We start from the raw sequence: 72,061 nt of genomic DNA on the forward strand, positions 1-72,061 counted from the left end.
TTTCGGGGAAATTACGCGTAGTTTGCTTTCACATTACCAAAATACCTGGTATTTTCTGATCGGGGTAAATTTCCCGATCAGAGAATACCTGGAACTGACGAACTTCGAGGCGGTCTGAAACCACCTACTGAGTGTTCAGGGTATGAGCCATGAGGTATAGGAGAACTTAAAAGTTAGCTTCTCATAAGTGTGACTTAGACACATCTCAGTGTCACAAAATAAATTTGTGAAATGTTTTGAATAGACGTTAATGTCATGAAAACATCACTTGTAGATTTTAAATCATGTGATTAAATTTGTTAGATTATTTAAGAATGTGTATCTCAGACTTCTCAGTCTGATATTTAGTGCTTTCGTTGTACAGTCGTCACTTTTTTTGTTAAATATGTTGTATGTATACATTTTATATTTAGATAGGTGTCAGGGGCTTTGTGAAAATTTGTTTTGTTGACCCCCCCCCCCCCCCATACGGTGAATGTCATGGGCCCTATGAGTTGGTATATATTTCATCAATTAATTTTTGAGAACACTGAAAAGATGACTGCCATAAAGATCAGTTTATTGATCTTGTTCATTTTTATTAGTTTTAACAGATTTCTGCGCAATTATTTTATGATTGCTTGCGTTGAAGTGGAGCATGTTGGTCTAGTGGTTAGAATCCCAGGCATGGCTGAATTTCCTTCAGCAAGAAATGGACCCACTTTTAGCTGCACTCAACCCAAGTTAGGTGAATGGGTTCCCGACAGGATTTACATGTATTCCTTGAAAGCACCAAGCCCTTGCGAGCGAAAGCTGAGGTAATATTATATTGCATCGTTGAATAGTTGATTAGATAATTGGCGCCTTACAAATGCTTTTATATATTATTATTTCTTTATGTTCTTATATTTAAATATCTGCTTTCACTTTTACACATCTCGCAGTTTTGTTACTTTTGATCTGAATATTCTTTCAACACATCGAATTAGCAGTGATGACTACTACACCCATTTTCGTTTTTATATTCACTCTTTGAGGTTATATGCAATGCATGGAAAGTTATGCCAGAGTCAAATGTCAACTTTGTTGATCGTTTAGGAGCAAGGGTGGAAGTTTCATTTTAAGTTTCTTCAAAGCCTTCTATTTTTGAACTGAAAAAGTTATGAAATTTAAGAATTAAGTATCACTACCTTTCTATAATGCTCAAATATATCAGAACTTAGGGGATCATTGAATTATGCAACTATCTGTTCCCTTTTTTTTATAGCTTAGACAGGTAAATGTCTTATAAAGTCACGTATGTTATTGTTAAGATGTGCCTTAATGTACCTCTGATATATTAAGGATGATCAGAATTTCCAAAATAAACAAGCACAAATTTAACTTTTTTTGTTGAAAAAAATGAACTTACATGTACTTATGCAATGTATGTTGCACAAACATATTGAATATATTATATGTTTTTATGAAATTAATAACTTCTAGCAAGTATATCAGAACCATAGAGAAACTTCTGGAACCATTGTGTACCACAGACCATAACAGTAATGCAATAATGAATGGCAGTGTTTTACAGTCGGTGGCCCTTATGTTGCGCCTTTCGGCAGTTTAGATTTGTGTAACAGCACACAAGTTTCTTGGAGCTAGTGGAACAGAGTGAATATCTATGGCCATCAGAACTTGTACATACATGTACGATATGCCCTTTTAGATATATACTTAAATCTTCCATACAACGAAAAAGTATTACTTCCCGTTGGTGTTGTCTGTCATTTCAAATCATGATAAGAGGCATTATGAAGTTTTTGAAAATCAGGTTTTTTTTTCATTGATTTCTCATTTCTATTTTTTCATCATATCAAAAATTTATATATTGTGATAATGAAAACAAATCTGAAATAAATCATATTTTATCCTTATTCTTAATTTTTCCCTTTCATTTGAGAAGATATTTGAGTAATATATGTAAGCTCATATTACTACTTTGTAATGAAAAGTTGCATGAAGTGTACGATTGGGATTTACAATTTATCAAATTATTATCATTGTTTTGATTGATGTCTTTTTTTTTAGTGAATCAACCACTTTGGTCATCATTATTGATACATCAATCTTCCTTCAATTAATGTATGATGAGAAACGGGCTCTTCCAACATTTGAACCCAATTTCATATAAATGCACTTTTAATGCAGGTTCTCAGTTGTTATGGAACTGAACATGTTAATAATGATTAGTAGAAATTGAAGGATGTCATTTAACTTTCTTTATAAGGGAGAATATTTCTTTATTCAATTATGATCCTGTGCCTATACCATATTGGCATCAAGATTAGGTAATATGGCCTGTAAATAATAAATTGACAATGAGAAAAACATTAATTTTGGTCTAGTGCATAAAACAAAGCAACTTTGTGTATAAAGAGAGAAGATTTAGAGCTGTAGCTAAAATGTTTGTATTGAGCTTTATAGAAAATAAATCATAATTTAGATTATGGAATGAATTGATGATTAATTTAATGACACAGGGTAATTATATGTATATTTTGTGATTGTTAGTATAAAAAAAAAATAATAGAAAGTAAACATAATATGAAGATCATATATATATTGTAAACTCTGAGAAAGATTATATACTTGGATCTTTATCAGAGATGATATGAAGTGGCTTGATAAAAAACTTTAAAAAGTTTATTGTACCATTCTGAGAACTGCTAAATGGCCATTGGCCAGTGGTGTTCAATGAAGGAGGCGATGAGTTTTTATCCAAGATAATTATGGAATGTTTGATGTTTATCCATTAACATGCATGCAAATTATAGTAAATGATACAGGAGAGTCACAATTTATGTATTCCTTTTTCTTCTAGTTCAAAATAAAATTTATATTGAATTTTAGTGTCAAATTGACATCACACGCTTTGTGTAGTTTTGTTGTTGTCAAATGAGTGATAATAATTTCCCTTTTTTAACTATCTTAGTTTTCAGGTTTTTTTTTCCTTAATGCACTCTTGTAACATGCTTCTTCATTGTCATGTTTAATCCAATTGGATTTCATTTGATCTCAACATGATATGGTATAAGTTTAAGATATTTACATTAGCACCAACACCACCAACCATTCCCACCACCATCATTGCCATCATCATCAATCATCATCATCACTATCATCATCATCATTAACACTATGTTCATCATCACCACTACCATCATCATTATCATCACCACCATTATTATCACCATCATCACCACTACCATCACCATAATCATCATCACCACCACTATTATCACCATCATCGCAACCACCATCATTGTCACCACCATCGTCATCACCACCACCATCATCATCAATCATCATCACCATCAACACCATCATCACCATGATCATCACTATCATCATCACCGCCATCACCATCATCATCATCATCATCACCATCATCATCACCATCATCATCATTACCATCATCATCACCGCCATCACCATCACTATCATCACCATCACTATTATCACCACCATCATCATCACCATCATCATCACCATCATCATCACTATCATCATCACCGCCATCATCATCATCATCACCATCATCACCACCATCATCATCACCGCCATCATCATTACCATCATCATCACCGCCATCACCATCATCATCACCATCACTATCATCACCATCATCATCATCACCATCATCATCACCATCATCATCACCATCATCATTACCATCATCACCACCACTATCATCATCATCACCACCACTATCATCACCATTACCATCACCACCACCACTATCATCATCATCATCATCATGTTTATCTAGTGGAGTAAAATCATCATCAAAATTATCATCTCCCACCCACCTTTGAAGTAAACATTTTCATACTCGATATTTACATCACCCCTTCTTTACCATCTCCCACGACATCTTTTATCTTTTTCTTTTTAAATCTATCAGATCGTTTACTCTTCTCCAATCAAAACAAAACCAAGCATAATAATTATTGCTCACAAATTCCATTTCCACACCAGTTTGTGCAGTAACAACAGTTAGACCATGGACAACATTTCTGCATTTTAATTCACATTTATTTCAATATTCTCATCATATACCTATCATATTATTTGAATAACATATACCTCTACGAACCCAGTCAGCCTCCAATTAATCTCTACACTCATCCTGAGTTGTGTGTTTCTCTTCATAATCTTCCATTATTACATTCTTATTGGGTTGCATTCAAACAAGCATTTTTCACCTCACAATCACGTTTTTCAAAAACGTTTTTGTCCAGAACATGGTTGCGTTTACAGGGTTCCCACAGAAATTTGAAAACAGAATTCCATGACTAAATTGCTGCTTTCCACGACTTCCTATGACGTCCCGTCAGCTATGTAGAATTAGGGATGTCACAAAATTGGGAAAAAATGGAAATCATGAACACCAATTATAATAGAGTATGAGAGTTACGAGAGACAAAAAAATGGAAAGCTGCCATAGCCAAGAGGTAAATGCAATGCCTTGACTTTTCCATGACTTTTCGCAAATTTTTCAAATTCCCCGACTTTCCATGACCACAAATTTTTCCAGGATTTTCCATGACTGTGGGAACCCTGCGTTTACGTGATATGTTGACAGTTACATCTGCCATCTTTTAGACTTCAAAATAAGAAACATTGAAAAAGGTTTCTTTGGTACTGTAAAGTGTATAAACATGAAACTGCAGCATGGTTGCCTCAAAAATTACTTAAGCACGTTCATGGTTCGGACCTTGTGATCTTGTTGCCAGTTTTCCATTCAGACCCGCACTGCATACACTACCAATTGACATACATATAGTGTAGAAGAAGTACTTCTTGGGTCAAACACCACAATATGGCTTGCAGTGCCATGTCTTTCAATGAGGAAGAATCGGCATTGCTGTAAAACCGTTTGAACACTGCCGGTATTGTGCAGCGATCACGTTTTAGCGATTTTAATTCGTACATGAGCTCCCAGTTGACCTACGTGTACATGTACATGTACAATTATTCTTCCTACACATGTAGGTCAAACTTCACAGTATCGTACATGCATGCAGTACTATATCTAACGAGGAAGAGACAGCATTGCCGTAAAACTGCTTGAATGCTCTCTTGCAGTAATCATGTTCTGATTTGCGATTCTGGATTAAGAAACTTGCTTGAACGAACCTTAGAGAGAGGAAAGCAATAATGGACAAGCCATCGAAATTACCGATACAATACGTCTTCCCGTAGACATGATAAATAGATAAGGGGCTTGTTGGAGAAAACTTGACATTAACGCTTACTCTGTTGTAGGAATCGCTACCTGTCATTTCAGGTCACCTCAGGCAAGCTTTCACGTCAAGTGCAGATTTCGTCGAAACAAATAAAAGTGAATACATGAATGTTGCATAAAGTCTGATCATGTTTGCACTTAACAATAGGAAGCCCAAACTGCGATGCTTGTCACATTTCAAATAAAACATACCAAGCTCATATATTCATGTCATAACTCCTCCCCTTTCTCCGTGCAATAAATCTTACCTACCAATAATATTCACTAAACTGTAAAAGAGAACTCTGCATAAAACTTTGCACTTTGGGCATAGAATCAAATGTCAACCCTCATATTTAGCTTTGATCTTGTGATATTCAAATCCCCTTTTACAATTGAAAATCCAATTTCAGCTTTCATCACTTCAAACCATCACTTATTAAAGTTTTTAATTCAAGTCATACTTTAAATTCTTCAAATTATCATTGATACATTACTTTTCTAAATTCAACCAACTTATCAACTTTTTTGGAATGAAAGCAGATGATCAAATAGAATGAATAATGAACATTTATTATGAAGCACCCCTCAGACCTGAAGAAATTTCCAAGCATATTTATTTTCATGGCATCTCTTCATTTCCCTTGCAATTTCCTCGGCGTCACATGATTTAAAAAAACCCGCTTGCATGGGCTCAATTTATTTTTGTCTTCATAATGATGTGATAATAATATCTCTTTATGAAATATACAAAAACATGGCATAAACAGTTTTACCACAATTCATTCATAGTATAGCCTATCAAAACATGAATAAGATGTAATCACAAATCATTCATTATACGACCTATTAAAACATCCATGAACATTTTCAGGGATGAATATCCAGGCAAGTACATAATCATCACATCAATAGTTACTCATAGAATATGAACATCTACCGACAAACATTGACAGTAATTATTCGGAAGAGCTACAATTCGTGAAAGTTGCCATCGCTATGAATAGTACAGTACACTGTACGTGGAAGGGAATGGGTCCGGTAGTTTGTTATCAATGACACCTGCTAGAATGCTACCACAAATACGCCCTGAGCCAATCAACAGTTCCCATTTCAGTAGCTTGTAACAGTGTTTGTAACTTGCTGTTGATTCAAATTTTCTGTGAAACAGGGTTCTAAGGGCCTATTCATATCCCTTGCAGAAATATTAGCCCAGTTCCATGCACACTCAATCAACGGCAAGATACAAGCTGCAACGGTACATGAGATGTAAGCTACTGAAATGGAGTGATTTGATTGGTCGAGAGCAATTTTGTCACAGAATCCTTGCATTTGTGATTGCGATAGCGGAAATTAGAGCACTATTTTAACCCTAGAATCACACTGATCGATGAATCAACGATTCATGTATCGGGTTATTGTAAATGGACATTCCCCTGGCCTCCATAAAACCACTTGTATTTAAAATGTACGCCACTTCCCCCTACATGTATTTCTTCAAATAAGTCTAAATTACCATAATTTTATTAGCGCACATGATTTTATAAATCTTGGTTTCATTGGCATCATTACAATAATACATTCACCCGCGTCCCGTAACACAAAGATTAGCGATTGATCGTACGCATAATTTTTACGATTGATTGTACATTGTAGTCTATGGAATCAATCGTAGAAAAATGTTCTACGATCATTGCTAAGTTTTGTGTTACGGGCCCCAGGAGCGTAAAGTGTTCTGTCAATTTCATTTCACTTGTACAATGCACTGAAAATGCTAGCATTAATAACGTTGACAATGTTTACTGGAAATCTAAGTATGATATTTAATCAGACTTCAATCTTTGTGAAACACCACCATAAAAATTGGCTCAGTTCATTCCATGGACAGCAATCTTTTGTATTAAATGGACCTTTACACCTTGAACATAAGTCGTGGAAACGATCTCAAAATGAATTCGAACAGAATCCAATACAATGACCAACCAAGTGTTTGTACATGTATGTATAAATAAAAAATATGTGCCAAGGGATTCTGGGGAAAAAAATGTGTTATTGCTGAGAAATGAGCATAATTAGCATGGTATTCAAGTCAGATGGCGAGTCTTTTTATTTCGATAAGCAAATATGGGACAGCATATTTTTGTCTTATCTGTGTTACTATTAGCGATTGTCGGTGTGATTGTTCTTCAGCTTAGATTTCATGATTTCACCGAATTCCGTTAGGTATATAAACCTGGGTCCCGTAACACAAAGTTAAGCGATTAATCGCTAAATGAAATGGCCTATCAGGATCGCCGTTGCATGCGCAATTTGATCAGTAGACTGACTAGGAACCAATCAGAATCCGTCTTTCAAATCAGCGAATAATCGCTAAACTTTGTGTTACGGAGCCCAGATCTGGATCTACCATGGCAACAATTGACCTTGACTGTACAGTTCAGTCTTTCCCATGAACTCTGTGTTTACTGTGACTAAATTCCTTTACGGTTTACCATGAATACTCTTCCTAAATAACAAGAAAAGAATTTGAAAACTAACAATAACTGTTTCTTTACCTTCCCCACAATCCCTTTAATGTCCAAATCTAAAAGATCACATTCTCTTACAATTGCACAAAGAATATGTTCACTTGTTTGAAGGCTGATGACGATGTTTAAAAGACTGATTACCTATTCAGCACAAATAAAATGTGAGTACAACATAAAGATGTTACACGAGTGAATAAATCTCTGATTTATCTTTACATAATTTGAAGTATGATGTGAGTAAAAATGATATACAGACTGAAAAATATAAAGAAGAGCTAATAATAATATATTCAGTACAAATAAACGGTTTTGCAGTGAACCTGGGTGGCGTTTCGTGAAGCTGTTCACTAGTTACTCACAACTTTACACACCAACGCAATGCTCTTGGTGCCAAATCAGAAACACCTCATGCAATGACATCATAAGCAGCTGAGAAACCTATCACGATGCCATGTAAGGGGACAAATGATGACCCTGCCAAGGTACCCTTTATGTGTGATCGCTCAAGTTTGAACTTGATTGAGTAAGACATGATAGTGTGTGAGTGGGTATCCTCTAGCAACCTTGTTTGTCCTCTGAGTGAGGGCGTGCTTCGGTCTCTAAGGCCATGTGATGTCACATGTGTACAGTCTATTCTCAATCAATATGATTCCTATAAAATTATGTTGAAATCAAAATCTTAGTAGATTAATTTTTTGGGGGAGTATATGAGTATCAGAATACAATGTTTTTTATTTGTCAAAAAATTAGGTATACGTGTAATTCACTCCACTGCTTTTAAACAGGCAAAAGTTGAAACATTTGATTTAGCACAAAAACAGGTTATCAGTCATGCGTAACTTGTAAACAGCTGTGCGAATATATCAACAGGCAGGCCAGTTTCATGGAAAACCTATGACGGTTCAATGACAACCCATAGAAACATATGCTATAGAATTAATATAATTCTAAAAAATGTAAGCAAACTTTACACGAAAACAGTCTCACAAAACAAGCTGCAAAAGATAATACTTCTAACAAAAAAGGATTTCAAGTTCCAGAATATTTCGGGCCATTCCATCAAATAATCCAACCTTTTTTCATTACGTCTGACCCCTATTTTTCTCCATGCTCCCTTGTCTTCATGAACTGCCCAAGCCTTGATAATTTGAGACTCAAGAGCATTATCTTTCATGTGAGCTGGAAAATAGAGGTCGGAAATGCAGATACAATGGTTGGATGAACATACATATACCTAGAGGCCTCCACGTACGTTTCAACTGGTCCACAATTCGATTTGGAACAAATCGCATTTTACTTAGTTTCTGAAAATGTGAATGAAAATTGTTTGTATTTGAGGTCCAAATCAACTGTAAGAACACTAATATAATGATTTTGGATGATTGAGAGCCTTTATTTTAGAGTAAAGGTGATATTGGTTTCAATTGCTATAATGTCATTATGACTAGATATTCAGTTCGCTCCTATTCTAATTTTGATGGTAGTATAGTCACAGATTTGAATATAAGTGCCCATACAATGATTTTGAACTTTATACAGTAAGATGGGCCATATTTCAATATTCACATGAAATTTTACGTTTTATTCTAAATTCGGGTCACGACCAATAGTAAGGTTTGCGTTGGCCTTAACCCTAAAATGGCCGGGGGGGGTTGAATCAACCCCCCCCCTCAACATTTTTTGGGATCATTCCGCCGCGCGAAATTTTTTAACCGCGCCACTCGCAGAGTTTATACCTTTAAGTCTCGCGCATCTTTTGAGACCAAATTTACAACGCCCGGGTACGCGGTTCCGAAATTACGCAACATTTTGTAAGTGCATGTCAGACCAAAAATTGTTCCAAAACGTGATTTTGTGTACAAAGTCAATGCAAATTAAGTTTTCTCATCTTATTCATAAAGATAAGATTATTTTTACTTTAAACAGCTGAAAGCAATTGATTTTAGTATAATAATGCTTCAAAAAGGTTGTGCAATAAATCTGGTGAAAAAAACAAAGAAAAACAAAAGGTTGAAAAACAAAGAAATACATAAGAAATTCATAAAACAATAAAATACATAAGAACTTGATTTCCGAACCGAAGTTTTTTTCAATTGCCATTGTTAAAAATGCTACAAAGAATATTTTTACCAAAAATTAGCATTCTAGGAGCTTTATTTAGTGAATTAGAGCAAAAAGTATGATTTATGCATAAATTAGCATAATTAATTAATATTAAATAAAATCTCGTTATTTTGGAAATTTTTACCATACAGCCTTGTAGATTACATCGCACACTAACAGCATGCAAATTTTTGCGGCGCTCGTGCGATCGGCGGCCGAGATCTCAGGGGGGGGTTGAATCAACCCCCCCCCCCGGCCACAGAACAGCCAAAAAAGCCCGGCCTAGTTAGGGTTAAAGGAACTATCATATGAAAATTTGATTGATATATATATATATAAATATTCTTTCTCTGTACATGTTTACAATAAAATCTTTCCATTCAACTCCTGTTATACATCAACTGACAACTGAAATTCAATTGGCCAAATAAACATATACAACTTATAAAACTTAGCTTGACTGCTTTCAAACGGAATGCATTGATACTTACTGTGACACGTCAGAAAATACTTGCAACAAAAAGAATGATCTTGTGAAACAGTGAAATAAATGAATCAGAATGTTGAAAGTGATCACAATAAGATATAATCATAATCAAATAATATAGAACTGAAACAAACAAGGACAAATATGCATCAGATACCAGCTTATCGAACGTTTTGACCTATCAAGATTCCAAAGGAAATGTGGGTTTAAATAAGGGTACATAATCACGAGGCTCGTCAATATATACCTTGGGTATTGTCAAACATGTACAACCGTAATATCACTTTAACCGTGATATCATCAAGTAATAACTATTGCATACATCACAACCATGACTGTTCCATTATCTTTAGAGGGGTGACTTACCTGTGTATTACAAAAAGAATCCAGCCATCACTGCTCTGGGACACCCCTCTTCAAATGGTACAGTCTCAGAATCCCTCTCAAATCAGAGGTACAAGTACAAATTACAACATACATGTAGGTACATAAATAAATGCTATCAAGCAATATTTAGCCAGCTCCCACAATAACTATTTCATTTCAAGAGTTCATTTGACCTTTGACACAATGTCAAAGGTCATGTAACAATCCATTTTCAGATCAGAGGATTTTGGCATAGATACATGTACCATCCATGCATATTCCATCCACTCAGACCCCCCTTTGCTTCAAATGGAACGGACCACAATTACGAGTGGGATGCTTGACGCGGATCATTCCATTCTCCTGACAAGGGGTTAGCTGTCATTCTCTGAGGGAGGTTTACGAGTTTTAATCCCATGCCTAATATTAGAAACACTCAATCAGACTCTCATTGTAGTAAATCTTGGAGTTCCTGAGAGGGTGATAGTTGAGGGCTGGAAGCAGAGGCTGGGACCCGGGAGGGGGCTAGGGAGGGGTAAGACCGACTGGGTGATGCAGCATCGATACCGTTCTGATGGTTGCCCAGCTTGCCCTTGGGGGTCGGGGTGTGCTGGGGGGACGGGGTGGCGTTCTTCACACTCCTGGCTTTCTGAGTTTGGGTTCTCTTGAGGAGAGGATTGTCATAGATCCAACATTCACCGTCTTCGTGGAATAACTACAGATTGGAAGAAAGGTGGAAAAGAAGGCAAGTGTTAAAAAGGAAAACTGCATGAATGTTTTCAAAACTGTTTATTTCCAGATAGATTACATACATAGGAGAAAAAAAAAACAAGCTTAAAAGTTCTGTTATTCCTTTTTCATAACTTTAATGGCTTAATGCAAATATACTACAAGGGGAAGATCGGACAGTACATAAAGCACGCAATGAAACGCTTGGGAAGAGCTCCCAACAGCGTTGAGTAACCACCTTTTTTTACCTTTGCGTTGTCGATCTTCTTCCTGTAGTGTCTTTGGTTAATAGGACACACACACATATCAAATTGGTGGTATCATTAGCTATTAGTAATAGCTATCAATGCAGTTAAGAAAAGAATCTTTGGGGGAGAAGTGCAGACATTCAAAAACACTTTAGCTGTCACAAGTAACCCAGTCCTTGGCATTCCTCCCCTAAATTGTGCTAGAGTCTGTCACTTGCAGATCTGGGGCCCATTTCATAAAGGATTTGCAACTGTTGTAACTTTGCCATTATGGCAACTACCATGGTAACCTTGATTTTGATTGGCTGCTGAGCCCTGTTGCCATGGTAGTTGCCATAATGGCAAAGTTACAACAGTTGCAAGTCCTTTATGAAACGGGCCCCTGATCATCTTATATTGTGTCATAAATAATAAACAAAATTCCCATCAATCCTCTGAAGCCGAGAATTCAGCCAACATTCAATATTTGATTGCTGTTTACCATTGATTTTTCCTTCAAAACTATGCCTTTGTAGCTAAACATAATATATTTTCTGTTTGTTTAGAATAGGGGGAAACATTTTAATCAGAACCTTTGAAGCTTTAGACTTTCAAACATGAGATGAATGCTCTACCAACCACTGAGCCGGCATGACCAACTAAAACAGAACAAACATAGTTCCCAGAAACAAAACAAAACAAAACAAATAACATCATTTATCCTCTCACTAGAGCCGTACAAACCTTCGTTTCCCATTTTGTTCCTTCTGCTAATCTCTCCTTGGCCTCTCTTCTTTGTCTTTCTTCCAGGAAATGTTTGGCGTCGGTGGCTGCTTCGATTTCTTGTGTCTTGAGATTTACCGTAACATCCTTCCACAACCTTAAAAAAGAATAAGAAAAAATAAATTAGACTATCCGGGATGGCCTGTGTCTACAAATGAAATTATATGGATGAAGGAGCACAACAAGGAAGAGCAAAGTGTTATATTTATATAAGTAGAATTGTAAGAGCAATGACATTAATGTATTAGTTATTTCCTCTTTAAGGATATTCATAGCATAGGATGATTAAGAATATTCCAGAATGTCTCTGTTGAGCTTTATTAGGCACTATATTTAATGCGATTGAGTAATTTTTGTTATTTCTGGAATGTTCAAAGATACACAATAGAGATTGCTACACAATAGACTCCTAGTGGCAGTGAAAAGGACAATAGGATTAGCTATGTTGTTTACATTGTTAATTTCACTGAGGTCATTCAAGGGTCTTCTAGAACTGAACGGATCTAGAAAGAAGGAGAATGTTCTTTTTAAAGACAATACTAGAAGCTTTCAGAATAGTGGAAATTTATCTATATATAAGCTGGCAGTTTCTTCATCATGTCAGATCATAACTAAGAGTTTCACACCAGACTTTATGTCAGAGCATAATTTATTTCCAACTGGAATACAACATTTATCTTCTGTGGAATTATTTGCACGCCATCAACGAACTGTTTGCAGTTACTTTGAGAGAGGAATTCTCAGTTCTCATCGAGATTATCAACCTGTTCTAATGAACGTTTTCAACCCATGGATTGCTGAAATTGACTGTTAATCATCATCACCATCGTCTTCACGGACATTTCAACTCGTTACAGTGACTCTTGTTATTCATCGTGCTTCAACATCTGTTTCATCATCGCCATCATTGTGAACTTTAATTTAAGGAATCTTCGCCACCCAACTTGGATTTTATCTGGATCTAATACAGGACCATCATAACTTTGGATTGCACATGTAACTCTCCAAGACATGCATGTAAGATGTTTGGTTTTATTTTGTTTAGTGTATGATTGATCTATCCCTGTAATAAAAAGAAAAGGAAATCAAATTTAAAACTAATTTTTTGTTGTTATTTGTTGCAGTATCGTAACAAATGATAGAATGAGATGTTGTTTGAAGGTTTGCTGAAGACGGACAGTCAACCTGCCCGAAACGTCGAGTCTCTCTACTACTCATCATCTCTACTCGCCGACTCAAGCCAGCATCTCCTCACTAGCTCTACTACTCAAGCTGTTCTCAACTCATCAATCTTTCCTGGTTTACAGTCCTTTTCAGGACTACTTTCAAGAAAGAAAACTCTACTCTCAAATCTCCACTTTCTCGCCTATCCATTTCTTCTCTTCTCCTATCCACTGTTTCTACAACACTTCACATGGTGTACCGTAAACCACATCAGCAAATGATAGAATGTATAGAAAAGAAAGACATGTCTTACTTTCTTGATTCATACGGGTCTTGATCATCCACTGGTCGTACTCTCTTCCTATTCACCTTCATTTCTTTCGTATCAACAAACACAATAGGTTCCTGAAATGATAATTATAAAACATATGTTCCAGAATGGTAGAAATGATCACAAAACAAATTCTAGCAGACTCCAAAATGATCATCAAGCATTTGCTTGTATGAATAAAACATATTACATATCTCAAAATTCTGGAGGGAAATAATCAATCACTCACTTATTACATGTAGCTTCAAAAAAATAAATCTGTATTTATTAGATGGGTATTTTTTGTCAAGGTATATTTCACATTTTACTTAATTAAACTATGTATAAATATTTATGGCTATCTTCATCAATAGATCTTGAAAAAGATGCCTGAAAATATATCAATTTCATTGGTGGAAGTAATATTTGAGATTTGTATGCATAGTGCATAAAGCAGTCTTTATTTTTATCATTATCATCATCAACATCATCATCGTCATCATCATCATTATCATCCTCATCTCCATCATCATCACCATCACCATCATCATCATCACCATCATCATCACCATCACCATCGTCATCACCATCATCATCACCATCACCGTCATCATCATCATCATCATCATCATCATCATCATCATCATCATCATCATCATCATCATCAAGATTTCCATGTATTTACCCCTGATGGTCCTTTGGTAGTCATGACACCATTCCACTCCCCTTCTACTGTGACAAAAGGCTTGTAATCTGATACATGTCTGTAGAATGGAAAAGAACACAAAATGGTACCAATCTTACAATCCAGCTACAGACTGACTAAATACAGGAAATTATATATATTGAATAACTCCAATGAACAAGATAATATCATAATCAGCAATCTAGTCTTTTATACATGTCAAAATATTGTACATCGAGGAATGCAATTGTTGGACTAAAAACAACATTACTTCTTCCATCAGGAAAACTGGGAAGTTCACCCTGAAAAAAAGTTTAATGTAACAATTACAGAAAAAATAATCAAAAATATTGGTGAAGGTTTGAGGAAAATCCATTAAAAATTTAGAAAGTTATTAGAATTTTAAGTTTTGGATTTGTGATGTCGTAAACGAACAGCTGCCCCATATGTTATGTAATATAAAGTTCATATATTTCAATTTTTTAATAGTTCATGAATATTGTGGTTTTCTTTTTTGGAACCAGTGTGAAATGATTTGTCTATTGATATACTGAAGGTACAGTAAAAACATTTTCAATTTTCTGCAAAAATGGCATTTCACTGAGTTTTTTTACAATACGATGTGCAGAAAAGCTGCTCGCTTATGACGTCACAAATCAAATAATTAAAATTCTAATACATGTAACTTTTTTATGCTTTGATGGATTTTTCTAAAACCGTTGGCAATATTTTTCTGCTATTTTTACAATAAACTTTTTGTCAGGGTGAATTTCCCCTTTAAAAGGAGAACGGATAAAAAAGTATTGATGAAGTCATCTGACTCTAGACATGCTTCAAATTTACTATCATGACTTATTTCTATTCTTTTGGTCCACAAAAACACAGAACCTTATCAACTACGCCAATGGATTTCTATTCCTTTAAAACACCATTTTCAAGTGGACTTACTTTATTTCTGCAACAACCCGGTGCTTCTTGCCACCGTAGAAGGGCTTGGTCTGGAACGAGACCAGTGCTGAGTAGCCAGTCTTGGCACAGTTGATGGTACACTTGCCCCCGAGCTCAAACCATGGTATCGTAAGGATAGATCGACCGTAGCCATTAGGGAACGTCATGATGTATTCCTCTTCGTGCTTCAGGTCGGAGCAACACGCTGAAAATTGAAAATATTAACATATATTTAATTCCATGAAAACCAATGTTATGATGTATTCCTCCTCGTGCTTCAAGTTGGAGCAACACGCTGAAAATATGAACACATATTTAATTCCATGAAAGCCAATGTTATCTTTGTGTAAATTGCCATAGTCCTTGATAAATCTTTTTTTTTTCACTACTCCTACATTTGCTAGTTGTGGTTATAGTATTCTTCTTAAACATACTTTTCATATTGATTTTTTTCTCTTCAGAATGTGCAGTTATTGGATTTATTCTGTATGTATTTATTGTATAATTTCAGTATAATTGTATAATTTTCATGCTACATTTGTAGAAATACATGAATTGAAATTGAAAGTGAAATGTACATTCAAAAGATGCATACCTTGACCGACCATCTCCACTCCTATGGACAGACCAAGAAACTTGGACTTGGTCCATATATGACCGTTGATGGACATCTGTTTATCTGGACACTCGGCATAGAAGGCAGAAACTAGGTGAAAAATACAGAAATGAGTGACCAAGTTAATATTTTAGTAAACTAATTATTTCTTTATACACAGTTTGTCTCATACTCGATTGGCATCCCACATGACCCAATCACGTTTCATCTCAGGCCATTTCGTCCATTGATGGACGTCTGTTTATCTGGTCACTCAGCATAGGAAGAAGATATGAGGTGAAAAATAGAGAAATGAGTCTTGACCACGTTAACATGGTAGTGAATCCCTTATTTCATTATATCCTAACTTTGTCTCATACGCGATTGCCATCCCACATGACCCAATCACGTTTCATCTCAGACCATTTGTGACTCGTCATACCGAAATGAGAGACAACTCGGAATTTTTCAAATCCAAGTTTTGTAGTGATTATTGTTCTCCGTTTCTTTACCTTTAATTTGATATATCACTCGACCCTTAAGAGTAAATAATAGTGGAGATATTAGCCTTAGAATGCAAGAAGAATTGGGCTTTTGAAAATAAATATCAAGAGAAAAACGCCTTCGAAGTTTGACTTCCGTTTTGAATCCGCTCCATGAAAAAAATCTATTTTGCCACCGCCGAGCTAACCGAAATGTCCTAGCAACCGCTTGCCAAAGAAGGCGAAACGATTGACCAATGAGGAGGCTGCATTTGGAACAATAGTGAACTTGCAGGTCACGCGCGACTGCAAGACGAAACAAAGTTAATGTTCTGGTTCGATATGTCAATCCACTGATCTTCTATACAGATCAGTGTAATAGCTCCATAGTTATACTGGGGTTTTATAATTATATTCGTGAAAGAAATAATTGTCATGATCTCCCTTTTTAATGAAATAAAAGGCAGGGAGAAAAGGTCGGACCTAAAACCAGTGAGGAGGGAGTATACCAATGATTTTCATTGTATCATCGTCTTGTTTATTAAATAATAATAACAATTTCATATACCGCAAATTGCCTCTATGCGGTTGTTTGAATGTCGATCGCGTTTACTCTCACATGTAATCTATCAAGCGAGTCATCATGACCTAAACTTTAACCGCATGTTCTAATAAAAAGAACTATCCGTTGTAAAATGGTAAGATAAGCCTTCAAAATATTTCAATTTGAACCTTATCTTTATACGAAAGGCTTGTGTGATCATGTTTTATGAATGCTTATGTTATATTGAGGCAGTGAGAACAAAAAACGTGAATAATTTGCTCAATATCGTCTATTATCGATCTTTTTTTTTGGGGGGGGGGGGTATAATTATTTACAGCATTGAAATGATTCAAAATTAGTATGAAAAAAAAGCAAAGATATATTAATGAAAAAAAAGTTATAGTGATTCTAAAACTGATTCCGGAAAAAAAAAACCTGGCATAAACGTCTTAACTCTACAACAAAAAGAGCGAGGAGGCTATACATAAAAAGTCTGGGGTTCGATCCCCGGCCGCGGCACCTATGCCTGTGAGCAAGGCATTTAATGTGCAATGCTATTTTATCCTGCTTTCAAATAAATGGAAATTCTATAGGCATTATTGGTAGCTTGGTGTGCACTTGTTTAAAAAATATATATATATTCTAACGCAGTAATACAGATAAAGAATCAGAAGATTGTTGCAAATGCCTTGTGCAACAATGATGTCTTTGTAAGATTGAATGATTAAAGAAAGAACAATAAAAGCTGTTCGATATTTTTTCGCATGTGTTCACTCTCAAACATATAAAGAGGATTTAAAGAAATAAGACGAAGAATGGAGGAAAAATACGGTGGGCGTGGGCAGGAAAGAGAAAGAAGAAAGAACGGCTGTGAAAAAAAATAGAAGATCGAATGGGGAGAAGAACGAATAATACAGAACAACAAAAGAAGTAAGAGGAAAAAGGATGAGGAATAAGACGGTGGGGTGAGCAAGAGAGGGGAATAAGAAGGAAAAAAGGGGGAAGAAATGAGGTTAAAAAATATTGAGAGCAGATCGACGGGGGAGAAGAAAAAGAAATGGAGGGGGGAGAGGAATAAGATGGTGGGAATGGGCAGGGGAGAGGAAGAAGGAAAACATAATTATATAAAGAGGAACGAAAGAAAAAAAGAGGAATAAGGCGGTGGGTGAGGGAGGGAGAAAACAAAGAAGGAAAAAAGAAAGAAAACCGGCAAAAAGAGAGAAGATCGAAGGGTGAGAAGAACGAAAAACAGAATTATGTAAATAGAAACGAAAACATGAAGAAAAGGGGAAAAATTGAAAACAAAAAGTGGAGGGTGAAAAAAAAGGCAAGAGAGAAGAAGGAAAGGAGGGGGAAGAATCGGCAGAGAAAAAAAAAAGATCGAAAGGGAAGAAAGAAAAACAGATTAAGAGGGACGAAAGAATTAAAGAAGAGAAAGGGGATGAGATAGAATAGGGGAGGGGGTTAGAGAGAGGAGACCGAATGACCTGAATAAGAAGAGCGAACGAAAAGGGGCCGAGAGGAAGAAAGGAAGAAATAAAACACAAGAAAGACGAAAGAAGTAGGTAAGAGAATAAGAGAGAGGGAAAGAGAGAATAGATCTGGACACAGTCGAATGGAACAACATGACAATGACTTTTATGAAATGTTTATTTCAATATGTGTATTTTAAATGACTGATATTTTCAATCAATGTCTTTATCCAAAAAAATGCACTAAACCTTCTCCATGGTCGTTTCGGCCATTTTTCATTGGTCGACGTTAGCTGTCTCAGACTTTCTGTTTGTACAGTTATTTCTTTCGCTTTCTCTATCGTTCATTCAAACATGATAAAAATTGAGGGCAACAATGTCTTGATTATAAATAATTGGAAATAATGAAGCCCACCAAGCTTTCTACATAAATTTTGTTTCTTTTGTTAAAGATACTGCAGATCAATTAACTCACATTCACGAACAAACAATATTTTTAAGGATTGTAAACCCTTTCTTTTGAAAATGTTCTCTCTTGAAAACATCCCGATCACTTGCAAATGATGGAGATAATCTTCAACATGTCCATGTTATGTTTAATGAAATTAATCCTCGCAAACAAACCGTGTTCTGAATACTTTGCGTCTCTGCATGACTTTTATTTCGCGATTATAGCCAGGTTAATACTCTAAATCCGGTATCAATCTATCGCTAATACCCCCGCCTGGTACTATTATCACCAAAAAATAACCCTTTAGAAGTTGTATCCCGTTTGTTAACTATTGTCAAGAAGCCCCCCTTTTGAATTTCAGAATACGTATTGAAATCGATGCTTTTGATCTTTCTTTTGAAGCTGAATCATTGAACCGATCGATCGATCGAGCGAGCGGCCGCCGCCAGCTGTACACGACTTTAAATGAATAGCCAATCAACAATGGCATACGTTGCTAGGGGCGGAGCTTAGTATGAAGCGAAATTCGATCAAGTCGAACGTGCCAAGTATCAGAAATTTTCGAATTGACCAAAAAAACACTCGCAGAAAAACTGCTTTTTTATCATATTCCCATCATCAATTTCACTCATCTTTTTCACAGAGTAATTATGAAACATGGAAGAATCAAAAAATCAAAAAATAAAAAATCTTCACAATTTTGACTTTTTTATTTGTGTGTCGAATTCCAAGGAATTTTGATTTGCGACTTGTCTCTCATTTCGGTATGATCGATCACATTTCGTCCATTGATGGACGTCTGTTTATCTGGTCACTCAGCATAGGAAGAAGATATGAGGTGAAAAATAGAGAAATGAGTCTTGACCACGTTAACATGGTAGTGAATCCCTTATTTCATTATATCCTAACTTTGTCTCATACGCGATTGGCATCCCACATGACCCAATCACGTTTCATCTCAGTCGATATCATCCATTGATGGACGTCTGTTTATCTGGACACTCAGCATAGAAAGAAGATATGAGGTGAGAAATACAGAAATGCGTGACCATGTTAGTGAATCCCTTATTTCATTATATCCAAACTTGGTCTCATACTCGATTGGTATCCTATATGACCCAAACACATTTCATCTCAGACCACATCGTCCATTGATGGACATCTGTTTATCTGGACACTCGGCATAGAAGGAAGATACAAGTTGAAAGAACAGAAGAGGGGCCAAGTCAACATTGTCGTGTTACAATTTCTCAATGGTTCTCTGTGATGGCTCACAAGTAGACACAGAGGTAATGAAAAGAGAGGAATGGGTCATACATGTATATTACTCAGATCTGCCAACCTCTGGGAATGAAAAATTGTATTCTGTGATACAAAAAAAGTATTTTTCCCCAAAAAACTGTATTTCATAATAAAAATGCGTGGCACGTGCGTTCATCGCAGCGCTCAAGCTGCATGCAAGCTAAAATGCGCACTGCTCTTGCAGATGAAAAAAAACAACATTGAAACATGTGTATATCTCACCCTGGTATTAACAAAATGATTGAAAAAAAAAAAAAAGTTACCTGAAATTACATTGATCCAATAACCATATTTGTGTAAGTCTTATGAAATAGAAACATATAGAGATGATTTTTCTCAATAAATTACAATTTGAAAAAAAAAAAAAAAAAAAAAATATATTTTTTCTAAAAAATCATATTTTTTAAAGAAAAAACATACATGTACTGTCGTATTTTGATTGCCAAAACGTACTAAATACGCCAAAAACGTACTGGTTGGCAGCTCTGATTACTCCTATCAGGAAAAATATTGCATCTCGTTCAGGCCATGTTGCCCCCCACCCCTTCCAATCCCTAGAGTATATATATCTTCAACATATATCGTAGATATATCCTAGGGTGATACGATAAATGCTCCTGCGACATTTGCTCTGGTCTCAATATCTCAATGGACATAGGGTCAGAGATAGGATCGTAATATAGCTTTTTAGTTCAGTATAATGTAAAGATAAGGATTAGGGTTCATTCAGCTTTGGAGCTTAGGTTTTAGGTTTGACTTAAAGGGTTGCTCCAGGCTGAAGATATTTATATCTAAAATAGAGTAAAATTCAGAGCAAAATCCTGAAAATTTAATCAAAATCAGATAACAAATAACAAAGATACTGAATTTTAAAGTTTATCAATATTTTTGTGAAAACAGTTATATGCACGTCGTCATGAATATTCATTAGGTGGGCTGATGTCACATCCCCACATTCCTTTTTCTTATATCATTACATGAAATCATAATTGTTTCCATTATTTATTACATGTTTAAATGATGTGTCTCCATTATGATGAAATAAGTTGCAGCAATAAATAACTAATGCACGTAATAAGTTGTCAATCCAATTGTTTTAGCTCTTGGTGAAAATTTTTTGAATAAACAAAAGAACAAGTGGGAATATGACATCATCAGCCCACCTAATGAATATCAATGAAGACATGCCTAGAACTGTTTCCCCAGAATAATGCATATCTTTAAAATTCAATAACTTTGTTATTTGTTACCCAATCTTGATCAAATTTTAAGCATTTTGCTCTGTAAATTTTACTCTTTTATTGAAATATGAATATCTTCAACCTGGAGCATCTTTTTAATGTGCAGATTTTTCGTCAGAGAAAATGTCATGTCGAAAATGTCGGAGCAAATGTCATGGAACCATATCCCAGTACCGCCCCTGATCATGACCAAAAGATGGGATGATGGAATACTTACTTGGTGGATGATGGGATACCTGCTCGGCAATGAAGGACACTTGGTCTGATCCTGCCCATGGTATGGGACCGTCCGGCACTTCATTCTAAACCAGGAGAGAAATGATGAAGGGGGGAGTTCTTTGGTTAAAGATAAATACCTGGGGGCCGTTTCATTAAGCTGTTTGTAAGTTAAGAGTGACTTTAAGAATGACTGGTGATCCTTTGTTACGCGCTAAACCATCGCCAATGAACATTTTGGTGTACACCATTTAACACAAGAAAGGATCACCAGTCATTCTTAAAGTCACTCGTAACTTACGAACAGCTTAATGAAACACCCACCAGTTGTGGTAATGATCTCAAAATGAGAAAGAATAGAATCCAATGAAATTACCACCAAAGTGTTTGTACGTATAAATAAAAAATATGTGCCAAATAGCTGTGGAAGAAAATACGTAATTGCTGATAAATGAGCAAAATAAGCACAGAATTCCATCAAATGTCTGGTATTTTTCGAAGCAATATTAATACACTGTCCCACATATGCTTTTCTGTGTTAGTGGTCATCGGAATTATCGATTTTGAGCTAAGATTTCACGCTTTTACAAAGATAAGTTTACATTAATGTACCAGATCTAGATATATGATGATATTTTGATTTAAGAGACTTTCTCATGAAATAAATGTTTGCAGCAACTACTGTCTATTACCTTTAATATTCACTTGGGCTACTTACAGTTGGTCTACTTGCCCTTTGGTCCACACTTCCCTTGGTCTACTTTGTCAGACAATAAATGTTAATAAACTACTCCCCTCTTTTTTCGTTATCAAATAATTATCATTGGAAAAAGTGATAAGACAAACTTTCCCTTTTTAAGGTAATTTGGATAACGTTACTCTTTCTCAGGCTTTGCTTCATAGAGAGAGCTTGAACATTCATATCATAAAGATAGTGATGGCATATGTGCATGTCTGTGGGACTATAGTACTGTTTACTCTTATCCCACATGTAGACTTTCATATCGTAGATCGAGTGTGAAATCAACTTAAAACGATCTTTCAGAATAAAGAAAGGGGATATTCTTCAATATCTTTATAGTTTTCAACTAAATCTAAAAAATTTTTTATCAAAGATGGAATTTTATGGATGTAAAGATGTGAAATGTAAAATTTCAGTTATTTTTGGGGAAGGATAAAAAAAAAAAAATCTTTTAAAAATAAATCAGTTAACTCCAACCGCCTGTCTATTAATAGCACCTAAACATTTTTTTTTAACTAGACATAATAATGAACTAGGCCTAGTTGAAAAGAAAAAAATGATTAATTGTTCCATAAATTGCGCATTTACTTTATGTTTTACATCTAGAATTAATCAAATAAAGAGAGAAATTGACATTTACTTCACAAAAAAAAAGAAAGGATTCTCAGAAAAATAACAGGATGGACGGACTAACAACCCCATAACATATTGCCTCATATGACGCATGAAAGGAAGCCTAATTAAGTTCACAAAGGGATAGGACAGCCCCTACGCAAATAATTTGTAAAGTCCATACACAACATGTAGGGTCAGCTTATCGACCTTCTGCATATGACATCATAATCTCATAGCGCCCTCCCTCAGAGGATATAGAAACAAGCGTAAACAGAGTTGTCAGAGATGCGCCAGCCACAGATCACCACTGCACGCAAGGCAATAGCTTCAGCTTCTAAGATGGCAGTGCAACGACGTATTGATAGCACTCACCTTCACTGAATCGTCTGAGCTGTCTCCTTTGAGGTCCCAGTAGCATTGGAAGGTCTCCCCGAGGATGGGGTTGTAAGGTTTCTTGGCGACGGAGCCCTGCCTGCCAGCATGGAAAGCAGACAGATACCACCTCACAACCTGGACCATCCTCTCCTTAGGGTTATCTATGTCTGAGATACTGGGAGGGATCAAGAAAATATGACAAGATAATAATGGTAATGATGATAATGATGATGATGATGATAATGATGATGATGATAATGATGATGATAATGATGATGATGATGATAATGATGATGATGATAATGATGATGATGATGTTGATAATGATGATGATGATGATAATGATGATGATGATAATAATGATGATGATGATGATAATGATGATGATGATAATGATGATAATGATGATGATGATGATGATGATGATGATGATGATAATGATAATGATTATGATAATGATGATGATGATAATAATAATAATACTAATAATGCAATAGTAAAATTCTTAGTAAACACATTACATATTCTTAACATGGGACTTCATTCCCAATCTATTTTCGACAATTACCACTAGATCATGGGCCTTGGGGACTGGCTGAATGATAGAACCAGCAACATTTAGGGTGGAAATATCATCAGAGTTTCTGTGACAAGATGCAAAAGTTACAAACATTTGCTTGTACATAAGTGTTGCATCACCGCTCAAAAGTAATAGCTACATCCTGATGGGCCTGGTGTTGAAATATAAAGGTATAACTTCTGAAGGTTTCCATGGCAAAGAAGAATAGTGTAGTAGATTTCACGGTACACCATGTATCTTTCTTGGGTAATTGTTGGTCCTCAAAAGGACCACCCAAACTCGACGCTTCAACAAGTGTGTTCTTGTCGTCTTGTCTCCTGAAGACGACAAGAACACACTTGTCGAAACGTCGAGTTTGGGTGGTCCTTTTCAGGACCAACACTTACCCAAAAAAGATACATGGTGTACCGTGAAACCTACTACACTAATATAAAGGTACTCCCACTCGAGCTCCAAATGAATGATACACACACATGATAAAAATCTAAAATATACGCATCGATTCCTTACTCTGCGAACAGTTCCGGATGTGCAAAGAAGTCGGCGTACATCTCCAGTAACGACCTTGTCTCGAGGATGAATGTAGGAAGAACAACCTTGGTAAGGTCCATCCCCAGACGAACCTGAGAGAGAAGATGGGTGATGATGCTACCGTGCTTCTGACAGTCAATGGCTGGAACACAAACGTAGGAAATTAAAGATAACTTCCAGTTGTGGTAACGATCTCAAAATGAGTTCGGACGAAATCCAATAAAATGACCACACAAGTGTTTGTATGTATAAATAAATGAATAAATAATACGTGCCAAATGACTCTGGAAGAAAATACGTAATCGCTGAGAAATGAACGAAGTAAACGCGGAACTCAATCAAATGTTGGGTATTTTTTCCAAGCAATAATACATTGTCCCACATATGCTTTTCTGTGTTAGTGATCATCAGAATTATCGGTTTTGAGCTAAGATTTCATGATTTCACAAAGATGAGTTTACATTAATGTACTAGATATAGATATGTGATAAATTACGTGACAATTAACCTTGATTTAAAAGACTTTCTCATAAACTTATTGTTTGCTGCAACTACATGTACTTTCTTTTACCTTTAACGAAGGTAAAGGGAGATTTTGCCATCATGACAGCCAGCCCCCCCCCAAAAAAATTGTATGCATTGGGGTGACCACCTTTCCTAAAGTCCCCCCCCAACATCTGCCACGAACAATATCCAAAAAAATGAAGAAATTCAATTTTCTACATACAGCAGAATAACTTTTTTACAGCACTAATTGCTCTTTGCACAAAAAACTAGCCCTCATAATGAAAGAAATAGCTGCTAGAAAACAAGCACTATTTCCTACCCCGCAGAGTTTATATCTTTCTAATAAAAAACTGATACAAACTATCTTGTTTTTCTATTATACAATGATGATATCCAAAAATCCATATTTTATTGTTCGAAATAGACATGAAATGAAATATGCTGAAAATTTGCTTTGCCCAACTGATTGTTGGCCTGACAGCCGCCAGATCGACGAGGCTCTATCCCTTTTATCGTTGAACATCAAACAGGGTAGCAGCAATTCCCATCTTTTAATGTCTTTTGGTCTGACGCGGCCGGGGGTTTGGACCCCCGACCTCCCGGTTGTGAGATGGACGCTCTACCAACTGGGCCAACACACCCATATGGATTCCAATCAAATGATTGGTTGAAATCAGTCATGTTACCAGTATTTATTTCAGCTAAGAGAAAAATCTACTAATGACTGGTCTTAATGAATAGTTGATGATGAACAGCATTTGTATAGCGCCATTTATCTGTAAAAAAAGAAAACATTCAAAGGCACCAGCTCCCCCATACGTCACACATTATTCACAAAGTTGCTGGAAAAGATAGGTCTTTAGTTCTATTGACCAGCCCTTTATTTTTCAAGATGGAAGTTCGTTTATCAAATACCAAGCAAGTATCCACATCTTTGTCTAATATAATACACATAACTTTGCTTGGGTAATAGAATAATTACATACACTTGTTAACTTTGAAACAGTTCAAGTGATTGAGAACATTACCACAATTGGGCCCCGTCTTACAAAGAGTTGCTATTGATCCAATCAACCTCAACTATGGAAAGCCAACGACGTCAACATAAAAAATGCATGTTAATTATCCAAATATTTCTAGATATGATGTATATTCATGCATTCATATTTTTTCATAAAAATTTAGTGTGCTCTTTGTTTACAAAGGACATTGTGCAAATTTCCTGCAGAAAAAATTACGACATTGATGGATTTCCATACAGTTGAGGTTGATCGGATCAATCGTAACTCTTTGTAAGACGGGGCCCTGGAATTTACATAGGCCCGTATTCTGAAGTCGGGTTTGATTTAAACTCTGGTTTTAAGTTGTGGTTTAACTATGGAAAGCCAATTGTTACATAAATCTCCAACAGTAGAGATTCGATGTATCAGCTCATTTGACTCCAAAAACACTATTAACTGCCTGGGAAGGATAAGTACATGTATGACAGTTGTCTTCACCATTAAAGAATTAGTAAAGAGCACAGTAAACATGAGAAGCATTCACTGTAAACAAAATTTTGAAACATTTGGCTTCCCATAATTTTAGCACAGAGTTAGACCACAGTCGAAGTTAAACCTGACTTCCGAATACGGGCCTTTGAGTATACGTACCATCTTGGTCCATTTCTTCAGGACAGCTATCTTGTCTTGCTCTAGTCTGCAATCTCCCCTCAACCTTCTCAGCATTTCTATGGAATACTCTAATTCAGTCCAAACAAAAAGTAACAGTGAATAACAATAATTACACCATATTGGTTTGTAGTAGCTTATAACATAGTCATTATTACCCGATTACTAGATTTCAGCAGCTTAGAACATAGCTATGGTTATCATGTTGCCTGATTTCAGTAGTTTTTTTTTAATAAGCTTATATTTATCCCATTGACGCATTTCAGTAGCTTAAAACATAGTTATCATTGATCATACTGATGTTTCAATAGCTTATAACATAGTTAAAGATATCATATTGTTGTACTCGGTAGCTTAAAGCGGTAGGAAGAAATTCCATAAATGCTTGAGCGTCTAGGTAGCCGAGATAAAACCGGGGTATTAATATTAGCAGGGCCCACTGGGAGAACAGTTTTAGGAACTGAAGTGGCTACCCTGGTTGAATATACCATTATCATTATCATCATCATCATCATCATTAATATTATTACTATTATTACTACTATTATGTATATTATTATTATTACTATTATTATCAATATTATCATTATTACTATTATTATCAATATTATTACTATTATTATTATTATTATTATTAATATTAGTATTATTACTAATATTATTAATATTATTATTATCACTATAATTATTAATATTATTATTATTAGTATTTATCATCAATATTATTATTATTAATATTATTATCATTACTATTATTATCACTATTATTATTATCACTATTATTATTGATATTATTACTATTATTATTAACTAATATTTAAGAGACTTACTTGTCATTGTCTTCACCCTCTTGGTACTCGTCTGCATCAAAGAAGTCGTCTTCATCGGAGCTCGAGTAGGAGAGGGCGGGGATCTCTTGACGGGGGTGCCGGGTCATAGAGAGGGGTGCAGAGGTCATGGGGGACGCAGTGGCCGCCATGGTGGGACCGTGAAGGGTCCGGTGAGGCATGGGTGCTTCCAAGACTTCTTCAGCGGAGTCTATGCTCGCATCAGGACTACCTGTTGATGTGATATCATTTGATATGATTTGATTTCTTTCAACTTTATTTGATTGATTCAGAGCTTCATGTGATTTCTATGATCGACTTGACAAATCTTGATTTGACATACTTTAACTCGACTAGATTTGATCTGGTTCCGTAACACACAAAGGTTAGCAATTAATCACTAAATGAAACGGTCTATCAAGATCATCATGTGCATGGGCATTTTTGCTCAGTAGACTGACTATGAACCAATCAGAATCGTTCTTTCAAATTAGCGATTAATCCCTAACCTTCGTGTCACGGAGCCCTGATTTGACTTGAAGTGACTGCTATATTTTAATTGAATTGGACCTGATTTAAATATATGTGATGGATGTGACTTGACTTGATTTTATATGATATAATATGACGTGACTGATATACTCTAACTTAATCTGATCTGATCGAATTTGATATGATTGAAATGTTTCGACTAGAATTGAATAGATACATAGAAACAGTAACTGAAGCTAAAGCTGGGATAATAATAATGCACCTCGAAGTATATTTTTAGATACATGTAGATGGCGCTATATAATGCCTATTAATACCTTTCTTGTGTTGTGAAGGCACGTTGGCAGTGGTAGTATCGTCGTCATCTAATAACATCTCTGGCTGAAGAAAACCATTCACAGGATTCAATGTATTCTGAAGAGGGTGGATGGGGTGGGGGGGGGGGGGCAAGAATAAAAAAAAACAAATAAGAGGAAAGTGAATATTCTCTATGTGCATGCTATTAAACACATTACTTGGGAGTCTCAAGCCAGAGCATTGGCTGATTTTGATGTTGTTGTTGGAGGCACAATTTAGTATATTGCCTAGTCCCAAAATTAATCTGAGTTTACACAGATGATTCAAATCACATTACTGGCATACCTCTAGTGGTCTCTTAAAAATTGTAACTTTCTAGAGCTTTGGTGCTATTATACATGTAGTATTGAGAGTAAAGAGTATTTTACCTCTATAAAATGAAAAAAAAAAACAATAAATGCCCTTCAATTGAAATATCAATTGTAAATCCTTATGGTTTAAAATTTTGCCTCTATACAAAACGATCCCCCCAAAATAGCAGCCCTATGCAAAAAATATCAAATCAGTATATCATTATGGATTAAAATGACATCATCTTTCCCATCATAATAACATACTTTTAAACTAAATATATTCAAAGTGTATACATAGAAGATGTTATTTTGAATCACTGCTTTAACATACACTGGAAAATAATAATAAAGAGTAGAATGTAAAAATAACATACAGCAAAGAAAAAAAAAGAGATATTGCAGAAATTGAAGCATGCTATGCCCTATCATGTTAACTGTTAAAATAAGTTTCTTATAAACCAAAGCAGATATTGATCAAGAAACATTGCAAATCAATTGCATATTGCAAACTAATAGCTTGTACAGATATATGTTAATGAGACACATATAACGTGAGAAATATTAGCGAATTTTAGCAATGTACAAGCTCAGAACATAGCCCAATGACAATACAAATTTATATTCATTGTAAATATGAGTCTGCACTTCAGCAAATGATCTCAGATACTGTATTTGTAAAACTCACAGAAGAAATGCATTTCAAAGTCAAGAACCATGTACTGTACATGATAGAATTATCATTTGGCGAATAAAATTAACTCCTTCGGTTAGAATTCAAATATATTGTTTGTTTGTTTGCTTTTATTAAGTACTGCATTCAAAATATCAAGTGTGACATAATTGTATGCAATACCGGTATATAAAATAAGCCATAACATAAACAAATATATAAAAGAGGATTAACTTGTGACATTACAGTGACTGTGCATGAATAAACATGTCTCGAAAAAAATAATCTAAAGGCTAGAAAACCTCATTAAATTTATAAAGTAGAGAGGATAGATGTAGAAAAGACAAAAAATCCATCCTTTGTTTCCATTTCAGTTTCAATTTTTAAAGCCACATGTATGTATTCATCAACTAATCTATTCAATTGTCTGTTTTTATTCTATTCAATTGCATACTGTACCTGCACTTTAATAGTTATTTCCATATTAATTCATTTGATGATCCAATTTCAATTCTTTCATTCATCCACTCTGTACAAATACTGTACTTCGACTCAATGAGCAGGTCAAGGCAAATATTCTAGCTTAATACATGTGTACGAAAACAACGTGAATACAAGAAGGGACAGTATATAAGATGAACATTCCAAATTCTACACTTGCAAATGTCTATGTTACAATGTGTACTAATACTAGTCTTTCAAATGCTAAATGCTATTAGAATTTCAATCCCCTCAAAATTTTTGTATCAACACACCAAGTACTGCTGGTAGATGTATATACGTACCCTATATAACACTATCAGCATTCCTATGTGTCATCATCGTGTTACAATCTCTGTATCTTTGTACTTGTCATTTAATGTAAATCAAGGTGGAATGTGTTTGCAATTAAATTGAATCAAATTCTGTATTAAGTTTGAATCTTAAAGATTTTAAAATAAATCCATCAAGAATGAAAAATAGATCTTTATCGATTCAAACTAAATCCAGAATTTGATTGGTCCCTCTTCTACACTTTGATTCCATAAAAAATGTAGCAAGCATGAGGCCTAAAAAAAAAAAATGAATTTTGGCAAAATGCTTTCTAGTTAATACTCAAACACTCAATGAGGTTTCAGAGTTAAAAAGGTGGTGCTGGTGTTGGAGCAATACATGTACAATCATGTACTACCGTTGTAGCACAAGCCACAACAGTAATCTTAAATTCAGGTCAATGCTCAGACTTTAAAGGGGGAGTGAACTGTGTGTGGTCTCTCATTGACTGTGTGTTATAAATACATAGTCTTAAAATATATGTTTTCAGACATCTACTAATACTACAGAGAATAAATTGACCTATAATTGTATTTGTATAGAGAAACAAAAAAGTTTTGAGAGGAAAAGTAATTGTTTTGCTACTTGGTAACATAATTATTGCGGTATTAATGTATTGAGTAGTTGATTAAAATTGTTATCATTCAAGTTGGTCTATATTACTAGACTACACTAGCATTATGGGTCAGGAAACTGGCCAGGTATGAGTAGTTGAGGACTCGAGATGGCGCTATTGGTTTGTATCTGCTTTAAGCTTTTAATATCACAGAATTTATGTGTAAATTGAACTCTGAATTAAGTCAGTATTCATGCTAAAACGAGCAGGTTCACATCCTCACACCAAAACCAAACCCTGGTACATGTACGTATATCATACTCTTAAGTTATTGTAATCACCCAATAATATATCCCCCACATCGATTTATTATTATTTGGTTTATTTTTTATTTATAACAAACATGCATTCTGCAACATACAAATCAGTTTACAGACTTCATTTTGGAAATGGTCCATCTGGCAGCCTCCCCGAAAAGGTGCTTACTGTACATATAGAGATGTATAATGAAAATCACCAAGACAGACTTGTGCAAGTATAAGATATTCATGTACACGTAATCAAAATTGGCAGAATTGGCACAACTGGAAACTTTACAGAATATTTTGAATTAATCAATATTCAAAGAATACATATAAAGTTGCATGCAGATTGCAGAAAAAAAGGTCAGTATAACACACCACACTGGAAATGAAAAAATTCAAATAATTGTCCAATTATAGATACAAAAATGCTTAGAAATGTTTATTATAGTCAGTTATTTGTAATATATCAAATTAAAATAAAAAATAAATCTTTGTTGCAAATAACTATACTAACTACACAAAAAATATTGCACATGTATTAAAAATGAATCAAAGTTTTGTTTATCTATACAATGTGATGTACATGTTTTTTGAAGAAAAAAAAAAGAAACATGGAGGCCTTGATAACCATATTTCAAATCATTATTCCTGTAATTATATTGTTTCCTTTTAAAATTTGATGAGTTTAGTGTCTAAAATAGTAAAAGTTAATAATATATTGTTTGAGCATCATAATTATAACTTTTATGATCATCATGGTGAACGGTTACCTAATTTGCAATAGTGATTGGACTCTTCTCTAAGATCATGTGCAAAGCAGTGATTCTTTTTCTTAATAACTCTCACAATGATCAATCTAACTATCAATTCCCTGGTATAACTACATTGTAGCTTTAAAGGGATGGTCCGGGCTGAAAATGTTTATATCTAAATAAATAGAGTAAAATGCACAGAGCAAAATGCTGAAAATTTCATCAAAATCGGATAACAAATAAACAAAGTTATTGAATTTGAAAGTTTATCAATATTTTGTGAAAACAGTTACCATATGCACATGGTCATGATGAATATTCATTAGGTGGGCAGATGATGTCACATCCCCGCTTCCCTTTTTCTTATGTTATTACATGAAATCATAAATGTTTCATTTTTTCATACATGTGTAACTGATATGTCTCCTTTATGATAAAATAAGTTGCAGCAATAAATAACTAATGCACTTAATCAGTTGTCAATCCAATTGTTTAAGTTCTTGGTTGAAAATTTTTGAATAAACCTAATTTCTTATAATAAAATACAAAAAAACAAGTGGGGATGTGACATCATCAGCATACCTAGTGAATATTCATAAAGACATGCCTAGACTGTCTCACCGGAATACTGCAAATCTTTAAAATTTAATAACTTTGTTATTTGTTACCCGATTTTGATCAAATTTTCAGCATTTTGCTCTGTGAATTTTACTCTATTGAGATATAAACATCTCCAGCCTGGACTATCCAATTAATAGTGATAATTTTAGTATATTTTCTGCATTTAGAAGCTAGGATTTATTTTACTGGGATTTGGAGAGGGTGCAAGGAAGGTTTGCAGACCGCAAAGAGCTTGAGCAGCAAGTTAACTTTGATTCATTTTTTTTTCGTTATTTTTTTTTATACATACTAAGGAGGGGAAACCATTTTGACACAGGAGGGAGTTCCATTCTCAACAAAATTTGGATTAATTTACTTACTTCTGTGTTAACTGGAAGAATTGTGTACTGTACATGGACAAAACCAAAATATAAGGCTCAGATTCTCACCAGAGTTTGGAATACAATGTATTGATGAAAATTGAAACAGGTAAAAACAATATCATCGGTCGCAGGGGAGGGGTGGGGATGGGGGTATTTTACAAAAGGGTACTTCAATGCTGTCTTTTTAATAGTGTCATACAGAATGTACGGGTATCAAAGATGAAAGAAGATATTGAACATTGAGAGAAACAGTGTAGAGGGCTCTTGGCATTAGGAAATGTTTCCTAAAAAATTAAATACTGGTCGTATGGAATAATAAAAAATAGCCCATATACATGTACATGTAAAATGTACTAACTATGATATAAAATGTACTACAGTAATCTTAATGATAAATCAAATAAAGAAAAACTTTGTTTGTATGTGGGTGAGGGGAGGGGTGGGGTGGTTGCAACTACAATTTACACTGACAATTAATTCATTTCTGGAATCAATTGAATCAAGACCCCCCCCCCCCTTTCCCCTAAAAATCTAAATTATAATGAATGGGGCTGAATGAGTATTTAATAACTCTCTATATACATATACACTGCCTTTTTGATAAACAATAGAAATGGGGAATCTTTCATTCTTTTCTATTATAAAGTAAACAAAACTACTTTACATATTTATGTACATGTAATGCAAACACACATTTGATGATTATCACGACTGCATATTTCTCTCAGCTCTAATCTATTAATCAGGCACACCTTGCAGCTATTCCGCTTCATCAAATACATGTTCTTTTTCTATCTGTTGTATACACATTCATATTCTCTGCACACACATGACTGAACATGTTTATTGCCCTTGTGTTTGTCAAAGAGAAGAGCATATCATATGCAGATTGGTAATTTCTGTATCATATTTGGGCAAAAACCACAACTTCTGTATCGATCCATGACTTGACATCCTGTCCACATTCCACCCTGGGGGGGGGGGGGGGGGGGGGGGGTCAAATATATTGCTGTACACACGCGTGACCAAGTAATTTCCAAACACCCCCTAAACGAGTTTTTCTGTGTGTGTAAAATAACCCCCTAAAAAAGTTTTTCACAGGATTTATTTACACATTTTGGCCCCTAAACAAGTTGTTGCCAAAATATGACCTCGGGGAAAAAGCTTGGGAAAAAAAAACATACCCCCTAAACGAGTTTTTCTGTGTGTGTAAAATAACCCCCTAAAAAAGTTTTTCACGGGCTTTATTTACACATTTTGGCCCCTAAACAAGTTGTTGCCAAAATATGACCTCGGGGAAAAAGCTTGGGAAAAAAAAACATATCCATAAAACACGTTTGGCTAGTCTTAAAAAAAAAAAGCTTTGGGGAAAAAAACATACCCTAAATACGTCTGACCCCGCGATTGACCATTGACCAGTCTTTCAAAACTTTTATCTTTTTCTTGAAAATCTGTGTTTTTGATACCCTGAACGAGTCCTAGCGCAAACCGCGTCCAAAACTGAAAAAACGCCCCTTTAAACGCGTTTTTTTGGTCACGCGTGTGTATACAGTAATATACCTGTATTTGACTGGCCCCCCGGGACATTCCAGGGCTCTGTAACACAAAGCCTTGTGATTGATCGCGGGGATGGTTTTTAATATTGATTATACGTAATAATCAATACAATCAATCAATAACAGAAATCATCCCAACGATTAATTAAAGGGAGAGTTCACCCTGAAGAAACGTTTGATGTTAAAATAGCAGAAAAAATGATCAAAAATATTGGTGAAGGTTTGAGGAAAACCGTTAAAGATTAAGAAAGTTATTAGAATATTAAGTTTTGGATTTGTGACATCATATAAACGAGCAGCTGCCCCATATGTTATGTAACATAAAATGCATGAATTTCATTTTTTTAATGGTTCCTGATGACTTATTTTTATTTTCTTTTCATGATTGGGTGAAATGATTTGAATATTGATATACAAAAGGTACAGTAAAAACATTTTCAATTTTCTGAAAAAAAATTATTTCATTGATTTTTTTACCATTCGCTATATGGGAATGCTGCTCGCATATGACGTCACATATCTAGTAATTAAAATCCTAATTAGTTTTTTATTCTTCGATGGATTTTTCTCACACCTTTGACAATATTTTTATTATTTTTCTGCTATTTTTACAATAAACTATTTGTCAGGGTCAACTTCCCTTTAAAGCTTTACGTTATGGGGCTATCAGACCTTAAAAATGTGAAGCCACTGAGCAATATCAAATGACAAACTATTCTATTGTATACAGTATTGTAACAGCCATGTTTTTCCTTGCACTATTCTTGACATTAAATTCACATGTATATCCTTTGACAAGGCATAGATCTATATTTGCCGCACTCAACCCAGGTGGGTGTTTCATACAGCTGTTCGTAAGTTACATGTAAGAGTGACTTTAAGAACGACTGGTGATCCTTTCTTGTGGTAAATGGTATATTCGTAGGCGATGGTTAAGCGCATAAAAAAGGTTCACCAGTCATTCTTAAAGTCGCTCTTAACTTACGAACAGTTTTATGAAACGCCTAACAGGTGAGGTAACTGGGTATCAGGCGGGAATTTATTCCTTGAAATGCTGAGAGCATCTCATTGGCACCTGTGCTAGAGCTGGGGTAATAATTATGGTGCGCCAGGCCACCAGCGTCACATCTGACAGACAAGAACAATCTTTAGAACCAATTAATCATTTAACCCATTTGAAACTGAGCCTGGATATATGCGAGCTGGAGTCTTTGGAAAACATGTGTTATAGCGAAACCATTCACTCTCCAACAGGTGCATTCAACCTGTTATTGTAGATATATTGTCTTTGACACCGTTCTCACTACCTTCCTAAAACTAGTTTACTGGAAACTAGTTTAACGTAATGAGAACAGTCGAAGCGATCTTCCAAACCAGTCATAAAACCACCTCGCGATGTAGTTTTCAAGATCGCTTTGCTTCGTTAAACTGGTTTTAGGGTAAGGACACAACTGCTCTTCAGGAAGCGATCTTCGCACATTTTGAGCGCGCTACTCCACACACTGTGTGTAGAATGCCTAAGCTGCGGTTTTGAATTTTGCGCGAAACATGTCACCCCACTGAGAGCGTTCCCATAGTAATAGTAACAAGATCGCTTTATGTGAAGTGATTTTGAAAACCACTTTCGGGTGATCAAATAGGAACGCTAACAAAGCGATTTTCCAAACCGGTTTCCAGTACACTAGTTTTAGAAAGTGTAATGAGAAAGGGGTCTTTGATAATTTATTTATCATAAATGAATCATTTCAGAGTTTTGGATCTTTAAGAAATGGACTTTTCTTACCTTTGCTACCTGGAGTAGAACGATGGCCTGCTTCACTGATTCGATCATAGCCTACAAAACAAGAAATCAATATTAAGTCTTCTTCATTACTTCAAAATAATAACAAATGATCAGGTGATCTATGTATTGAACAAATGGTCATAACATGTCAGCATGTCTCATAGAACCAAACTGTATGAACTGACCATTTATTAAACTTCCGGGGGCCCCTTCTTAGACTCTTACAAGAGTTATGATTGATCCGATCAACCTCAATGATATGGCAATCCATCAACTTCATAATTGTTTTCTAATTTCCTTTGTAAACAAAGAGAAGAACACTGAATTTTCAAAAAAAAATATGAATGTATGAATATACATCATTCACATTTAGGAAATATTCTGAACAAATATGTGTTTTACGGGTTGACGTTGCTGGCTTTCCATAGTTGTGGTTGAAGGGATTAATTGTAACTCTTTGTAAGACGGGGCAAAGGCCTACAGATCAGTGGACAATACAGACTGTTCTAGAAAGGTTTTTTTTAAATAGCGCATGGATCACTTTCACTAGACGCAGTAAAACAAAGAAAGCTTTTTTTTTTAATTTGCCTTCAGTGCATGTCTATTGCATATGTCATGTAAATGTAGCATGAAAACCACCTGCCTTTCTTATCAAACTTTGAAAAATTAATCCTCCATTCAGATGGAATATAAGGCTGCATAGCTCATATAATACAAAGTTACAAGATGATTTCAATATAATCATCACATCGACGATCATCATCATCACATTTACCTTCCCATTTTCTCGCAACTTCTCATGGTGAGTCCTTTCTTCCGCGTTCTCCAGCTTACTGATCCTATCCTCCAGACTTTCCACCTGTGCGATCAAGATCTGTAGGTAGGCGTCGGCCTCAAACAGCTTGCGTTCAAAGTCTTGGACAGAGGGCGTGGCGAGCGGGAGGGGCAGTCCGTACTGTGGTTTATAAGGAAAGGGAGAAATTATTGTGATAATTGTTTGTTTGCTTGCTTTTATTACTGCGTTCAAAATAATACAATATCAAATTTGTTTACATAATATGAACAATATGATCATAATACATAATGAATACAAAATAATGATGTGAGCATAAACTTCACTTTTTAATAATAATACTTATAATAATTAAAAAATTTAATTACTGAACGCAGGAGACCGCCATTGGGAGCGGTTAAGCTTGAAATTGATAGCGCCCTCATTGCTCTTCTCCTCCTCTATCCTCCTCTCCTCCACCACCGCACATTCTCCTTATCCTTTTTCTTTTCCATCTCTTCTGTTCTTTTCCTCATGTCCTCTTCTTCATCCCCCTCAAACTCTTTCTCCCTCCTCCTCTTTCTCCTTCTCCTCTTCCACTCCCACATCTTCCACTTCGTCTCCCACCCCTACTTTTCTTCTTCCTCCACTTTCTTCTCAGTCGGTAGAGCGGGAGTTTCAGAATCAGGTGACCCGGGTTCAATTCCCACTTGGTGCGCTAGTGCCTTTTGGTAATAAAGGCATTCATCCTCATTAGCAAGTCCCACAGAGAGGACCTTCAACCATCTGTCCTCTGGTTGCTTGCTTACAAGCATTTATACTTTCTAAGCAATCAGGTTGAAAAAAAAACACCATTTACCATCTTTCTCCTCCCTTTCTTCCTCTAACGTTTCCTTCTCTATTGTATAGTTTTGTCTCCTCATCCTGTTCTTCCTCTACCTCCTACTCTATCTCCGCCTCCTTCTCATTGTATTATTTTACATCCAATTTTGATGATATTTACAGCGTTTGATTTTTCTCTATTTATTCAAATCAACATTTTTCTGCGGTGGACTTGATCTTTAAATTTGTAACTTCCCCATATGGCAGTGCTTCCACTCTTCCCGAAATCCAGGAAATTCCGGGAAGTTTTGCTATTTTCCAAGATCATTGCGAGAAGTGACAAATTCCGGGAAGTTATCATTTCCAAGAATGATATTATTTTCTGAATATTATGTCAAAAGCTTTCTCAAAATTGGATCTTTGTAATTAAAATATCAACATTTTTGCTTGCTCGCAATTCTTTTGCCCGAAATACGTCTTTGGTCATATTTCGCCCCTCAAAATGTTTGGCTCATAACAGCACTGGGACCTATATTTCATCTTTTTTGTGTGTACATGTAGAAGAGAAGTATAACATCTTATGAAAGAATTTGTACAATTCCAAGATATTTTGTAAAATTCCAGTAACTTTCAGAGTAAATTCCAGGAGGTTTTGTTTTGAAAAGTGGACGCACTGCCATGTGGCTTGCTGCTGGTGCTTTTCAAATTGGGTGTAGCTTATGGCATAGTGACTATAATAGATTACCTTGTCACTACTAACATGTCCATAGAAAAGAAACAGCTGGATAGATTTAATGTTAAATCACAGGCATGAGAAAAACTTAAAGGAGAACGAAACTCTTGGAGCAACTTAGCTTTTGTGAAAGCAGAAAAATCAAAGAATAAGATCAACAAAATTTTGAGTACCTGGTAAAATAGGACTAGCAATAGAAGAGTTATGAGCATTTGAATGTCGAGATCACTAATGCTATGGAGATCCTCCCATTGGCAATGCGACCAAGATCTATGATGTCACAGATGAACAACTCTCCCCATTTGGACACTGAAAATATACACCAGAACATCTCTTTTTGCTCATTCTAATCATATGACAAACGATTCATCAATGATATAATGTTGTGAAACCCCTGTACTTGTCCTCTCATAAAGAGAACACCTCACCTTGTGATAGACTCTATAAAAGTGAGAATATAAAGTGAAATAAGTACTAAAGTAATGAGGGAGTTGTACATGTGTGACATCACATATCTTGGTCGCATTGCCAATGGGAGGATCTACATGGCATTAGTGATCTCAATATTCAAATGCTCATAACTTTCTTATTATTCATTTTTCATTCAATCTTCCTCAAACTTTCAACAATATGTTTCTTTGATTTTTTTCTTTGATATGGATTCAGCTGGATTCAAGGGTTTCATTCTCCTTTAACAAAAGTTCTAAAATAAGAGTTTAAAAAAGAGTTTAAACTTACATACACGTGCATTCCACAGTTGGCTTTTTAAAAAGCTTTATTCAGAAGAGTCAAGGTTTCTTTTAAGGAGATACACTGTAAGCATTCTTTTTTTCTTTACTTTGTCTGACTCAGTGATCACATGCATCAGTGCGTATAATCTCTGTTTTCATGAGTTTTGTTCTTTTATTATAGTAAGATAAGCCTGGAGTTCTACCCAATAACTTTGCTTCAATGCTTAAATACTGTAAGCAGCCCATCAGCCAATGGGGCTTATCTACTCTCAATATCACCTTCTCATCTAGCTTTTAATATTACCGGTTTCATTATAAATTGATAATTTTCTTTAATTAAAAAAAAGTTACACAGATGATATTGTTTTCAACTAGTGACACAAAATTTTATGATTTAAAGAAATGCTCTCTAATGATGGATAGGCGTAGGCTGTAGTGCTTAAGCTGTTTTCAAGTAGACCTCTACAAGTGAGATTTTTAAATATAAAACATGTTTAAAAATAAAATGAAATAAGCAAATCACTTGAAAACAGACTCAATTATGACATGGTCTATAAATACCCTAATTTCCACTTGGTTTATAAAATACACCCACTTGGACAGTGCACTGGGCTTCCAGCCAACTTGTTGTCTGGTTATTGTGCAAAACCAACCCAAATCTTGTGCAATGAAAATTACTTCAGGCATGAAGTACATTTCATTGCACAATGTTTTGGTTTTGATATTGCTGGCAGCGAATATGCCAACATAACATAACTGATTCAGAATGGAATTTCTTTGCCAAGTAAAACTGCTCCACATGTATTCGAGTGATATACCACTTTATATCCTGAAAATAATTTGCCTGACATGGCAACAATCAAGAGTACTGATTATCCCAATTTCTATTCTTCTCTCAGCAACATATTTAAACATATATGTACATGTTATACAAATAATGAATGTTTATGAGTGCAATGGACAGAATAGTGAAAGATGAAAAGATCCATTCAACGAGGCAAAGCTGAGGCATTCACCGAACGAAGTATTCTGTCCATTGCACGAATACAGGAACATTCATTATTTGGTTTATATGACACTTAAAACTAGATTATTTTTCATAGGATATTTATCGGTTTCGATGCAAAATATGATCATGCAGTGCAAGCTCGGTCTGTTGATTGTCGCGTACAATGCCCGCGTCGCATGCAATGGACAAAATCGTATGGATTCAAAATTGCACAATGAATGGATCCTAAATTGCACGGTCGATGACGTCATTGTAAAATGGTCCGAATGATCGATATCAAACAACCAATCAAATGCCAAGGATCTATCTAGGTGTCATATTATACAGATATTGCCTGTACCTAGAGTTTGAATATAACATTTCCTCTCCCCGACGGAGTTATATTTTTCCCAAGGGATTATATTTTGCCCGAAGCGCGCAGCGCTGAGGGAAAATATTCTCCCGAGGGAAAAATATAGCTTCGGAGTGGAGTTGAAATGTTATGTATTAAAACGATAGACCAGGCAATATCTGTTATATTATATAGTCTATATGGATTCGCCATCAGAGATTGCCTTCATCATCTGGCCCCAACCCGAAATTCTTGCTACAGCTCTGATCCGTCTACGTCATAATAGAAAAAAAAGGAAAATACATCAAGCGCGTTCTTCATGCAATCGACGCATTAACACTAGCGCGTACATCAAATAAACTACATGATTACGCAACTTGTAAGCAGCGAGTGACGTCACCTTAGTGAATATAACGCCGCAATTGAAAATACAACGCAGTTATATTCACTGAGGTGACGTCAAAACCTCGAATATACCAAAATGCGATCCTCGCAGCTATGATCACGTGATGGCGTATTGACCTATCACTGATTCGAATCTACATAAGATATGTTTATATAAACATGTATACTCTGTCATAAAAGGTAAACTTCAATGAAATATACATGTACTACGCCTAACAACAGGATCTTCTCTATACATGTATGTTACAAATTTCAGCAATGGATTGCAAATTGCAATTCATTGACGTTGCTTCAATTATCATTTTGGAAGTGCAATTTTACACATTTGAATCATTAATGTGAATTTGAATTATACATCATATTGTTTAATAGTTCTATATATTTGAGAAAACAAATACTATACTCAATACTGTATGATAATGTGTATGTAATAAAAAAAACTAAGTATACAATGTATAGTACTTAAAATTACTGCAATTCATCCACATGTTCATGTATATCTGTATCAAATTTAAAAGGAAAGGTAAATGTACGTCATTTTGTATATAAATGTCAAAGTATAGGCCTACATACAGTACAAGATATAAAACACGCAGACAACATGCAGAATTCTGTAATGAGGAAAGAATGAATGAAATATAGTAAAAAAAAATCATATTACCTGACCCTGATCAAGCTAAAACGTTTATATATTCCGCAATCTTTAAAATCAAATACACTGCATTCCTAATTCATCCAGCACAACTTGATCAATAAAATCATGCAATGCATTGCGAGTTGATTCCCAATTGTCTATTCCAGCATATTTTCCACCCCTCTCTCTCTCTCTCTCTCTTTCTTTCATGGGTATGGAATTCCTACACACAGACACACGCTACAAGGGGTTTACTAATGGGATGACCCGATGATGATGCGATCGTGACGTACGAGGAAGCTCTGATGAGCCGTGTGAGTCATCGCAGCATGCTATATATATTCCCCTCCCATCTCTCTCTCTTCCCCTCTTCCTCTCTCTCTCGCCTCCACTCTTGCCTGTCTGACTGTCTCTCTCTCTCTTTATCTCCCCTTGTTCTACATGTATTTTTTCTCCCCCCCCCCACCGTCTAACCCTTTTTCCTCTTTTCCCCCTCTTCATCACCCCTCTCTCTCTTTAGGAGAGAAGCAAGACTCCTATTTTCTGTGTCATTATTTTGACATTTTCGTTCTGTTGCATGTATACACAAAGTAAATGCAGTGAAAGCCTGGTTTCTTCTGATGACGCATTATGTATCTAAACCAAAACTTGTTGTGCACTACTGTCTGCCTTTCTGCTCAGTTCTATCATGCCTGAATAGCATCTTTCCAATCGCCCCCACCCCCCCCCCCCAAAAAAAAAAATAATAATAAAATAAAATAAAATAAATGAATAAATAAATAAAACAAATATTCAGAAAGATATCCTTTCATAACAATCCACTACAATACTAAACAAAACTAGAATTTAATTCGTCATGCGGACGAATTAGGTGGTCTGTCCTTATTGTCGGCATCATGATCACTATCTCCATGTTCATGTAGATCAATATGATCATCATGATGACAACGGAATGTTCATTATGGATGGAATAGTTGTGAAAGACGGGAGATGAGGGGAGATGATAAAGCACTGTGAAAAAGGTCCGACTGACAATTGAAGTATGAAAAAAGTATAATCTGTTTTATCTTGCTAAATTTTTACTTTTATACCTTTTAATTGTCATAAAGGATCATGTACGAGGTGGTAAAAAGAAAAAAAAAAGGAAAAAAAAATCATCTTGTTCACCCCAGGAATCGAACCTGCGCCCCCGAGGACGCTAGTCAAGTGCGTTATCCATTGAGCCACGATATTCCCCATAGTAATTATACGTTCCCATAGAGATTACACGTAAGGAAATTTGAGAATTGCAAATCCAATTTTGCAAGCGAAAAACGGGCATGATCTCGGCATCTGATAAAAAAATGGAGGGCACATTTCCGAAAGCTTAGAATCTCAGCTACAACATACTACAAGCTCAGGGATAACTAATAAGAAAAAATGGAGATATAGCTCACGAAATAGAGGAATGTAGAATCTAGTTTTCAGAAAAAGTCATGTCCCATAGAGATTACACGCAAAATGAGGAAAAATGACATGCCTCTTTTCATCGCTGTTTTACGCCATGATGCATTTTTCAAAATGAAAATTCATGATAACTGAGGAGAAAGAATACATTCTAAACTACAACATATCGAAATCTGGGCGAAAAACAATCAATGTTTACGGAGTTATGATCAAATTTGATGACGTCATTTTAAAAAAAATGAAATTTTCAGTTTAGGCGCAAATTTGATGACGTCATGACCGAATTGAGGGACAATGGTGACATGAAATCAAATCTACAACTCATACTCATCGATATATGAAAAAAAAAATTGGGGTCAACAGACTATTTAAAGAGCTACAGTGAATTTTCAATAGACATGTTTTTGCCCATATATGGCCTGTAGTGAGAGCTCGCGCGCACACGTGCTGCAAAATTTAACGGGTGTTAATTTCGTTATTAATGGTTGTAGAAGGTTAATCAAGGTATCAAATTGCTCAGAATTATATCATCAATGCAATGGTATAAGAATAACGGTGTTTCTGCGTTGTGTTAAGGAGTTACACGTGGAAACGCGCGCACATATGTGCGCGCACGCAAATTTTTGAAATGCTTAAAATGACCTGAAACGTACCCAAAAATTTTCATAGGCCATTTGGATAATTTTTTTGGCTTTGTTGCGCGTGTACGCACGCGTCATGACCTTTACATGACCTTGACAGATGACCTTTGACGTGAAGTTTCTTTGATGTAAATATGGTTGATTATTGATGATCCGTTATGTTGATATGATCAAATTGAGAATTTTACAAAATGGCGCGTAGATGACGTCATCATGACCAGATGACCTTAAAAAGCTTATTTTGCCGTCTCTATGATAGACTCTATATATGACAGAAAAATCAGCCAAATTGATTCAGCCATTTCGGAGAAAAGTTGGCGACAATCATAGGTGCTAAAAATAAATAATAAAGAAATAATAAAGAAAATTCTGACGAAATTAAGAGGTGATCTGTCATAGACAGACCACCTAATAAATAAATTAGAAGCTACAGTAGCTGCCCAATAAAAAAAAATACCCTAACAATTATGAGCACTTGTTCAAGCCTCAATCTATCCAAGTTATACTTACGCCTGCTTGAACCAGAAAAGTTATCTTGCAAATTATCATGCAGAAGACTTTCAAATTCTTGAAGCAGAAAATACATATATTTTGCCTCAGACTGTCTGTGTAAATTCTGGTACATGTAATTCCGAAAAGTAACTACTACTTCTTTTATATTCAAGGGTATTTTTTTTGGGGGGGGATGTTACAAGAAGGTCTACTATTGCTTCGCACTGGCAAAGCACACCATAATGAATTTATACTTAATAGTGTTTTGACATACATGTAGAGTCACATTCTCCGGTTAAAAACAAAATAATCCTCTGATTTGCTACTGTGTTCAATACACAGAAAGGGCAGTAGGGAAAAATACTGTCTACAGAAATTCCTATAATTTTATCAAAATCAATATGCACAAGTAGAAACAAGGCCCTTGTTTCATAAAAAGTATCACATAAAATAATCCTATGACAGATTTTCTCTCAGCCAATAAAATACGAGCTTGTAACAGCTTTTATGAAACAGGGTCCATGTCAGGAAAAAAATTCAAAACAATTGTGATAATCCTTACCTTGGCCATGGGTATTTTTTCCTGCAGATATTCACTGTACATTCATAGTATCTTCACCCAATTGTGCATAATTCACAAGCAAACATCAGCTTTTCTATCCACCATGCATACATGTATGTATGAATCCAACCAGCGCCATTAACGGTAAATATATAGACCAGTATGGTAGTGGCAAAACAAAATATTAGTACATGTATGCAAGGTACATGGGAGTTGTGTTTACAGAGACACCAAGGTTCAGGAGCGTAATGACAAGTAAATATTGACTAGCATCGTAAAAAAACGAAAGAGAAACATACACCAAGGTAAATCCCGGATAAACCCTATTGAACATGTGATCTCAAAATTTGGCTCATACTTTTGAAAGTAGGGATCTTAAGGGCAGTTTCACTATCCACGATTGACCATACATTCTTTTACTTGGCAGGGAATCAATTCAGTGTTTTTTAAATGTTGTGCATTGTCTCATTTTGCCGATGAAAGAGGGGACTCTGGATATAATTCATGACTACTGTACATTTACATGTAGGATTACTAGTATCACATAAACTATGAGGGAGAGCACACAAACGATTCACAAAGCATTTTCATAATAATTGGCATTTATATAGCGCTTTATCAATCTACGACTGTTCAAAGCGCTTCACAATTATTATCACCAGATCACTGGATTCATAGCATTCCAAGCAGCCTGTTAGGCGCACACATGCTATTAAAACCAACCACAATGACAGTTGTTTCCTACCGGTACCCAATTAGCACCTGGGTGAGAGTGGCAATGTGTGGATTGACGCCTTGCCAAAGGGCGCTAGGCCATGGTGGGATTCGCACACACGACCCTCTGATTACAAGGCGAGAGTCAGAACCGCTACACCACGGCGCTTCCACCAATTTTAGGCTCTAACGAGTAAAGACAGCAAGTATGCCACAATCACTTCGAATGGCAACAGCTCCGGTCCTAAACCGATCAAACTGTCCAAGATTCTTCACCCAGAACGCAACAGAGTGACAATGCAGTCTTGTATACAGGCCCACTAGAATGATAACAATATCTCCTACAATGCATATCACACATAAAATTGCCACACCAAAAAATAAAGGGATCATTACACTTTGAAAGACATTCCAGCTTCCCACTCTCACTGGTATCCATGCTTTAACATTGAAGTGAAAATTGATCCGAGGTTCTTTAGTTGAAAATTTCATCATCAAACCAAAGTTTTAAGTCCAGATTTGTCCCCATGAACGGGGGTAGCCGGATCCACCTCACACTTTACAGCAATCGCCCCTACCCCACTCCCTCCAATTTGCCCGAGTAAGTGCACCCTCCATCCTCAACCCAACCCTCCTACCTCTTCTGCTATCACAGGCCTAAATAATTTCCCATAGACTTGTGTTTTAAAGTGGCACTTTAAAAAATTCATAAAAAATAAGGAAATTCGAGGGTTGAATGTTTACTACCAGTGGATAGGATAAATGTCTGACATTCCATATCTGACCAGAAAAGGGTACCTCGACCGGCTCATTTCGAAAATAAATCGGCATTTATGAAGACTACTCCTGACATGATCAAATTCATCACTTGAGAGAGTAAAATGGCCCTAATTCTTCCGCAAGTAAAAAATAGTTCCAAATTGGCGATATATCTTTTCAATTTGGAAAAAGGAAGTTCAGTAGGTACCCTCCCTTGAATCAGTGTTAGATTTTCAGTCATATTCATTCATTTTTGTCAATCAGCAATATCAAATTTAAAAATTGAGAATGGGTTGGCTCGAATGAATATCTTTTGCCTGCCAGTTGTGATTAGGCCCGTGTAACCTTCCATGACTTCTTTTTCTTCTTAAAACTTGAATATCTATAAACATGATTATTACACAAAACATGCAAAATAAGGATTATCATCTTACCTTCGGAGCTTGTTTGTGTCTCAAGACGGTTTCTTCTAATGCTGTGACCCACTGCTCCCTCTCTTCTGCACTTTGCGCTGGAGAAGAATGCAAGAAACACAGCATCATGGTTGATTTGTGAATATTCAATCAATCAATCCTCACATCATCTAGATGCACTGTGGGGTTCGTTGGAAGTAGAGTTCACTTCGCAAAAAGTTGACAGAGTTGAATCGCCACTTGGTCTAATCCCACTTGGTCCAATGTACATTTGGTCTTATATTCTTATCCCATCAGTGAACAATTTTAATATTTCAAGGTAAACTCCACCCCAGAAAGATAATTGATTTGAATCAATAGAAAAAAAAATCAAACAAGCATAATGCTGAAAATTTCTTCAAACTCCGATGCAGGGTGCTACATAACTTTTTTGAAGCACTTGCCCAGTCGGGCAAGTAAATTTTCAAATAGTTGGAAAATACTTGCCCGAGTATAGATTTCACTTGCCCGAAGAGATCCTTCAAAACAAAGTTTTATTGCTTCAAAATAAGTTATAGCCTTATAGTTTTACATACCATACCATTGACGGCTTTAAAAATACATTTGTCAACATGACTACTGATGTACCTTGTAGTTGTATTTCTTTTTTTTAATGATTTTTATCTTGAACATCATGACAAAATAAATGGTAAATATGCTCTTTAATCAATTTCCTAATCTCATATATTTTCCATATATTTTGGAGGGGACTAGGACACACAATAAAAAAAGGGGAAATCATTGAAAATAACCAGAGAAAAAAAAATTAAGAGAGGGGGAGAGAATGAAAGAAAAAAAGTAAGAAAGACAGAAAGGACGAAGAAATAAAGGAAGGAAGAAAGAAAAAAAAAAAGAAAGAAAGAGAGAGAGAGAGAGTGACTGCGGGGAAGAGAAAGATGGAAAGATAGGAAGAAAGAAGGGAAAGGAGGATGGAGAGAAAAAAAAATAGGAAAAAAAATGAGGAAGAGAAAGGAATGAATAAAAGGAAAACAAAAAAGAAAAAAGGTAAACAGACAGGAAGGAAAAGAAAGAAAATGAGAGAAAGGAAAGAAGGAAGAAAGAAAAGGTATAAGGATAGATGGAAGGAAGGAAAAGAAAGATACAACAAAAGACAGAAAGAAATGAAGGAAGGAATGAAGGAAAGAGATGAAGGAAGGCAGAAAGAAAAAATAAGGAAGAAAAGAAAGGATGGATGGAAAAAAAAAAGATCAAAAGAACAAAAGACACAAAAAAAGAAAATCAGAAAGAAAGAAGGAAAGAAAGGAAGAAAGAAAGAAGGAAAGAAAAAAAATAGAAAAAAAAACTGAGGGGAAGAGAAAGGAAGGAAAGAAAGGAACGAATAAAAAAAGAAAAAGAAAGAAAAAAGGTAAAAAGGTAAAAAGAAAGGAAGAAAGAAAAGAGAAAAAGAAAAGGTAAAGGATTGATGGAAGGAAGGAAAAGAGAAAGACAGAAAATGAGAGAAAGGAAAGAAGGAAGATAGGAAGAAAGAAAAGGTATAAGGATAGATAGAAGGAAGGAAAAAAAGAAAAGAAAGATACAACGAAAGACAGAAAGAAATGAAGGAAAGAGATGAAGGAAGGCAGAAAGAAAAAATAAGGAAGAAAAGAAAGGATGGATGGAAAAAAGAAAGATCAAAAGAACGAAAGACAGAAATAAAGAAAAACAGAAAGAAAAAAAGAAGGAAAGAAAGGAAGGAGAAAGAAAGAATGAAAGACAAAAAGAAAGGAAGGAATGAAGGAAAGAAAAAATGAAAGGGATGAAGAAAGTATAAAGGAAGAAAAAAAAGACAGAAGAAAAGGTAAAGAATGGATGGACGGAAGGAAGACAGTAAGAAAGAATGAAAGGAAGGGGAAAAAGAAGGAAGGATTAAACAAAGAGGTAAACAAAGGTTAGATGGAAGAAAGAAAAAAAGATAGAAAGAAAAGAATGACATAAAGAAAGACAGCTATAGTAACAGAAAAAATGAACAAAAGAAGAAAATTTATAAAGAAATAAAGAGATTCAAAAGAAGGAAACATAGGCAGAAAGAAAGAAATTAGAGAGGAAGAAAGCTCAAACTATCCTGTCATAAATAAAGAAGAAAATTTATCAATTTCCTTGGCTAAAAAAATAGTTACGAAAGAAACCAAGTTTATCAACATACACACAAATGCATATGTGGGACTGTCAAACAATGTATTTCAGTGTGTGCGATACAGACGCTCATTCGAAGCCCGATCTTTTTTAAGCATAACAGAAGTGAAAATTTCTCCTTTTACTGCTTACAAATGACAGAGCTACTCAAATTTTTAGGAAATATGGACATTACAAGAATTTTCATTGGTAAGAAATGTGAATTTTGACAGTTCTGTGGGAGATTTCTTCCAGAGCAAACTTCGTTCGTGCAGCACGTGCACCGTACTCCGTAGAAACTTAACTATATGCATCGGCTGTGTGGACTAGGCGCTAGCTACATGTAGCTAGGTATACTAGACTGCCATTGATTCTGTGTGTGTGTGTGTACGTCTCTGAGCTGTGTGTTTATTGCAGAAAATGGCGCAAAATTTGCAATTCGAATTATAAACTTTTTTGAAAGAAGAAATTAATGATATTGCTTTTTTTTGTCCCTTTTTCTTTTCTATATTTTGATGGTGAAATATGTGGAATCTTTCTAAAATATAATTTCCATAGGAGAATTTTGCTTGCCCAATTCGGGCAAGCAGTTTTTGTCTTTGCTTCAAAACACTTGCCCGACTCTAACTTTTACTTGCCCCGGGTAATCGGGCAAGCGCTTATGTCGCACCCTGCTCCGATGTAAAAAAAGAAAGTTATGACTTTTAAGTTTTTGCTTATTTTTCAGTTTTCACAAAACAGTTATATGCACAACTCAGTGACATACAAATGAGAGAGTCAATGATGTCCATCACTCACTATTTCCTTTGTTTATTTTATTGTTTGAATTATACAATATTTCAATTTTAACCTTTTTGACATTAAGACCAACTTTAATGAACTATAAAATGTTAAAACAATGGTAATACCACATGTTCAGGGAGGAATAAAATTACACTTTGTTTCACCTGACAATGAGGAGAAAATTAGAATACTTCATATTTCATAAAATAAAATACAAAAGAAATAGTGAGTGAATGATGTCATCAGTCCCCTCATTTGCATACCGACTAGGATGTGCATATATTAATAATAATAATAATAATAATAGCTGTATTTATAAAGCGCCTTTTGCCTGAGGATACAAAGCGCTGCTATTATTACCCCGGCTTTAGCTCGAGCTACCATCACCGGCGCTCAGTGCATGCAAGGAATTAATCCTGCCGGGTACCCATTCACCTCACCTGGGTCGAGTGCAGCACAGTGCGGATAAATTTCTTGCTGAAGGAAAACACGCCATGGTTAGGATTCGAACCCACGATCCTCTGTTTGAAAGGCGAGAGTCAGAACCACTAGACCACGACGCGTCCGCATTACTATTTTGTGGCATTAAGCGAAACATAGAAATGCCATTACTTTCTTACTTTACATTTGATTTTGATGAAATTTTCAGTGTTATGCTAGTTGGATTTTTCTATTTTTATTCAAATCAACGTTTTTGTTGCGGTGGACTTGTCCTTTAACATTGTACATTTCTAAATATATGTTGCATTTTTTTCTAAACTTTAATGGTGAAGAAAATCATTTTAGTTATCATTCCCAAATAGTATGTTAGGAATGAATGTAGCTCCAAATATGCAGTTAAATTGAATTTCTACTGTTTGAGTTTTTATGGCAATCTGCTACCCATAGCTAAACCGCAACCTTAGACCAGAGTTTGATTTAAACCTGAGTTTAGAATATGGGCCTATAAATCTTCTTTATTTCATTACTATTGTCCAATAGAATGATGCAAAACAACATGAATAAATAAATTGGCAAAAAAACAACTTAAATTGGTTCAATAAAATGATGTAAAACAATATGAACAATGAAATAACGAATACAGAAAATTTGTTCAATAAAATGATGCAAAACTACATGAATTATAATATCAGCAACAGAGGAAATTCATCTTACCCTGGAAATGGAACGTCTTCTGGTCTACTGTTACAGTGAAGGTAGAATCATCTTCGTCATCTATACCTATTATTGCACCCTGTTGAGAGCAAGAAAAAAAAAGTCTTCATTACATGCATAGAGAATCAACAACAACACAAATCTCCCGTACTTTGGCAAAAGGAAACAAGTTACATAAGTATCATTTGTTGTGAGCAATAAGCAATGTGTGTTCGTCATGTACATAGGCGTCAATGCAATTTAACAGCACATTTTCTGCAATATCTTTCCATAGAACGATAATTTCTTCCCCAAATTTTGCCTGAACCTGCAACATACAAATGGTGTTTCAGAAACAACAATAACTGAAATTTGACTGCTGTGTCACTTGCTTCCTTTTGCCAAAGTTGGGCAGAAATCTTTAAGAGTGAATTCCTCTGTCAGTAATCACGATTGCAAAATTATATCAAGTAAAATTCATGTTCTGGGCAGTGAGACTGAGAGGCAAATTGATTTCACCCGAGATCGTTCATGCACACCTACCTGTATTGTGGTTGTTTTGCTTTTTATATAACCAGAATCCTTTCAACAATAAGACATTAAATTTAATACACTGACGCTCATTTTATTCTTTAATTAGCAACGGTGGGAGGTGATGAAGACATTCAAGATATAGAGATAGAGATGTTTTCCAATCAACCATCCTTCTGTCCTTGCCCTGTTGTCATGGAAACAAGTGATGCTCTTGTCTTTTTTTTTTAATGTGGGCTCGTGAAGTCTGCTTACTTCAGGGGTATTTTCTATTTTAATTTCCTATTACTTTGGAAATGAGTGATGCTGTTTGTCTGTTTTAACATGAGCTCATGAAGTCTAATATCTAATTTATTATTTTTGTATAATGATGACTTTGTGGTATCAATACGGGTGGGTGTTTCATAAAGCTGTTTGTAAGTTCAGAGCAACTTTAAGAACGACTGGTGAACCTTTCTTACGCGCTTAACCATCACCAATGAATATACCGATCATCACAAGAAAGGATCGCCAGTTGTTCTTAAGGTCGCTCTTAACTGACGAACAGCTTTATAAAACACCCACCAGGCTAGATAAATTCAAGCCAATTTCAAGCTACGTTTGAAAATAATTATGGCCAGTAGTTTACAAAAATTGATGTACATTACATACACGCAGTCAACCATAATGCACATTATTTGGCATTATTTGGTGCCAGTACAACTGCGCATTATTCGGCTTAAAAGTCACAAAATGCATCTACAAGCGTTACTGCAAATAATGCTTATCAAAATTCTTGATACTGCCCAAACAGATTTTCAACGAAAACATAAAAATCAAAGAAGGGTTTTTCACCAAATGGAGAAAACCCCAATTATACCAAATGATAATGATTGTGGCCCAGTGGAGTGTTGTGGCCCAGTGGATTAGTCTTCTAACTTTGAAACAGAGGGTCGTGGGTTTGAATCCCAGCCATGGCGTAATTTCATTCAGCAGGAAATTTATCCACATTGTGCTGCACTCAACCCAGGTGAAGTGAATGGGTACCCGGCAGGATTAATTCCTTGAATGCACTGAGCGCTGAAAGGCAGCTCGAGCTAAAGCCGGGGTAATAATTACAATAAACACTGCGCCTCGGAATAGATTATTTCTAGATAGATGGCGCTATATAAATGCCTATTATTATTATCATGCTATCAACATGTATTTAATGTACCCCAACCTTAACTTATTCTGATCAACCAACATAGGCCCTAGTTATTTTTACTTTCACTCATTCTTTTAAACTGAATTCACCACCTGACATCGACAGTGAATAAATACCCATGAATCTGTTTATGATTTTCAGGCTGAGGAATGAGGTTTGATAATTTGATTACTTTGAAACATGTTCTGTTAAAAATGTTACTATGTTCTTTTCATTTATTTTTGTCACCAAGTTTAACAACTTGTTGTTCTTTTGGTAAAAAAAATACAATAGAATTGATCTGAATATCAGTATTAGTATTTTGCAAAGCCAATGCTAGTAATATTTTAGTCATTCATTACTCTCATCTCAATTGAATACCAGCCCAGGCTCCTACAAGTACATGTAGCATGTACTGAATTTAAAAAGAATAGTACATGCAGGGTTGTAATGAAAAAAAAAATTATAAAAAAAACAAATAAAACATTTTTTATTGTTTTAAAACGTTTTAAAAAGGTTTTTTCCCCAACAAATTATGCAATTTTCTGTATATCAATCAAACTATACAGTATGATTTAAGCTCTTGACATTTTAAATACATTTTTGGAGTAAGTAAGAGATGACTTCATTTTTTTTTTACTGAATTTCCAATAGAAAAGTTGATATTTTGCCAAAATTACTACATCATGGAAATTGAATGCTTAAAAAAAAGAACACCTAAAAGTAAGCTGACATTTCATAAGTTTAATCATACAATATACATGTAGATCTACATGTACATGTTGTCCTGGGGTATTTTGAGTCTTGTCAATCGGGGGGGGGGGGGCAACAAGAATTTGCACAATGATAGAAAATTAAATAATCTATGGGGTTTCAAACCTTAATTTTGAACATCAAATCAATATGCTTTAATTCATTTGAATCAATTACGCCAATTTTAGTGCATTAAATACAAATTTTGGTTTTCAACCCCTATTTTTAATTGAGGAATTCTGATCAAATGCATATTTGAAACAAAAAATCAGTATAAAAATGTCTTTGACTGTTTTTTTTATTTTCTAAAATACCGTTTTTCACTTTGTTTTTTTATCATTTAATGAAATTATTTTCAATAATTTTCCAATCATTTACGAAAAGTACAAATAATGATACAGATGCAAATTTTGGCTAGAATTCACATTGGATTTATATATGAAATCACTTTTTTAGAGCAATTCAGAGTCTGACATGCACTCGTGTAATATCATGACCGCACACACATGTATGCATCCCAAAAATAGTCTTGAAAGATATGATGTGGCCCGGTCGTGTTATGGATTTATCATAGCAATTTTTGAGGGGGCCATTAAGGTCCCCTGGGACTGTTAGGGTTAACTACAGTTTGCTAGCTGATTATCTTATACTATTTTAAGTACTTTTCTTCATCTTTACGAAGCGCAAAGTTTTACCTGCTTTCATGTGTACCTCGAGAGTATGATGTCAGTTTTACAGACTGACTCCATTTGTAAAATATTATTTATGATGCTTGTGCAACACTTCCATTTCATTCATTCATGCACAGCAAAAAATGCGGTGTTAACCGGTGTACATAGAGGACCACACCAGTTATTTTACACCGGTGTTAAATTGACAGTGTTAGTTCAGCACCTATAGGTGTTATTGCAACACCTTTGGTTGTTACATGTACACTCTTTGGTGTTATACCGGTATTCAATCTCTAGGGTGTAATTTTAACACCAGAGGGTGTGGTCCTCTATTAACACCCACTGGTGTCAGTTTTAACACCACAGTTTTTACAATGTGGATTGATGTGCACAATTTAAAGGGAGGAAAGGAACATGACATAGCAGTGGAGAAGAGGAAAATAAAGGGGGAAAGATAAGAGGAGAAAAAAGAGTGGTTTTGATAAAGAGTTTAAGTTAATTAGAAGAAAATAATACTACACTTAAGAAATAAAAGTATTCTTTTTAAAATTAATCTTAAATCCCATCCATGCAAATTTAAAACACACAAGTCTATGCGGTGTTTTAAAAGACATTAAAAAAAAAAAAACGGGTGTTTTAAAATGTGTTTTAAAACATGTTTTAAAACACACTGTTTAAAAACATGCCAACTCTGGGTACATGTGGACCTATGTATTTTAAAACAAATACATAATTATACACTTACCATTACATCTGGCACCCACGTCATATCCATACCAAATCAATTTAATTGATATCCTTTCATGAAATCACCATCTTGCTGAGGTTTTAAAGGAACTTTAAAGAGTAACTTTGAATCAGTCTGTATGTCAGTTGTTTCATGGTTTCTGTTTATTCGCTAACTTTCCGATCCTTGCACATTATGAATTCAAAATTGTGCCATTCTGTTCCGTTAGTAGCTCCATGGTGCGAGTGTCTCAAACCTTGAACAATTCTTCTATTTCAGGAATACTGCTCAATACATCCTATTAAAGATCACTGACACGTGCAAATATACTGTGAAAAAATCAGTCAGACTTCTTGTAGTCTATGTATTCCAACAACCAACTCAAAAGACAAACTCCAACTAATCCTTTATACATTGCACACAGGTTATTTTACAGTCTGACATTCAATGTTAATGTTTACTATTCTAACTCTGCACTCAAAGAACAATACATATATGAAATCATTGAACTACAAGTACATGCTCAAGTTTTATATCAGAACTGGGGAGCGTTTCATGAAAGGACTTGTCGGACGTTTTATCAGACAAGTCCCATTTTATCCGACAGTTACTATGGTTTACATGGTAACAGTGCCTCTAAACCAATCAGATTCAAGGAAAGTTGTCAGATCTGACAACCTGTCGGACAAAAATATTGATGAAATGCTCCCCTGAAGGCAAAGGGCAGAAGTCGGCCAAATCCAAATCGTCAACTGTACAAAAAATAGAGGGATACATGGAAACACATAAACAATGGCAATCAATATCATAAACCAGACAAGCAACTCAAATTATCAATATTTTCAACAAGAAAATATGAACTTCCACAACATTTGTAGATCATCAAGGTCTCACATACATGAAGCAATGTCGAAGAGTTGGTGCCCTAGACATGAATGACCTTTATACCAAAGAAAGTGTTTTCACAGCTTTTGTATAATTACCAAGGATGGGACTCTCAGGAGCTTCTATTTCAATTTTCAAATTCATTTACAGGTATTACGATATCTCTCTAAAAGAACCAAGATACACTACATCGAGAATCAAATCAATCAAATTATTCCAGCACAAAATAAAACGACAATGTCCATTGTAAATAAGAGTGTAAAATTTCCATGTCCTGACTTACATGTACAGGGAGCTTTTCATGAAGTGCCTCCTCATTGATTTCAATGGCAAAAGCACTTTTAACCAATCAGATGCAACGATTTCAGTAGCTTATAACATGTATAAACAAGATGAAACATCCCTTGCTCATTCCCCATGAAACAATGTCACTGCACATGTACATCCCAGAAGCAGTAAACACTTGACTATTCATAATCATTACATCACCATTATCAAATCAGACCTGGCTTTCACAGTCAAGAGAAGCCTTAAGCTTCATTATTACATCACCATTATCAAATCAGACCTGGCTTTCATACTTATAGTCAAGAAAAGCCCTTAAGCTTCATTATTACAAATCAGACCTGGCTTTCATACTAGTCAAGAGAAGCCTTTAAAAGCTTCATTATGTCACTCTGTAGCCTATCTTGCTGGTACATGCAACTGAACAAAACGAGTGCAATTTTTATTCCAGTCCTACCTAACCAACAAAATATCAGAGAGATACCACTATTGAAAAAAAAAGAAAACTCGAGAAGGGTGAATTACCAATTAATTACTTGAGATTCGCAGTATCCATCCGCATATCCTGTCCTGTGTTTGGAAGGTGATCCCAAGGTATTTCTTATACTGCATGTACTTCACACTTCTTTTAATTTTTGAAATAGCAATTTAACCATGGCACACCTCTTCATGACAACTTGCTTTAATAGGTCAATCCAGATTCATTTTGTGGAGCTGCGAAAGGAATTATCTGAATTACCAAGTACATGAAAAGCAGATACAATCTACATGTACATGTAGGTGAAGACACTTCTGAACTTGCTGTTCAAAGTCTATCCGGGGGGGGGGGGGGGGGGGGGGGGGGGACACTCAGTATATAATGCGTGTTGGGTATGTGCCGCGGAGAGGACCCCCAATTTTACACTCAAATTTCCGTTCCAAGGCATAGCATTTTTATCTTATTGAGAAAAAGAACAAAGAAAGCCTCTCCAAAGCACAGCATTTTCTTCTTATCGAGAAAAAAGAAGAAAGAAATCCATTCCAAAGCTTCGCATATTTTTCGTTACGCCGTTCCGGCCGCATTGATCCGCTACAACGAGCTGCAATGTGGTGAAGAGCTCTTTCCGACCATCGCCTCTGCGCGAGCACACCCGCCGCCCGTGCCGCCGGGCTAGTTGCATGCACGTATACCCGTTCCATAGGGATGCATACGCACTCACACGCAGGCGACCCGTTCCAAAGACCCCCATTTTCACAAACATTTGTACATGTAGCTCCAAAACCCGTTCTGAGGACCCTCATTTTTACAATAAGCCCGCTCCAGAGCCCCCGTTTTTTGTCTCACCCGCGGCACACACCTACTATTTTTGGGGTCGAGTACCCCCCCCCCCCCGGGAGTCTATCTTTCAGCACACAGTAGACTCCTGTACATGTGAACACCACAGAGTATCTAGAACCACAATTAGGAGTTATATGCATTACAGATCTAGATCTAGTCATCGAAATCTTGGAGAAGACACTGCTGAACTTGCTGAAGTCTATCTTTCACCACACAGTAGACTCCTGTATAAAACCATATGTGTACACCACATGGTATCTAGAACCACAATTAGGAGTTATATGCATTTACAGATCTAGATCTATTCATCGAAAACTTGGAGAAGACACTGCTGAACTTGCTGGAGTCTATCTTTCACCACACAGTAGACTCCTGTATAAAACCATGTTTACCATGAGGCGCCGAATGTACCAATATTATATAGAACAATTATTTGTTATATAATCATTATTTATTAAATAATAACTATTATTTATATATAATTTACATTTTATTTGTAAATAACTACTATTATATAAAATATCATTTCTAATTATTTATATATAATTCCAAGTAATACTTCAATATTTGTAAATAATAATAGTTCGACATTCCATTATTTATAAATAATGATTATTTGTTTTTCATTATTTATAAATAATGATTATTTGTTTTTCATTATTTATAAATAATGATTATTTGTTTTTCATTATTTACAAATAATGATTATTTGTTTTTCATTATTTATAAATAATGATTATTTGTTTTTCATTATTTATAAATAATGATAATTGGTTTTTCATTATTTACAAATAATGATTATTTGTTTTTCATTATTTATAAATAATGATTATTTGTTTTTCATTATTTATAAATAATGATAATTGGTTTTTCATTATTTATAAATAATGATTATTTGTTTTTCATTATTTACAAATAATGATTATTTGTTTTTCATTATTTATAAATAATGATTATTTGTTTTTCATTATTTATAAATAATTTGTTGAGTTTTCCATTATTTATAAATAATGATTATTTGTTAAATAATGAAAACGTCTACTTCATTATTTATAAATAATTTTTTCGAGTGCACCATTATTCTCATTATTTATAAATAATCATTATTTAATGTTCGAGTTTTCCATTATTTATAAATAAAGATTATTTGTTAAATAATGAAATATCTACTTCATTATTTATAAATAATAATTTAGTTTCAATATCCCATTATTTATAAATAATCATTATTTATAAACAATTTTTACAGTTTGCCATTATATACAAATAATCATTATTTATATACAAATAACCATTATTTATTAAATAATGCCATTATTTATTAAATAATGCCATTATTTATTAAATAATGGAAAACTCGCTATAACATGCAAATGTGGGACCGCCCATGATATGAATATTCATGATGTGATTTCCTTTTTCGTGATTTTTCTTCACAAATTTTTGTCCATTTCCTCTTCATAATGACATTTCTTGAAGCAATTTTCTAGGGATATGGTCTGATTGTAATATTCTTCATTTTCTATATAACTTCGTCTTCGTAGAAATATCAAAAAGTGTAATTTTATACGATTTTTCCTACAGTTCACAATCCCCATAGGCGCGCGTGTACGGTAGGGACAACCGGTGAATCGACGGAGTGCTCTTCATCGAAATACTACGTTGGTTGGTCCCCGGAAGTGGCGGGCGGAATTTAGCCCGAATCCTCGATGGAAGTCGATCAAGTGCATATGAGCTGAGAGAGTGAAATATCAGTGTACTTGTACAGGCCCTTCTACTTTTTATAAATATTTCTTGTTGCTTTTTTTGTTAAGTTAATTTTTCCTGGTGTAGAGATAAGTTTCAGTTCTAATAATGCACTTCAAATACATTTTGGAGTGTCTGTTTGAGGCGTTTGGGGCGATTTCACCCTGGCCCCAAAATGCTCGCAACGACAATACGGGGGCATGATGACCCCTAAATTTTTAAAAACTTATTTTTCTATTGAAAATTATCACAAAATTCACCAAAAGTGTGCACGAAAGCCTTCGTATTTCACTTTTAAAACTCCAAAAAGTGCCCAAATGACAAGCTTGGTCTCTTCGCTGTGTCGCTTCGCTGTGTCGCTTTCAACTTGAGAACGTTTACGCGTCTGCTTCCCCCCCCCCCGTCCTCCGAAAGAAATTATGTATACGGCCATGCTCTAAAGAGCCTGGCACATTGATTTATGTATACTTCATTTTCATTATTTTTATCACATTATCATCATGGCCTTACGCAGAATTTTTTCCGGGGGGGGGGGGGGGGGTGGGGGGAGCAGGACGCGCGTAAACTTTCTCATAAAAATCTTGAAAAAGCGAAGCGACCAAGCTTGTCATTTGAGCTTGGTCGCGTCGCTGTCTCGCTTTCAAGATTTTTTTGAGAAACTTTACGCGCGTCCTAGCTGCTCCCCCCCCCCCCCGGTAAAAATTCTGTGTAAGGCCATGATGATAATGTGATAAAAATAATGAAAATGAAAAGTACATATAAATCAATGTGCCATATGCTCTTTTGACTTTTGGCCGTTCACAGAATTTCTTTCGGGGCCGGGGGTGGGGGCAGACGCGCGTTAACGTTCTCAAGTTGAAAGCGAGACAGCGAAGCGACCAAGCTTGTCATTTGGGCTTGGTCCCGTGGCTGTCTCGCTTTCAAGATTTTTTTGAGAAAGTTTACGCGCGTCATGCTCCGGCCCCGGCCCCCCTGGAAAAAATTCTGCGAAAGGCCATGTTGATAATGAGATAAAAATAATGAAAATGAAAGTATACATAAATCAATGTGCCAGGCCCTTTAGAGCATGGCCGTATACAGAATTTCTTTCGGAGGAGGGGGGGGGGGGGATATATCGAAGCAGACGCGTAAACGTTCTCAAGTTGAATGCGACACAGCGAAGCGACCAAGCTTGTCATTTGGGCACTTTTTGGAGTTTTAAAAGTGAAATACGAAGGCTTTCGTGCACACTTTTGGTGAATTTTGTGATAATTTTCAATAGAAAAATAAGTTTTTAAAAATTTAGGGGTCATCATGCCCCCGTATTGTCGTTGCGAGCATTTTGGGGCCAGGGTGAAATCGCCCCAAACGCCTCAAACAGACACTCCAAAATGTATTTGAAGTGCATTATTAGAACTGAAACTTATCTCTACACCAGGAAAAATTAACTTAACAAAAAAAGCAACAAGAAATATTTATAAAAAGTAGAAGGGCCTGTACAAGTACACTGATATTTCACTCTCTCAGCTCATATGCACTTGATCGACTTCCATCGAGGATTCGGGCTAAATTCCGCCCGCCACTTCCGGGGACCAACCAACGTAGTATTTCGATGAAGAGCACTCCATCGATTCACCGGTTGTCCCTACCGTACACGCGCGCCTATGGGGATTGTGAACTGTAGGAAAAATCGTATAAAATTACACTTTTTGATATTTCTACGAAGACGAAGTTATATAGAAAATGAAGAATATTACAATCAGACCATATCCCTAGAAAATTGCTTCAAGAAATGTCATTATGAAGAGGAAATGGACAAAAATTTGTGAAGAAAAATCACGAAAAAGGAAATCGCATCATGAATATTCATACCATGGGCGGTCCCACATTTGCATGTTATAGCGAGTTTTCCATTATTTAATAAATAATGGCATTATTTAATAAATAATGGCATTATTTAATAAATAATGGTTATTTGTATATAAATAATGATTATTTGTATATAATGGCAAACTGTAAAAATTGTTTATAAATAATGATTAATGGGATATTGAAACAAAATTATTATTTATAAATAATGAAGTAGATATTTCATTATTTAACAAATAATCTTTATTTATAAATAATGGAAAACTCGAACATTAAATAATGATTATTTATAAATAATGAGAATAATGGTGCACTCGAAAAAATTATTTATAAATAATGAAGTAGACGTTTTCATTATTTAACAAATAATCATTATTTATAAATAATGGAAAACTCAACAAATTATTTATAAATAATGAAAAACAAATAATCATTATTTATAAATAATGAAAAACAAATAATCATTATTTGTAAATAATGAAAAACAAATAATCATTATTTATAAATAATGAAAAACCAATTATCATTATTTATAAATAATGAAAAACAAATAATCATTATTTATAAATAATGAAAAACAAATAATCATTATTTGTAAATAATGAAAAACAAATAATCATTATTTATAAATAATGAAAAACAAATAATCATTATTTATAAATAATGAAAAACAAATAATCATTATTTGTAAATAATGAAAAACAAATAATCATTATTTATAAATAATGAAAAACAAATAATCATTATTTGTAAATAATGAAAAACAAATAATCATTATTTATAAATAATGAAAAACAAATAATCATTATTTATAAATAATGAAAAACAAATAATCATTATTTATAAATAATGGAATGTCGAACTATTATTATTTACAAATAATGAAGTATTACTTGGAATTATATATAAATAATTAGAAATGATATTTTATATAATAGTAGTTATTTACAAATAAAATGTAAATTATATATAAATAATAGTTATTATTTAATAAATAATGATTATATAACAAATAATTGTTCTATATAATATTGGTACATTCGGCGCCTCATAGTTTACACCACAGAGTATCAAGAACCACAACATGATATGCATTTACAGATCTACACCAGGATTCATCAGAATCTAAGCAAAGACACTGCTGAACTTGCTGAAGTCTATCTTTCACCACAAAACTAGACCCCTGTACATGCATACACCACAGAGTATCATCAAGTACCACAATAAAGAAGTTCCGCATTTTATAAAGCAAGAACCAGTAGTCATCAAAATCTAGGTGAAGACACTGCTTGGTTTGCTGAAGATTCTCTTTCACCACACAGTAGACTCATACAAAACATGAAGTTTATGCATGTACACAACCACAGTACCAAGTACCAAAATACAAAAGCAGGTACCAAATGTAATCTAAAATATTTAGGGGAAGACAATGCTGAATTTGCTGAACTGAGTCTCTCTTCCACCGCACAGTAGACTCCTGTAAAACATCCATACACCACTGCAACAAGCTGTCCCTCAGGTTAACCTCATTTTATAAATGATTTACTTCACCTGAAGGACACCTGACAATACTAGAAACTGCTCAATGGAACAACACGTACGCATAATCGAAAAAACATAATAATTGGGAAATTCTTAATGCCAATAAAAACATCCTCAGACATGATGAATAACGGTGAATTCAACCAGGCATACAAACTCCCTTTATCATTTTTTTTTATTCTCTCTTTTTTGAGGGGAGAAGGTATTGTAAATTTACTTTAATATTTGAAGTGTGTCAACAGAATCAATACTACTCTATAACAATTTGGAGAGTAAGGAATAATGCATGGTGATTAACAGACAGCTTTTAAAGGTCAAGTCCACCCAGAGAAATGTTTATTTTGATAAATAGAGAAAAATCCAACTAGTAGAATGCTGAAAATTTCATCAAAATCGGATGTAAAATAAGAAAGTTAATATTTTTCACAAAATAGTGATATATCAGTGACATGCAAATGAGACAGTCGATGATGTCCCTCACTCACTATTTCTTTTGTTTTTTATTGTTTGAATTATACAATATTTCATTTTTTTACATTTTTGACAATAAGGACCAACTTGACTGAACCATATAGTATTCAACAATGCTAATTCCACATTTTCAGGGAGGAATTACATGTAATTGTTGTTTCACTTGACAATGAGGAGAAAATTAGAATATTTCATAAAATAAAACACAAAAGAAATAGTGAGTGGATGATGTCATCAGTCTCCTCATTTGCATACCGACCAACAGGTGCATATAACTGTTCTGTGAAATTAAGCGAAACTTTGAAATGTCATAACTATCTTATTTTACATCTGATTTTGATGAAATTTTCAGTGTTGTACTTGTTGGATTTTTCTCTTTTTATTCAAATCAACTATTTGTTGGGGTGGACTTGTCCTTTAAATGTCAAGTCCACTCCAACCCCCCCCCCCCCCAAAAAAAAAAGAAGCTGATTTGAACAATCAGAGAAAATTATACAGGCATATCACTGAAAACTGTAAAAATATTATGATAAAGTTCATAATTTCCAAGTTACATGTACTATGGACAACATGGGTGATGTATGTATACACAAATGAGAGAATTGATGATGTCACACACTTTACTGTGTTATGATATTTCCATTTTGCATATATTTGACAATAATAAAGGACATTATCATCACTGAATCACAACGCGTTGCAATGATGGCTATTCCATATGTTCAGGGAGGAATCTTTCACTTTATAATGAATAAGTATTTCATAATAAAGGACCCAAGAAATAGTGGGTGGGTGACTTCGTGGTTCCATCATTTCACCCGGGGAGGGGGCTTTCATTGATGAGTGGATACCATGCGCGACCATGGGGTCTCGAAAAGCACCCTAAACAAGTATTTTCCATATTTTGAAAATGCACCCCTTAAAGGACAAGTCCATCCCAACAAAAAGTTGATTTGAATAAAAAGAGAAAAAGCCAACAAGCATAACACTGAAAATTTCATCAAAATCAGATGTAAAATAAGAAAGTTATGACATTTTAAAGTTTCGCTTAATTTCACAACAGTTATATGCACATCCTGGTCGGTATGCAAATCAACATTTTTCTTGGGTGGACTTGACCTTTAACAAGTATTGGCATGCATGTGAAACCCTACCCTTAACAAGTATTTGAAACAAAACGATACCCTTGGCAAGTATTCCCTGAATTGAACCCCTAAACAAGTGCAGTGATATTTTAATTGTTATGTCACTGACGTTGGTCGTCGGTTTTACCTTCACCTACATCATTGGGTTTAGTACAGCCCCACCTCCCACATCTCAACCAAATCGTACTCTAAACACATGTATAAAACATTTTAGTCTTAATTTTTTACACCCTCGTAAATTTTACCCCAAACACGTAGCTTTCCTAGCATGCCTAACGAAAATAGATATCCTTTTTTCATTATTTTAGTGTTTTTGACACTCTTATTACGTAATGTGCCCTATCTTGAAAAAAGACATACTTTTTACGTGTTTTTTGGGTCGCGCATGGTACATTGTATCCACTCATCAATGTAAGTTGAAAAATCACACAACTTTTATGCCAATCAATGGGCATTGGGCATTGTGCATTTCAGGTATCAAAGACAATCTTAACTTGCCCATGCAAAAAATCTCATGACACCTTAATGGTTCCAATATGACATCAAAAATTCAAAAAAATCAAATTCAGTAGTTTTACTGTATCAAAAACTCAGGAAGACTAAATATGCCCATACTTCTTTTCACTTGCGCTAACCTTAGCCTTGAACTCTAACCTTTAAAAATTAAGGTCAGCTATTAAAGGATGCAAGCTGTACCTTGAGAGATAATGGCAAAAATATGAAATTCTGTTGACAAAATATATGGAGTGGTCTACAGAACAGAGAGAGTGTGCATGACATCATTAACTCACTCGTGAATATTGAATACTGACCAGTGCCCTGTATTATAGGCGATTAATCAAGATCATTGTTGTATGCGCATTTTGCTCAGTAGACTGACTGGAAACCAATAAGAATGGTTCTTTGAAATTAGCGATTAATCACTATATCTCCATGTTACGGGGCCCAGGTACCTGTTTCATAAAGAACGTCTACCAAGTTCAGGGTTGGGCTCAATTACATTCTTCAATTACAATTACAATTGGTCATTTTCAAACTAAAGTGGATATGGGGGTGAAAATTAAAACTTACTAGAAATCAGCAGGCTTCTATGTTTTTTTTAAACTAGACATCTCAGAGTATATTTTTCCATTTTAGTTACATGAAATTATTCATTGTCTTGAAATACAGTGAAAATAGTGCAAGGGAAATTTAATGTTACAAAATGTTGATTTTTGCATTAAAACTCACATATTGCCTATCACATTATAAAATTTGTATTAGAAGCATATTTGTCAGCAAGATACAAGCTCTGTATTGTATCTACATGTAACTCATAAATAAATAAAAAAATTATCTGAAGTGTTTTTCTGAAAAAAGTAGATATTCAAAGTTTTCAAAACTGGTTGTCGTGTCACTCACGTTTTAAATACAAAAAGTTTTCTAGAGCTGTGTATTCTGAAAATTAATTTATCCCAGTACAGGAGCAAATACAGTTTTCCCATGCCTTATTGTATATAAAGTAACTTGGTCCAATGTGTTAAAGGTTAAGCTAAAATTAACTGTTAAAGTTGTGTCATGTCACTAACAATGTCATGTCACTCGTCACTCACATAATGTCGTGTCACTCACGGTCTAATATTGTGTATAAAAAGGACATCAAATAATTTTATCAAATAATTTTAAAAGCATTTTACTAGATAATTCAGGGATGGAGTCAAAATGTTGTTTCTGACATCATTTAGGCCTATCTAAGGCTAAGAATTTTTTCAATTTTCCCAACTTCACCCCTATCAATGGAAATATTGAAATTGACGTTCATCTATTTTCTTTCCTCTCCATGTTCGCCTCGTGTTAAAAAATCCTAACAACTTTCCATTCGTGTGGAGACTCAGATTCTAATTCATATTTTGATGATATACTAAGATTAAGAATATAACAACATAATCAATCAACACAAAATTATGCATACATCAAGAGAAAAACCACTATACATACATGTAGTATTAAATGACCATACATGTATTTACAGTGCATAATGAGTTGGTGATGGTTCAAGTCTTACAGGTATGACTTGAACATTCTCTGTCTCCATTTACGGAAATGAGCAGAGCGTTCACCTATCTTTTTTATAGCAATGGTATTTGTTTGTCTAAATTAAGAAAGGTTTAAAGCTAGCAAAGTCAAGGATCTTATTTTGAAATTAATAGATAAAATATTCTTATGGTAGAAAAGTGTATGAGATATAAGAGAACACCAAACGTTCTTTCAAAATCAGAAAATACTCTTTTCCTTCTGATTGATAAAAAATTAACTTTTTTTGCCACAAAGCTTGTATTTGAGGACATGAAATGAACAATTTTTTTGCAAGAACATCTTAGGTGAGAATGTACAGAGATTTGAAAGTGCAGCTTGCTTTGTCGATTGTCCCGTATTTCATTTTGTGAAATCTGGTCACCCTGATGTAGCCAGACACACAGTCCACATGGTAAATTTTCTACTGGCTGCACGAACGAAACTTGGCTAACCTCTGGCAGAAATCTCTCACAGAACTGTCAAAATTTACAGTTCACACTCATGAAAAGCTCTTATTGGGGTAAATCTGTCATTTGTAAGCAGTAAAAGGAGAAATTTTAACTTCTGTTTTAGTTCAAACAGAACGGGTTTCGAGTGATATCGTCTGAATACAAGATAGCCCCACATATGCATTTGTGTGTATGTTGATACACTTGGTTTTTGACTTTCTTTCGTAGCTATATTTTAATTGAGCCAAAAAGAAACTGATAACTTATTTATGATGATAGTTTTAGCTTTCTTCCTCTGTTTTCTTTCCTTCTTTCTTTTCAATCTTTCTTTGTTTCTTTCAATCCTTCCTTCCTCTCTTTCTTCTTACTGTCTTTCTTTTTTAATTTACCTTTTTTTTTCTTTAATTCATTCTTTCTATCCTTTTAAAAATATTTTTCTCTATTTCTTTTTCTTTCTTTCTTTTTTGATTTCTTCCTTTCTTTAATTCTTGAGTCAATCCATCCTATATTTATCTCTTCTTTCTTTCTTTCCTTCCTTCTTTTTACACTTTTTTTCCTTCATTCTTTGTTACTTTCTTTGTTTTTTCTTCCTTCCATCCATCCTTTCTTTACCCTTTCTTGTTTTTATTTCTTCCTTCTTTCAGCCCTTTCTCTCTTTCATTCTTCCTTTCTGTCTTTAGTTCTTTCGTTTTTTCCCCTTCGTTCAATCTATCCTTTTACCTTTTCTTTCTTTTGTTTACTGCTTGCTTCCTTTCTCTCCTTTCTTTTGTTCTTTTTTTCCTTCATTCCTTCCTTTCTTTGTCTCTCAGTCTTTCTTTTTCATCTTCCTTTCATCTATTCTTTTACTTTTTCTTTCTTTTTTTATATTGCTTGCTTGCTTCCTTCTTTATTTCTTTCCTTCATTATTTTTTCCTTCTATTTCCTTCTATTTCTTTATCTATCATTTTACCTTTTCTTTATTTCTTCTTTAATTCCTTTCTTCCTTCTTTCAATCTTTCCTTCCTCTATTTCTTTTTTCCTTCTTTCCATCTCTACTTTTTACCCTTTCTTTCTTTTTTATTGCTTCTTCTTTCTTTCCTTCACTACTTTCTGTCTTTTGTTCTTTCTTTCTTTATTGCTTGCTTCATTTCTTTCCTTCATTCCTTTATTTCTTTTGTTCTTTCTTTAGTTTTGTTCTTTCTTTCCTTCCTTCCTTTCCTTCTTTAGTTCTTCCTTTTTTTCCTTCCTTCACATCTATCCTTTCTTTACGTTTTCTTTTTTCTTCTTCCTTCCTTCCTTTCTTTTATTCTTTTTCTTCGTTTCTTTCTTTCTGTCTTGCTTTCTTTTTGTCTTTCATTCCTTCATTTTTTTTTGGGGGGGGGTAACAAGAAAGGACAGCAAAATAAACTTGTGCCTTTTTTAATGTTTTCGTTATTTCTTGGGACCAGTAGATTTTAGGTTCAGACCAGTAAAAAATTGAAAAACTGGGTATCTACTGGTCCGACATGAATAGGTTGGACCAGTAGAAAAAAGGTTAGTGTGGAGCCCTGTGTAAATTGTATATCATTCTGAGTTTTACTGAGGCAAAGTAGCCCAGAGATTAAATCAGTGCACTACCAGACTTCTTCGGGTTCTGTTCAATTCATTTTGTGTCTCATATAGTTTCACTTATTTCCCATTTGGTTTGATGATGATTGAGTTTGCTGCTTTGAACTTATATTATTTTCTACTCCGAACTTATAATTTCTCAACCTTACACTAGGATTAGACCACGTGGGAAGTAGACAAACTGGGTATAGACCAAGTGGCAATTTACTAGATACTAGTAAATGATGCTCTGCTTTTTGGTATATGATTGATATGATTTTTGGTTGTGCAAGTTATGTCATTATGAGTTATGACCCCTTCTCAAGATATGGCAATATTGTATGCTCAATATCACAGTATTTTGAAAAGGGGTTTTAACATGTAGGGATTGATTAGATTTTTCAGGATTTACAAATATTTTGGAATGAACAAATTCTCCCTTTTCCTCATTTAAAAAAATCCAACGATGATCACGAAATAACATTTTCAGGGTTTCCTCTATTGCAAGCACTGACAGGATGTACGGCCACACAGCCCAGATGTTTGCAAAGCTAAAAAAAAGTTACTTAAAGATAAATTCCAGTTGTGGGGACAATCTCAAAATGACTTTTTACAGAATTTAATATAATGATCACCAAAGTGTCTGTTTGTATGAATAAAAAATATGTGCCAAAGGATTCTGGAAGAAATTGGGTAATTGCTGAAAAATAAGCAAAATAAACGTGGATTCTGTCACTTCCGTCGGGTCTTTATTCCAGCAATAATAATACACTGTCCCACGTGTGCCTATTAGTGTTGGCAATCTTCAGTGTGATCGTTTTTTAGCTTAGATATTAGGATTTCAAAAAGCTCAGTTTATGTGACTGTACCAGATCTAGATCCACGATGATATTGTAATACTTAACGTTGGTTTTACAGACTTTCTCACGAAATCAGTATTTTACTGCAACTACTGTCATTTAGCTTTAATGTAAACTGATTTGCATCAGTAATTGTTGGCATACAAATACAGCGCATTTGTTGAAACATCTTTCATACAATCACGGCTTACCTTGAGACGAACACATCCTCTCCTTGATCCTCTCATCATCTTGTCACGGGACTGCATCAATAGAATATCGAGATGGAGAGAGAGGGAGAGAGATAAAAAGATGAAACAGAATTACATTAAAGATAAACCTGTTTAAAGATGAACCTGTTTAGAACTAGTCATAAAGAGATTTAGTTATGACTCAAACTGTCTCAAAGTGAAATTATTAATATTAAGTACATATACAATATGTGGAGCGTTGTGGCCCAGTGGATTAGTCTTCATACTTTGAAACAGAGGGTCGTGGGTTCGAATCCCAGCCATGGCGTAATTTCCTTCAGCAAGAAACTGATCCACAGTGTGCTGCACTCAACCCAGGTGAGGTAAATGGGTACCAGTAGGATGTAATTCCTTAAAAAGCTGTGTGCGCTATGAATGCCTAGCTTAGCCGGGTAATATAGGAGCGCCTTGAGCACCTAACAAGGTGGATATGTGCGCAATATAAATACCCTATATTATACAATGTAAAATAAAAGAGAAAGTGGGAAGATGGAGAGTTGCAGAGTGACAGAAGGGGAAAGATAGGGATTTGAATACAGAGAAAAGGAAAGATTTAGGCTATTATAAAGTAAGAGATAAACATTGAAAGAGAGAAATTTACATTAAGTAAGAGAGACAACCAAAAGTTAGAGTCAGGCAAAAGTATTGAAGCAAAGGCAAAAACTAATCGCCCGAATCAGGCAAGTAAAATTCTGACAGTAAAATGATATTTTATATAAATTTTCCCATATTTCAGCATAAAAAATACAGAAGAAAAAAAAAAATAATAATTTTTATCTTTCAAAACATTCATTGGTATTTGGTATACCCTGGGCCAAGCTTTATTTTCAGTATATAGCAAGCTCGCTTCATCAGAAGCACCAATGCCAACTTCTAGCACCAGTATCTCAGCAATTTGTACCTAGCAGCTCATCAACCTTGTGACAGACACACTGAGAGTGTACAGAGGAGATCATTTGGGTGTGGAAACGACCCACAACGAACAACAACATAGCAAGAACAATTGCACCTGGCTGGTGACCATGCCTGCTGGAGTGGAATCTTGAACCGATTGGTAAATTCTCAATTACGCATCATTGCTTGCATCTCCCGTATCAAATTCTGTATGGGAGATGAACAAGTTTGCATGAAAATTGAAAAATAATTTTTCCAAAAAAATAAATAAATCACAAAATCATGGAATTGTAATAATTTTGTTGACTTTAAAATTATTGATTTGATGATGTGATCGAAGGAGCAAGTTAATGAGCTTCCAAAACAAGTTGCTTTAGGCATCATTAAGGGTCTTGCTTTGAATAGTGCAGGCTTGTGGCAGGCCTGGGAGGAAAGATGCGCATGGTACATGATTCATCTAATTTTGACAATGTATCACTTTGAAATTTTACAAATTTCTAAAGTTTTCACACTATTTTCAAATTATATTTTCAGAATATTTCAATAAATAAAACAAATATGAGTAGAACAAGTGATTTTTTTTGTTTGAGTTTTCTTTTTCTTCTTTTTTATTTTTTTTTAATAAATCTAAATTTAAATTGTTTTCTTTCTTTCTTCATTATATCTCTATATTTCTTTCCTTCTAATTTTCATTCTTTATTTCATTCCTTCCTTCATTTAATTCTTTCTTCATTTATCTAATATCTTCCATTCTTTTTTTTTACTTTCCTCCTTTCTTCACACCAGTCACATCTTGAGGTGAAGGGTGGGACAGGTATGGTCAGTAGATTACAGGTACACAGCCAATCTTGGAGATTCTTTCCCATTTAGGAGATGTCCAGTATCATTCAGACTTTTGTAGAAAATTTTGGTACCCAATTTCAGAGACAGTCTCCAGTTTGGCCTTTTGGGAAATCAATTTTTAATGATCTGCATCAGTTTGGGGGAGGCGCGATAGCTCAGTCGGTAGAGCGGGGGTTTCGGATTCCGGTGACCCGGGTTCGATTCCCAGGTGGTTCGCTAGTGCCCTTTGGCAAGGCTTTTATCTCGATTGCCAGGTCCCTCGGAGAGGACCTTAAAGGGGAATCCAACCCAAATAAAAACTTGTTTTTAATTTTATAAGGAAAAGAACAATCAGACAAGTTGATAGGTGAAAGTTTGAACAATATTGGACAAACAACAAGAAAGTTATGAATTTTTAAAAGTTGTAAATATTGGTAATCACTATACTCATGGAGACTTCAAATTGGCCGCATATGGGATGTCATAGTGATGTAAGGCAAGGACTACTCTTCCTTATACTCCAATACATATTTTGGCTAAAATGTAATTTTTCCCAAAAGTTTTATTTCAAATTATATTTTTCTTTCGTGAGAACATAAAACAATATACTACCTGGGTTATATTTAGGTTACTTCCCCAGGGGAATGGGTACTTAGGAGAAAACCACAAATCCCTGATAATAAAGTACATGGCCTATTGGAAAGTTGTCCTTGCCCCTTGTCATAATTTACTTATCCAGTTGCCAATTTGAAATCTACATACACTGTAGTATTAGTGATCTCAATTTTAAAGCAGCTATAACTTTCTTAAAGTTATTGCTTGTCCGATTTCTTTCAAACTTTCACCATTCTGTCTAATTTATTTTTCTCCTTCCCAACACAACATTTTATGGCCAAGGCTGGATTCCCCTTTAAGCCGTTGGTCCCCTGGTTGCTTGCTCACAGGCATTCGTGCTTTCTTAGCAGTCAGGTAAAAAAACCTCGATATAATAATATAATAATTAATAAGTAGAGAGATTACGTTGGGGCTTTGGTGGCAAGCTAAAATGTGATTAGCGAATTCCTCATGAAAAATTCTTCACCGTCTACTTAAAAATATCACCATGCACCATCTACTTTTGTTTTGTTGTAATAAACAGTTTTTGTTTTTATCCACCCATGGGCATGGTCATGAGACAGTCCACACACAAAAATTTGTTTTTCGAAAGTTTTTTTTCAGTCTTCAGACCTCTCACACTCTCGACTAGTCTCAGCTCAGCTTCCCAACGAAACACAA

General features: G+C 35.0%; 1 protein-coding gene across 4 annotated transcripts; it reads right to left on the reverse strand.

Annotated features, from left to right (window-relative positions):
* Nucleotides 1-4,032: 4,032 nt before the first annotated feature.
* On the reverse strand, nt 4,033-56,080 carry LOC129271424 (oxysterol-binding protein-related protein 9-like). 4 transcript variants are annotated; one of them, XM_064106492.1, is made up of 17 exons: nt 55,839-56,080; nt 50,845-50,923; nt 46,777-46,853; nt 37,067-37,246; nt 36,292-36,342; nt 28,541-28,637; nt 27,735-27,963; nt 26,887-26,975; nt 24,707-24,869; nt 23,614-23,791; nt 21,886-21,970; nt 16,177-16,287; nt 15,582-15,786; nt 14,634-14,712; nt 13,952-14,043; nt 12,436-12,571; nt 4,033-11,450 (listed from the first exon to the last, which is right to left on the reverse strand). In XM_064106492.1, the coding sequence occupies exons 5-17, from the start codon at nt 36,337-36,339 to the stop codon at nt 11,184-11,186; spliced, it is 1,779 nt and encodes a 592-aa protein (XP_063962562.1). In that variant the 5' UTR covers nt 36,340-36,342; nt 37,067-37,246; nt 46,777-46,853; nt 50,845-50,923; nt 55,839-56,080; the 3' UTR covers nt 4,033-11,183. The 4 variants fall into 4 exon arrangements, with proteins under 4 accessions (XP_063962562.1, XP_063962559.1, XP_063962560.1 ...); XM_064106489.1 differs by lacking the exon at nt 55,839-56,080 and adding an exon at nt 54,689-54,801; XM_064106490.1 differs by lacking the exons at nt 46,777-46,853; nt 50,845-50,923; nt 55,839-56,080 and adding an exon at nt 44,870-44,893.
* Nucleotides 56,081-72,061: the final 15,981 nt, after the last annotated feature.

This window comes from Lytechinus pictus, chromosome 11 (assembly GCF_037042905.1).
Source record: "Lytechinus pictus isolate F3 Inbred chromosome 11, Lp3.0, whole genome shotgun sequence".
Classification (NCBI taxonomy): domain Eukaryota; kingdom Metazoa; phylum Echinodermata; class Echinoidea; order Temnopleuroida; family Toxopneustidae; genus Lytechinus; species Lytechinus pictus.

What these genes read in the sequence shown, in the direction of transcription:
- LOC129271424 (XM_064106489.1), bottom strand. Translation starts at nt 54,718, where the DNA reads ATGGATATGACGTGGGTGCCAGATGTAATG. An exon ending in TTCTACTCCAGGTAGCAAAG is followed by an intron (nt 28,638 to 36,291) that starts GTAAGAAAAGTC and finishes CACCCTCTTCAG; the next exon opens with AATACATTGAATCCTGTGAA. An exon ending in GACCCGTATGAATCAAGAAA is followed by an intron (nt 12,572 to 13,951) that starts GTAAGACATGTC and finishes TTCTTTTTTAAG; the next exon opens with GTTGTGGAAGGATGTTACGG.